The following is a 72,089-nucleotide window of genomic DNA, read 5'->3' on the forward strand; positions in this document are numbered from 1 at the left end:
GCAGGCCGCGTTGCTCATGGCACGTGAGCTCCTGCGTTACCGCCCGGTCGACGACCTCTACGAAGATTGGCTGGACCGCACCGCCAAGCTCGTTAGCGCCGCTGGAGACTCTCCTGCACCGTCCCTCTCGCTACCTCGCCCACCTCCAGCTGCGGGTGATGTATCCCATGGAGCGCCTCCACCACCTCCGCATCAAGACGCCGCCCTCGCACCAAGGCGCGCAGCCTTGCGGCGCGACCCACCACGCAGGACGCCCATGCACAAAGAAGGAAGTTGCCAAGAAGTCCCTCGGCCGCAAGAAAACGCTCCTGCGCTCCCAGCACCACCGCGTTAAGACCGCGTACCGCCTGCAGCGGTGGCGCGTGAATACCAGGACCAGGCTCCGCCTCCTCGACAGGCTCCGGTGACCACAGCGGGCTGTCGTGCCTTCACTCCCGAGCTGCGCAGCGTTGTTTGGCCAAGCAAGTTCAAGCCCGACCAGCCTCCGCGCTATGACGACACCCCTGACCCTGCTGAGTTCCTGCAACTATACGAGCTAAGCATCGAGGCAGCCAACGACGACGAGAAGGTCATGGCAAACTGGTTTCCCATGGCCCTCAAGGATGGCGCGCGCTGGTGGCTCCTGAACATGCCCGCGGGATCGATCTCCTCCTGGGGCAAGATGCGTGAGCGTTTCGTCGCCAACTTCCAAGGCACTCGCGACCGCCTGCCTGACGCTGGCGACCCGCGGCGCATCAAGCAGCAACCAGGGGAGACCTTGCAGAAGTACATCCAGCGCTTCAACAGCGTCCACCTCAAGATCCCCAAGGTGACGGACGAGGCCATCATCTCCGCGTTCTCCGATGGCGTCCGCGACGTCAAGATGAAGGTGGAGCTCGCCATCCACGAGGACCTATGCACGGCCCTGGAAATGTTCAACATGGCAACCAAGTGCGCAAGGGCTGAGGAAGGCCGCCTTTCTCTCCTCGAGCTCCCAGCTGCCGACCAGGAGGACAAGAAGGCCAAGATCAAGGACGTGAAGCGCAAGGGGGCTGCCGTGCTCGCGACGGAGCCAGAGATGAAGCGCGGCCGCGACCACCCTGAGTCGTCCAAGGCCAACCGCCCGTTCTGCGCCTTCCTCATAGCGCTCATACATGCACATTCAGTGGGAGGAGACATTCCCGTCGACGACGAGGTGCCTACGGTGACTTTGTAATTTTTTTTCGAGGGGTACGCCAAGACCGTACCTAAGCTTTATAGAAGAAGGAAATAATTACAAGAAGAGTTTTTAGTCTCGCGCCACACGCCGGCGGAACCAAAATGCACACCTACTCCCAAAATACCCTACTACCCACACAACTGTTGGACACTCCGAGCACGTGCCGCCAGCCAAAGTCTCAGCTCATGATAAATCCTTGTCGATAGCTCCCATTCATTGATTGTGTCTCTACATCCAAAGACTCGCCCATTACGTTGTTTCCAGATACTCCAACAGATCAACATGACCAAAGAATCAAACCCCTTTCTAACTCCCTTTGGCATGCACTTCCGGGCTCTCGGCCACCAATCTTGTAACCGCTCTGACGTCAAAGGCAAAAGCTGCATGTCTATGTTGGCCCACCTGAAACATTGGAACCACAATTGCCTCGAATAGACACACTGTAGCATAATATGATCAACCAAATCCTCCTCCTGATCATACAGAAAGCAGGCCGAAGTGGCATCTTGCAACCCATGTCGAAACCTTTTGTCCGATGTCCATAGTCTGCGCTGCAACGCCAGCCACATGAACAATCTACATGCCAGGGGGCCCAGCACTTCCACAATCCCTTCGCGCAGCCAAGTTTGATAGCCCCCTCATTCATGATCCGGTAGGCCGAACCCACCGAGTATTGGCCCGAGGCATTCCACTTCCAGATTGCCTGATCACCCACGTTTGTGTCCAAGTTTAGCTCGCTGAGGATCTCCCAGAGACGTATAAACGGCACCAATCCTTCAGTGGATAGCTCCCCTTTAATATCATTGATCCAATTGCTTAAGAGGAGTCCCTCCCTCGTCGATATTTTGTTCACCGTCTGGGTTCTAACCTTCCCAATCACCAGCGGGGCAATCTTAGCAATCCGCAATCCATTGACCCATCTATCTTTCCAAAACAACACTCGGTTCGCGTCCCCAATTTTCCAGTGAACCAAACTTGCACGCAGTTTGCATATCCTTGTCAGCGGACATGGCCAGACCCTGCCACGGTTTTGAAAGATCTGTACGCCTGAGCCATTCCCATCTAAGGCGGAGAGCGATACCCTGTGTTCGAAGATCGATGACGCTCAATCCCCCCAGCTCCTTCAGTCGACAGACACGCTTCCAAGCCACCAGACATTTGCCCCCATGTATCTCTTCCGAACCAGCCCAGAAGAATGCTTTACATCCTCTGTCAATGCTATCGAGCACCCACTTCGGCGCATCTGCCGCAATCAGATGGTGAATGGGCCGCACCCTCACGACGTTGTTGACAAGAATCAGTCTGCCTGGTCTAGTAATCATACCTCTCATCCATCCCGACAGGAAGTTTAGCACCCCATCCACCAGCGGCTGCCATTGGTTACGAGTAAGTTGCTTGATAGAGAGCTGTAGCCCAAGATATTTGCATGGAAAGCACTGGATCTTCCAAGGTAGAGCCGCCGCAACTCTCTCAGTGTCGCCCTCTCCCGGTCTAATTAGAATCGCCGAAGATTTTTGATAGTTGATTTTCAGACCCGACGCTTCCCCAAAGATATGCATCACCTCCTTGACTTTGTAAACTTCAAGATGATATGCTGGCTCAGTCTTTCGGGGTGCTCATAAGGATAGGGTGTGCGTGTGTGTTCATAGGGTGAGTGTATGCGTGTGTATATGAGCGCTTGCGTCTGTACCGTGTTAAAAAAAATAGGGCGTGCGTGCATGCGTTTACGAGAGGAGTGTATGTGCGTGTGTATGAGGGTCTTGTGTCAATTTTTTGGTTAAGATGAAGAAGACGTGCGTAACCGCCGTGCGGTGGTTCTTCCCGTTCTCTCTCCTCTGCTTGTTCCGGAAATGGCGCACCACCTCCTCTCCACTCCTCCTCTCCACCACTACTTTACTTTGCGATCCCTCCACTCCGCCTTCTCCTTCCCCCCGTCGATCGGATCCAATCCACCGCGACATACGCACGGCCAACCCCACCCCACCCCACCCCATGGAGAATTCCCAGTTTGATGCGGCCACGGGACGGTGGTGAATGCAGCAGCGGCGGCGATGATGCTCGGCCTCGTGCAGCTGCTGGTGGGGTTCGTCGTCTCCTGGGAGGCCCTCGAGTTCGTCCTCCGCTACGGCCTCCTCCTCTCCACCCTCAAGCTCCTACTCCTTGCCGCCTTGGCCGCCACGGCCTCGTGTGTCGCCGTCCTGTATGCCCTTTTGGCTCTTCTCTCTTGCACTTGCTCTTCACTTTTCTTGGGATTTTTCTCTTGTAATATAATGTCTAACAAACAAACAAACAAATGCAGCTTGTTTGCCAAGGCTCTGGCATGGGTGCTCCGTCGCACGGCCAAGCTCTCCATCGGCTGCCGCTCCTATGGTTTCAATTATCTCAGGGGCATCACCATTAACTCTCCTAAAGTATGCATCTCCCTGCCCTGCTTAATCATTACTGTAGTAAGTACAGTAGTAGTAGTATTTTATTTCTTGCTCATCACAACCAGTGCCAATCCTTCTTTTTTCAGGGACCGCTCCAGTCCATCTCTGTCGGTGAAATTAGACTCGGCCTGCGCAAGCCACTCACCCAGCTGGGGCTCACCATTCTAACTCAAGGCCCAGTCCTGCAACTGCGAATTTCTGAATTGCACATTGTGCTCAGGCAACCCGCCAAATCTGCAGACAAAAAGAAACCTGCCCCGCGCAAGCCAACCTCAGCCTCATCGCCCAAACCAAAAGGAAATTCCAAAGGCCAAGCAAAATGGAGGCTTATAACAAATGTTGCCAGCCTTTATCACTATCTCTAGTGGACCTCAGGCTCAATGTGATGTCCCTAGCCAGAGCTAGAAAGATCACAGGAGGAACAAGGGGAAAAGTAGCAGTTGACCGAGAACGAAGGAGCTTGGGCAGCTCAATTTCATTCATTAATTCGATAGTGCCTGCTGGGAGGTTACAGGAGTACTTAAGCATTACCCTTACAGCCGGGCTCCACCGGGACTCACACACGCACGCTTACAGACACGTAATCGGCCGATGGGCCTGCCCTGTCATACACCGCCTTGTCAGTAGGTGGGGGTGTGACAATTGCCCCTCCTTGAATGGTAGGTTGGTCCCAGATTGGTGCTGCTGGAAAACGATTCTTGAGGACATAGTAATCCTCCCAAGTTGCATACTCCACCGGTAGAGAAGACCACTGGACTAGAATTTGAGTGCTTGCTGCATTTCCTTTCTTAACCATACGCCTGTCCAGTATAGCTTCAGGTTGTGGTGCATTGACTTGCCAAACATCAGGGGTTGGCATGGTAGTGAAAACTGGAGTGTACTTGGAAAGAAAAGGCTTCAACTGTGAGACATGAAACACTGGATGTATAGCACTGGATTCAGGTAACTCGAGCTTGTACGCCACCTCTCCTATCTTCCCCACGACCTTAAATGGTCCAAAGAATTTGAACGCCAGCTTGGGATAAGGACGATTAGCAACTGATGACTGAGAATATGGTTGCAGTTTCAGGAGAACATCACCCACAACAAAGGAGCGTTCAATGCGGTGCTGATCTGCATAAGTTTTCATCCTGTTTTGCGCCTTGACCAGATTGTCCTTAAGCAGTTCAGTGAACTTCTGGCGTTCAGCCGCAACATCAAAAGCCGATGAAGAAGGATCCACATTCAAATTTGGTAATGCACCAAAATTTGGTTCCAACCCATATAATGCCTTGAAGGGGGAGCATTTGATGGAAGAATGATAGGAAGAATTATACCAGAATTCCGCCATGGGAAGCCATTGCCGCCATTTGCCCGGGGCGTCATGCACAGCACAACGGAGGTACTGCTCGAGGCATTGGTTCACCCTCTCTGTTTGGCCATCAGTGGCAGGATGATTTGCAGTGCTATAACTGAGCTTAGGGCCCACTGCAGTAAGCAAATTTCTCCAGAAGTTGCTTGTGAATATAGGATCCCGATCAGAAACAATTGTTTCCGGAACTCCATGCAATTTGACAACTTGGTCGAGGAACAGTTTGGCCACGGAAGCTGCGGTGTAAGGGTGACGTAGGGGTATAAAATGAGCATACTTGGTCAAACGATCAACCACCACCAGTATCACATTCATACCATCAGACAATGGTAAGCCTTCCACAAAGTCCATGGTAATATCATTCCAAGGTTTGGTAGGAATAGGGAGTGGCTGTAGTTTACCTGCTGGGTGTATATGCTCGTTCTTGGACTTCTGACAAGTTGGACATTGTTTGACGAAATCCTCCACTGCCATCTTAAGCCCATGCCAAAAGAAAACCTTACGCAATCGCTGGTACGTAGCATGAATACCAGAATGTCCTCCCACCGGGCTGTCGTGTAAAGCACTTATCAATTTGGTCTGTAAGGCCAACTGATTGCCAATATAGAGGCGTCCATTGTAACGAATAAGCCCCTTATCCAAGGAATAAACTCTGGAATCCGGACTCTTCACTGCTAATTGAGCGAGTAAGTCCATTGCTTCTGGATCCGCCTCATAAGAATTGAGAATTTCTTGTGCCCAATCTGGTCTGCAAATGGATAAGGCATCGAGCTGGAGGAGATGAGCTACCCTTGACAAGGAATCTGCAGCATTATTCTCACTGCCCTTGCGATACTTAATTGTGAATTGTAACCCCAGGAGCTTAGACATTGCCTTCTTTTGGAGTTCGGTGGTGAGATGTTGATCGGTTAAGGAACAAAGGCTCTGGTGATCAGTCAAAATGGTGAAAGGCCCTCTCTGTAGATAACATCGCCACTTATCAATTGCCATGATCACTGCCATGAATTCCTTTTCATAGATTGACAACTTGCTGTTCTTGATACCTAGTGCTTTGCTCATATAGGCCACCGGATGCCCCTGTTGAACCAAGACCGCGCCAATGCCCGTGTCACAGGCGACGGTCTCAACAACAAAAGGTAATTGGAAATTTGGAAGGGCCAATACAGGTGTACTTTCCATAGCCCGCTTCAGCATGTTAAAGGCCACCGTAGCTTGCTCAGACCAAACAAAGCCCTTTTTGGTGAGCAATTCAGTGAGTGGCTTGGCTATGATTCCGTAATTCTTCACAAACTTCCTGTAGTAACCCGTTAAGCCCAAAAAACCTCTTAACTCTGTTACATTTGCAGGAAGAGGCCATTGTTGCATGACCGCAGTCTTGTCAGGTTCTGTGGCGACACCATGACTAGAGATTACATGACCCAAGTAGTCAATGATGTCCTTGGCAAAAGAACATTTTGTCAAGTTAGCATACAATTTGTTTTCACGCAGAATACCAAGCACAAGCCTCAAATGCTTCAAGTGTGTCTCCAAGTCTGGGCTGTATATGAGTATATCATCAAGAAAGACAATAACAAACTTCCTGGTATACAAGGCAAAGATGGAGTTCATTAAACACTGAAAGGTGGCGGGTGCATTGGTCAGACCGAACGGCATCACTCGAAACTGAAAATGACCGTGATGTGTTTTAAATGCTGTTTTTTCTTCATCCTCCTCATGCATGCGGATTTGATGATAGCATGCACGTAAATCCAGTTTAGAGAACACCTTAGTGCCAGCCAACTCGTCCATCAATTCATCAGCAATAGGCAGTGGGAATTTATTTTTAATGGTGATATGATTTAGTGGCCTGTAGTCAACACAAAACCGCCAGGTGCCGTCCTTCTTTTTCACAAGTAATACCGGAGAGGCAAAAGGACTTAAACTTGGAGTGATCAGACCTGCATGCATCATTTCCTTGACTTGCCTTTCAATCTCGTCCTTTTGTAAGGGAGAATATCGGTAAGGCCTAGAATTGACAGGTTGAGCATTGTTTTGCAGTGTAATGGCATGATCAAAAGATCGGTGTGGTGGTAATGCCTTGGGCTCCTCGAAGACATCTTCAAATTCAGTTAGCAATTTCTGCACATCAGGAGCATTAGACCCTGTCACTTGGTCCGGCGGAGCAGGCTCAATCAGTGCCAACGCCCACACGTCGTTACCCGCTAAAGATTTCCGAAGTTGGTCAATGTCCATGACTTGTAATTGTTGCTGTTGTTCAGTGAGAATACCCTGCAAATGCACTTCCTTGTCGCCATAAGGGAAGGAAATGTGTTTGTTACGCCAGTGACAAGTCATGGGGCTAAAACTGTCCAGCCAGTCCATCCCTAACACGGCATCATAAGCGCCCAAGTCAAGAATTCTCATGTCGTGAGTGAAAGTTGCTCCTTGGCACCACCAAGTGAGATTTGGAACAGCTGTAGTGGAGTAGATGCGTGACCCATCAGCAAGACCAACGGCAATTTTTTTGGCATCTTGGACCGGCAACTGTGCATATTGGACAAATGCTGAATTCACAAAACTTCCCGTACTGCCGGAATCAATAAGAATCAGCATAACCTTGTTGCGCACCAAAGCTCTCAACCTCATGGTATTCACCTCTTCAGTACCCGCCAAGGCTTGAACTGAGAGAACGCAGCAAGATTGTTCTTCATCTGGTTCTTGCAACAGTTCCAAGGCATGACAAACATTGTCAGATAGACATTCTCCAAAATCTCCGACTTGTATAGTTAACAGCTGAGTTGGTTGCTTGCACTTATGCTCTTTACTATATTTATCCCCACAGCGGAAACAAAGGCCATTGGCTTTGCGGAAATCGCGCAACTGACGCTCACGAGAAAAATCATCTGCTGGCCGGCGAGTTTCTGCTGCTCGGACCACCGCACCAGCAGCATTAGGGGCTGCAGCAGGATGATGTCTGATGGTAGTTGCAGGTCGCATCCGAGGGCGTTGATGCTCTCCCCCAATCTCCTGCTCTTCTTCCTGGATGCGTGCTAAGGATGCAGCCCTGGTCACGCTTGCTGGGTGTTGCAGACGGACGGCAGCTCGCAGCTCATCACGTAATCCATGAACAAAATGAGAGACAAACCACTTGGAGTTCAGGGAAGCATCAGTGGAGAGCAAATGATACATACAAGCATCAAAGGATCGCTTGTACTCCGTCACAGTTCCTGTTTGCCGAAGCTGCAATAAAATTGACATCTGCCCATCGTAATCGTCAGTGCCAAACTCTGCAACTAGCGCAGCAATGAAGGCATCCCAAATAATCTGACGATGTGTGCGCTTGTAGGCTTGCAACCAAAGAGCAGCATGATCCTCAAAGTACAGTGTGGCAGTGCTAATCCAATGATGAGCAGGGACGTTGTACATATCAAAGTATGTGTAGCAATTGTCGATCCAGAGTAATGGAAACTGCCCTTTGAAGACCGGAAATGCATGTTTGGGAGGCTTGAGGTGAAATCCGTCGCGGCGGTCGTCGCGGTGCTCGTGGCAGTCGTGGTCGTCGCCACGGACGCGGCGGCGCTCGTAGTAGTCGCCGGCGTCGCGGCGGCGCTCGTAGTAGTCGCTGGCGTCATGGCGGCCCTCGCGTCGCCCGCGTGGAAGCTCCTCACCGCGAGGTTCGTGCGGTAGTTTGCTCTCCTTGTCGACGTGCCCCTGGTGGTGATCCTCGGGGTCATCCTCGTCGGGTAGCGACACGCGCAGGGGGGCGCCGTTGCCTCCGAGCTGGGGGCCGCCGTTGCCTCCGCCGCCGATCTGATTTTGGGCGGGGTCATGGGAAGGAGCAGCCGGCGAGCGCGCTCGCTAGACCTCGTCCAGATCCACGTGCAACTCACGGAGCTCGGCCGTCACCGGAGCGAGCTTATCCTCGAGTGCTTTGGTGAAGAATTCCTGCAGGGATTGCTGCATCGCCTCCATCCCTAGCAATACGAATCGGGTCTGGGCGTTTGGGGTTGGTGGAGGACGCGGCGCCGTTGTGTGGAGTGGAACGAACTGAGTCTGATACCAATTGTGATGTCCCTAGCTAGAGCTAGAAAGATCACAGGAGGAACAAGGGGAAAAGTAGCAGTTGACCGAGAACGAAGGAGCTTGGGCAGCTCAATTTCATTCATTAATTCGATAGTGCCTGCTGGGAGGTTACAGGAGTACTTGAGCATTACCCTTACAGCCGGGCTCCACCGGGACTCACACACGCACGCTTACAGACACGTCATCGGCCGATGGGCCTGCCCTGTCATACACCGCCTTGTCAGTAGGTGGGGGTGTGACACTCAAGGTACCTCCCTCCTCTGTCAATTTTTTTAGTGATGTTACTTTTGACGGATAACATGTCATTTTCTTACTGTAGACTCCAAAAGCTGCTCTTGGCATCAAGGACTTTAAGATTGATTTATCTAAATCTGGAGCACTGCATCCAGTCCTTAATGTTCAAATACACCTGATACCTTTATTTGTACAAGCGTTAGAGATAGATGGCACAGAAAATGATTCTTCATCACCATTTAACAAATTGGATTGGTGGGTGAGTGGACAATACCCTTCAGCTATGGACACTACTGACTGCAGCTCTTTCTTGCTTGAGGATATAGCACTCTCGTGTGAGCTTCATCAGAGGTAACCCCTCAATGGGATGCTTTGCAAACACTCTCGACACTGTATGGTCATTTTAGTAGAAAACTAATCATTGGTGGCTAGGATCTCCGGTGTTTTGATTGAGAAGTAGTAGCTGTTGGCGATTAACTGATTACTATTTTCATCACATGTCTCCGCACACAACTAATTGCTATTTGCTGTACCTTTTTAATGCTTCTTACTGCAACATAACCATAATGTACTCATGTGAACCATAGCAGTCACAAATATAATTTCGGAAACCACCTTCTGCAATTCAACTTTTGCCTCTAATACTTTGCGGTGGATAAGGCGGTTTTATCTATCCATAAGTTACTTCCTGCACCCCCAGAACTTATCGATAAGCCTCAAAGAAAATGTGCATTTTCAGTCTACTTTTGTTCAATGAAGTTCAGGATAATCAATTATCCCAAGGCTAACAATCAGGGTCATATAACAATTGTTCCATGCCTATGTGAAGATTAAATTGCCACCCTAGCTGTTTTGATCGTATTCGGGGAACCCATTCGATTACAGAAACTGCATGTGTTGCATCATTAGTGTTAGAGTTATACTATAAGTCATGTAGTACTCCTTTGTATTTATCCCGTTGTATAAGGGGTTTCCTGCATATGTTCCACACCTATACATGTATATATATATCGGCCTATGGCCTCATGGGAATACAAGTTGCTTATTCCTAACATGGTATTAGAGCTAGGTCAATTTTTTGCACGCTGCAACTCGTGCTATTGATCCGTCTCGATCGAGTCCGGCTCGTCTTCCTCTCGCTCGAAGCTCGAAGCCGCCGTCGCTCCCTCCCGCTCGAAGCCCGCTTCGCCCGCTCCTCGCTCCCTCCCGCTCAAAGCCGCCGTCGCCGCGGCTGCTCCCGCTCGAAGCCCGCAGCTGCTGACGCTGCTCCCTCCCGCTCGAAGTCAGCCGCCGCCGAAGCTCCCTCCCGCTCGAAGCCCGCAGCTGCTCCCGCCGAAGCTCCCTCCCGCTCGCAGTCAGCCACCGCCGAAGCTCCCTCCCGCTCGAAGCCCGCAGCTGCTGACGCTGCTCCCTCCCGCTCGAAGTCAGCCGCCGCCGACGCTGCCTCGATCGATTTCTCTGCCCAGATCGAGCATCCCGTTCCCGATTGGAAGTTCTGATCTCTGCTAAAAAAATATATATATGTCTGCTGCATCGGGCTATGTAGTTGTCCCTCGCTGTCCGGTGATCTTCGATGGTACTAACTACACCGAGTTCGCTGGCTTCATGCGCATTCACATGCGTGGCATTCGTCTCTGGGGTGTTCTTTCTGGCGAGGTCTGCTGTCCGCCACGTCCGGTTCCTCCAGTGGCCCCTACTCCGCCGACTCCACTGGTTCTTCCTACGGACGCTAATCAGGCCGCCAAGGATGCGGCTAAGCTTGCTGATGAGGCTGCTGATCGTGCCTATGATGAGAGGGTTTTGGCCTATGAGGAGGCTCTTCAGACGTATCATGGTGCTTTGTCTGTTTACACCCAGTGGCTTGATGATGATGCTCGTGCTGCAGCTGTTCTCACTGCTAGTGTTCTGCCTCAGTTTGCTTCTGAGTTTCTGGGTCTTCCTACTGTCTTTCAGATGTGGACCTGTCTTCGTCAGCGCTATGAGCCCTCTGGTGATGCCTTATACCTTTCTGTGGTTCGTCAGGAGCATGCTCTTCAGCAGGGTGACTCTACTGTTGATGACTTTTATGCACAGAGTTCTGCTATCTGGCGCCAGCTTGATTCTCTCCGCAGTGCTGGTTGTCGTACTTGCTCCTGCTGCCAGGCTGTCCAGGCCAATTTGGAGTTTCATCGCGTCTACGAGTTCCTGTCTCGGCTCCGTAAGGAGTTTGAGCCCCAGCGTGCTCAGTTGTTTGCTCGTGGCCGTATTTCTCTCATGGAGGCGCTTTCGGAGATTCGTGCTGAGGAGACTCGCTTACGTGCTGCTGGTTTGCTGGAGGTTCCCTCTGTGCTCGCTACTCGGGCTTCTTCCACTCCACCTGCTGCATCAACTCATTCTCGCTCCAGTGCTCCGCCGCTCTTACCCACTCCTTCTGGAGGCTCAGGTCGCCCCCGTCCACATTGTGACTACTGCAACAATGATGGTCATATTGAGTCCCAGTGCTACACAAAGCGGAAACACCTGCGCAAGGCGCGATCACCATCCTCAGGGACTTCGTCATCTCCCTCGACAGCTTCAGCCATTGCTTTGACTGAGCAGGATATTCTGAGACTTAAGCGTCTGCTTGCGGCTTCAGGTTCTTCCTCGACGGGTACTGCTGGTTCTGTGACTGATGCTTCCCGCACTGCGCAACCGCCCTCTACACAGTCAGGTACATCCCCATGGGTTCTGGACTCTGGAGCTTCTTTTCATATGTCTTCTCATTCTTCCGCTTTGTCCTCTCTTCAATCGCTGGATTCTCCTGTTCATGTCTTCACTGCTGATGGTACTCCACTTTCTGTTGCTAGTAGAGGCAATCTTTCCACTCCTCCTTATTATGTTCCTGATGTTGCTCATGTTCCTCGACTTACTATGAATCTATTTTCTGCTGGTCAACTTACTGATTCTGGTTGTCGTGTCATCCTTGATGTTGACTCTTGTTCTGTTCAGGACCGTCGCACGCACACTCTGGTTGGGGCTGGCCCTCGCCGCCGTGATTCTCAGGGTCTTTGGGAGTTGGACTGGCTTCATGTTCCTTCCGCTGCCACCACCATCGCCAGTTCATCCGCCGCCAGTTCCTCCGCTTCTGTCGCTTCTGTTACGGGTTCCTTCAAGCAGTGGCACCATCGACTTGGTCATCTGTGTGGTTCTCGGTTGTCGTCTTTAGTTCGTCGAGGTCTTCTGGGGTCTGTCTCAGGAGATGTCTCTTTAGAGTGTCAGGGTTATTGTCTTGGCAAGCAGATTCAGTTACCATATTCACATAGTGAGTCAGTGTCTAAGCGTCCTTTCGACTTAGTCCATTCTGATGTATGGGGTCCGGCTCCTTTTGCTTCGAAAGGTGGTCATAAATACTATATTATTTTCATAGATGATTTCTCTCGTTACACATGGCTTTATTTCATGACTTCTCGTAGTGAGGTGTTGTCTATCTATAAGCGTTTTGCTGCCATGGTTCATATTCAGTTTTCTTCACCCATTCGTGTTTTTCGTGCTGACTCCGCTGGTGAGTATATCTCTAAGATGTTGCGTGGTGTCCTTGCTGAGCAGGGTACTCTTGCCCAGTTCTCTTGTCCTGGTGCTCATGCTCAGAATGGCGTGTCTGAGTGCAAGCATCGTCACCTTCTTGAGACGGCTCGTGCGATGATGATTGCCGCCTCTCTTCCGCCTCATTTTTGGGCCGAGGCTATCTCCACTTCTGCCTATCTCATCAACCTTCAGCCGTCCGCTGCTTTGCAGGGTGGCGTTCCTTTTGAGCATCTTTTTGACCGTTCTCCCGATTATTCGATGCTTCGCTTGTTTGGTTGTGTTTGCTATGTTCTTCTTGCCCCTCGCGAACGCACCAAACTGACCGCTCAGTCTGTTGAGTGTGTCTTCTTGGGCTACAGTGATGAGCATAAGGGCTATCGTTGTTGGGATCCTATCGGTCGTCGGATGCGTATCTCTCGAGACGTGACTTTTGATGAGTCTCGTCCCTTTTACCCACGCCCATCTTCCTCGATTTTTTCAGTGGAGGATATCTCTTTCCTCACTTTTCCTGACTCACCTATCACCCCCGTCGCGCCTGTGCCTATTCGTTCCACTCCCTCTGCTTCTCCACCTCTAGTCGATTTGCAGCCACCATCCTCTCCGGTCTCCTCGCCTAGCATGTCACAGGATTCTACGCCTTCCTCTCCGGTGACTTCTTCGTCACCACCCCCCGATCCTATCTTGGTGATTCCTCCTTCTATTGTTCCATCTTATCCTCAGCATTACACTCGTCGTTCACGACCTGTGGATGCCTCATTGGATGAGTCGTCCTCTTCCTCTTAGCCTACTTATAGCTTGCGTTCTCGTCCTCGTCCGCCTGTTGATCGCTTTGGCTTTCCCACCGCTGGTGCTGCTGTTCTTGAGCCAATTTCTTATCGTCAGGCTGTTGTTCATCCTGAATGGCAGTTTGCGATGGCAGAGGAGATTGCTGCTCTTGAACGCACTGGTACCTGGGATCTTGTTTCTCTTCCTCCCGGAGTCCGTCCCATCACTTGTAAGTGGGTCTACAAGGTTAAGACTCGCTCCGATGGTTCTCTTGAGCGTCACAAAGCTCGTCTTGTGGCTCGTGGTTTTCAGCAGGAGCATGGTCGTGATTATGACGAGACTTTTGCGCCTGTGGCCCATATGACCACTATTCGTACACTTCTTGCCGTTGCCTCTGCACGCCACTGGTCTATATCTCAGCTTGATGTTAAGAATGCCTTTCTTAATGGTGAGCTGCGTGAGGAGGTGTACATGCAGCCACCACCTGGGTATTCTGTTCCTGATGGCATGGTATGTCGTCTTCGTCGCTCTCTCTATGGCCTTAAGCAAGCCCCTCGCGCCTGGTTTGAGCGTTTTGCCTCTGTGGTCACTACTGCTGGTTTTTCAGCAAGTGCTCATGATCTAGCATTGTTTCTTCACATTTCTCCTCGTGGTCGGACTCTTCTTCTTCTCTATGTTGATGACATGATCATCACTGGGGATGACCCCGAGTATATTGCCTTTGTAAAGGCCCGTCTCAGTGAGCAGTTTCTTATGTCTGATCTTGGACCTCTTCGCTACTTTCTTGGGATTGAAGTCTCTTCTACCTCTGATGGCTTTTTTATATCCCAGGAAAAGTATATCCAGGATCTTCTTGCTCGTGCTGCTCTTACTGATGAGCGCATTGTTGAGACTCCTATGGAGCTCAATGTTCACCTCCGTGCTACTGATGGTGATCCTCTCCCTGACCCGACGCGTTATCGTCATCTCGTTGGCAGTCTTGTCTATCTAGCTGTCACTCGTCCGGACATCTCTTATCCGGTTCATATTCTGAGTCAGTTCGTCTTTGCTCCCACATCGGTTCACTATAGTCATCTCCTTCGTGTTCTCCGATATCTTCGGGGCACGATCTCTCACCGTCTATTCTTTCCTAGCTCCAGTTCTTTACAGCTTCAGGCCTATTCGGATGCTACGTGGGCTAGTGATCCTTCTGATCGCCGTTCACTTTCTGCTTACTGTGTTTTTTCTTGGCGGTTCTCTCATTGCCTGGAAGACGAAGAAACAGATTGCAGTTTCCCGTTCGAGTGCTGAGGCTGAGTTGCGAGCCATGGCTCTTTTGACGGCAGAGGTGACTTGGTTACGGTGGTTACTTCAGGATTTTGGTGTTTCTGTCACTACACCGACTCTGCTCTTATCTGACAGTACAGGTGCTATTAGCATTGCGCGTGATCCTGTGAAGCATGAGCTCACCAAGCATATTGGTGTTGATGCTTTCTATGTGCGCGCTGGTGTGCAGGATCAGGTTATTGCTCTTCAGTATGTGCCTTCCGAGTTACAGTTGGCGGATTTCCTGACGAAGGCCCATACTAGAGCACAACATGGCTTTTATCTCTCCAAACTGAGTTTGAGGGGGGGTGTTAGAGTTATACTATAAGTCATGTAGTACTCCTTTGTATTTATCTCGTTGTATAAGGGGTTTCCTGCATATGTTCCACACCTGTACATGTATATATATCGGCCTATGGCCTCATGGGAATACAAGTTGCTTATTCCTAACAATTAGATTGAGTTGGCTTGCTTTAGCTCATCTCCTGCACTCCTATATATTGGCCCATTCAGCCTGAATACACGTGATCCACTTGAGTATTTTGCAGTTGTAACATTATTTATAACACTCTTTAGGGATAAAAGAATTAGAGTCAAGAATTTGGATCTGATGCCTGGTCCAATTGCTGTGAACCTGGAAGAAAAACTATTCACCAAGAAGCCCTCTGCTTCTACTGTTGCTGATCAGAAGGATGAATCTACTGAGGATAATAAATCAGCTGCCAAACCCGAGGGGAGCAAGCTTTTGTCATTGAATAAGAAGATCGATTTGATTCCTGAAAAGGTTGTATTTATTTCCTGCAGTACCACTGATGTTTACCATTTTTTGTTATATATGGGCATTGTCTTTCTCCATATATAGTTCTATGCTTTCTAGCTTCTTGTGAAATTATTAAACAAGACACATAGGCCACTTTTGTCCACCAAATGGATGAGACCATAATATTCTTAGTTATATTCACTTAGCTCTGCAACACACCAATATTTTTGTAGGCTAGATAATTCGAATTCCCGATGAATGCACAACCAGGCTAAGATGTGTTATTCTTTATGTTTTTCAGTTACCTAACTACTGTTCTCCACTTGTAATATTTTAGCATGGAAAAACAATCCTCTGCCTCTTAATACATTTAACTATGACTTTTTGATTGAAAACATGCTAGTACTCTAAGAAGTGTCCAACACAAATATCATGAGCTGATATGATATAACATGTACTCCCTCTGTAAAGAAATATAAGAGCGTTTAGATCACTACTTTAGTGATCTAAACGCTCTTATATCTCTTTACGGAGGGAGTAACACATGTACTGTAGTTCATAACAATTGTATACTCCAGGTGCAATTTCAAATATTTATTGTTGGCATCACCTCAGCATCTTCTACAGCTCTTTGTTTTGCCATTTGAAATTGTTACATGTTACATTTTTTTTAATGTAAGTTGGCTGCCGGGTTACCATTCACTAAAATGCAGTTGTTCTTTGGAAGGTTAGCTTCAATATGTCCAAGCTAGATCTGAAGTTTTTGCCAAAGGACCATGGCCTCTCGATCAACAACGAAATTGGTAGCATTTCTGTGAGACTTATGAAGTCACAGCCTCAGAATGACTTAGGGGTGGCTCCAACACACCTTTGGTTGGAAACTGACGTGACAGATATTCATGTATGTTTCTGTGTTCTCCTATGAGTGATCTAGTTTTTTCAACTTAGATTACGTTATGATGATTATTTGTTTCTTCAGCTTCTGATGGATGGTTCTACATCTGTATTAGAGGTTGTGAAAATTGCAACTGTTGTTTCAGCTAATATTCCCACTCAGGTCAGTTTAGTTTGCTTGCGGTGTAAATTTGTACTGCTGTTGATCTAATGATTTCTCTTAAGAAATTTCTGCCGGCTGCAACTCGATATTTACTGTAAATTGCTGCATTTGTTGGAAAACACTTCACTTATGAACCAATAGATTTACAGTTCTTTCATAATTTTGGCTGGACTAGGTCTCTGTGCAAACAAAAGTAACATCTGTATTAACTATGGAATAAAACTACCATTACACTAGTTGTATCTTCCAGTGATGTGGTACAGCCATATCCACTTCTTTTGAAATCTCTGTCCGAGGTATTGCTTTGAGATCGTTAATTAGAATGCATAGGTGGACTTGGCTATGTGGACTCATAATTGCCAATATATGACTAGAGAAAATCTTGGTAATTTGCATACTTGACTTCGCCAAAGCTGTTTTCATGGCCAATAGAGTGAGTCCAAAAGCTTGGTGTGTCTACCGTATGTAGGTGATGTTTGGTACATTGTCATGTCTTGCATTCATGCATACATGTGCATACAAAGGAGGTGATCATATGGTCAGTTCTTATAGGATTGAGCAAATCGTAGGCTGTCATGTCCTTGTTTTCAGGAAGACAACTTTTTTCACATCCCTGTTTTTTTTGTTATACTTTTTGTTGTGTAATATCTTCTTCATAGCATATGTGTTGATGCATTGCCTTCTCTCAGTCAACAGAGCCAATTCGAGCGGAAGTAAATATCAAGATCAGTGGGGGCCAATGTAATCTTATTATAAGCAGAATTAAGCCACTGATCTTGATGAAGTCAGCTAAAAAGAAGCCCCTTGTTCTTCATGAAAGTTCACAACAAGACAAGGTGCCCAAAGAAAAATTAGCACTGGCTTTGGTACTTACATTCTCAGTACCCGAGTTGTCTGTTGTGCTTTATAGTCTTGATGACATACCTCTGTTCCATGTAAGTTCCTTATCATGCGCTCTGTTCTACTCTGAATGTCCATGAGTCTTTGAACAATTCTTGTAACATGACTACTCTATTAAGCTATACTGATGCTTGATATACACAGTACAAATCACGAATTATTTCAATGTGTTGTTTGTTTCTTTTTACATTTTTAAGAAGAATATTCTCAAAATGCTCCACATTTGTAATGACTGAGCAATGGTAATATAATTGTATGATCAATGCATTTGAATGTCATGACTGAACCCTGGTAATGTAGCAGTTGCAAATGATTTCAAGGTGTTCTGGTTTACATTTGTTCTTTCAATAATAACGTCATTTTAAGGTATTATTTGAGTTTTGAAAAGTTTAAAAATCAATTGGCATTTCAGCATTTCCTGAGAGAAATTAATTTAGAACATTCCTTGTCTATGCTAATTTTAAATGGGACCAATCTTTTGCCTATTCATACACTCATGGAGGCCAAATGCTAGATCCATTTCTGCGATATTCCTTGTCGTAGCCATAGCAATACTATATCATAAAATGTAATTTGACACAGTCAATTCCTTTTGCTGTTCTGTTCACTCACCTGCATGCCAAACTGCCTAAACATTGGATATGACCAGATGGGATCAACTTAATTTTACAGTAGCATGTTGTTCCACTTCGAAGGCACTTATCCTTGAAACTCTTGGAGATTATATGCTTGTGAAGTAAATGTAGTTATTACTTTCTTAATAATAGAAATTGTTGTCTGCCCACATTCCCATTTATCAAGACCATGCCAACATGATTTAATGAATTATGAGATTCATGTCTGCTTGGTACTGCAGAAATATTAAGGTTTCAAGCTTTCATGTGTCCAAATTATGAATCACATCAAATTGGTATGTTGCCATTTATAACTACTAACCTTAGCTGTAAATACTGGATCATGCATTGTTGCTTGCTGTCTACTCATTTTTCTGCAAGTAAGTTGGTAAATCAAGGACCTGAACTGCATGCAAAGCTTGGAGAATTAAAATTCCTTGTTGCTGTGAAACATCAACAGTTGATAAATGAAAGCATTTCGGGCACCTTACTGCACATTAGTCGCTCAACTCTTGATCTGGAGCAAAAGGAGGCAGGCAAAGATAGTGGTGTTGACCATGCTAAATCTGCTCTCTCTGTTAATATATCTGGAATAGGAATGCATTTCTGTTTTTATTACCTTGAGTTGCTTTGTACAACTGCAATGTCCTACAAGGGTTTTTTGAAAAGCATTCGCCCCCCTAAGAAACGACCTGTACATGAGACTTCTCAAAAATCTACCAAGAATGCTAAAGGAGCACAGCTAGTGAAGATTAGTGTTGAACAGTGCTCTATTTTGTATGTTGGTGACATGAGGCTTGAAGATATGTCCGTAGCAGATCCAAAGCGTGTAAATTTTGGTTCACAAGGTGGCCGTGTTATGATAACCGATGATGCTAATGGTGGCCCAAGGATGGCCTATGTAAACTCGACCAGGTTTCCAGATAATAAGAATGTTAACTTCTCCACTTCTCTTGAGATTAATCGATTTGGTGTATGTCTGAACAAGGAAAAGCACTCCATGCAGGTTGAACTTGGAAGATCCAGATTAACACATAAAGAATACCAGTTTGATGATAATCCTGCAGAGGAGGTTACACTTTTTGATGTGCAAAAGGCAAAGTTCGTCAAGCGTTCTGGTGGGCAGAATGACAATGCAGTCTGCTCCCTCATCAATGTGACAGATATAGCAGTCAGGTATGAGCCAGATCCCTGCCTGGAATTACTTGAAGTAGGCACGCGGCTTAAATCAGTTCTGCACAGGCTGAAACTCCAGAATTCTGCTACTGAGGTAAAAGATGAAACAGCGCACATGGATACTTTGACAAAAAAAGATCCTACAGACAATAGCCAGCAAGAGAAGGCACAAAAGAAACGGGAATCAGTTATTGCCATTGATGTGGAATCATTGAAAATTTCAGGTGAACTTGCTGATGGGGTTGAAGCAATGGTTCATGTTGGCTCCATTTTTTCTGAGAATGCCAAGATTGGTGTTTTGATTGAAGGGGTTGCGATTATTTTTTGTGATGCACAGCTTTTCAAAAGCAGCCGTATGCAGATTTCACGCATCCCGATTTCTGTTTCGGACAGCCTTCCTGATAAGAAGTTTCAGTCTGCAACTACATGTGATTGGGTTATTCAATTGCGAGATGCTTATATATGTCTGCCTTTTAGGTTGCAGCTGCGGGCTATTGATGATGCAGTTGAAGATACGTTGCGGGCATTTAAACTTATTTCTGCAGCAAAAACATCCGTATTATTTCCTGAGAAGAAACCTAGCAGCAGCAGCAGCAGTAAAAAGAGCAAATCAAAATCCACGGTATTTCGGTATATCAGGTTAATTGTACGTGACCTCACAGCAGAAATTGAGGAAGAACCTCTCCAAGGTTGGCTTGATGAGCATATGACTTTAATGAAGAATGTATTTAATGAGTCCATAGTTAGGTTGGATCTGCTCGATCAGCTTGAGTCAGCCAAAAACAAAGACTCCCCCAAGGCAAAATTGGATGGCTCTGCTTCTGAAAATAGCAATGACAGCCCTGATGTTTATGTTGATGCGCCTGGCATGCAATCTCTTGAAAAGCTTAGAGAAGAAATCCATATACAGGCATTTAAATCATATTACCAGGCATGTCAGAAGTTGTCAGTATCAGAAGGGTCAGGTTCATGTTCAAGTGGCTTCCAGTCAGGATTTAAGATGAGTAAACAGAGAGCATCAGTTATGTCAATCTGTGCAAAAGATGTTGACGTGAGCCTATCAAAGATTGATGGGGGTGAAGGAATGATTAGTTTTGTTAAAAGTGTGGATCCTGTTTGTGCAAAAAATGATATTCCATTTTCCCGGTTGTATGGCAGCAATTTTACTTTGAAAGCTAAATCATTATCTGCGTATATAAGAGATTATACATTTCCACTCTTTTCTGGAACCTCTGCTAAATGTGATGGATGGCTTGTGCTTGCCCAGCAGGTTAGCCTTTGATGCCGTGCACTCCTTTCATCTATGGAATACTATTAGAACTATAAATTCACCCTTTGGCAATAGTACTCAAACATCATATAGCTGCAATTTCTCTCTTTGTTCAAATACATAATTGTGTTAAAGCTAGGGAATTAAAAATAATTTCTGCAATATGTACTTCATACGTTTGAATTTTTTTTGTCCTGGTCAAATATCACTTCAAATTATATAATTATTTGTTTCTGGTGGCAAGCGACTTGTTTTCAGCCCCAAGTTCGACAAGATGTTTATGTTGGGAAATGGTGGCGAGTAAATCTGCTACGGTCCGCTACTGGCTATACCCCACCAATGAAAACATATGCTGACATACCATTGTCTTTTACCGAAAAAGGCTTTCGCCCCGCTTTATATATAAAGCACCGACCATACAAACACACCGATACAAACACACGCGACCACCGCACATGACACACACCCAAGGCAAATACAAAGGTGCCAAGCACCGCCACGCCACCCCAACGACTACCAAACAACATGAATCGCTTGGAGCCAACGGAGACCTCCGCAATCTTCCGAGGAGAGGCGAGGCGGATAACGACGGAGCAGGGACTCCAGGACGGTGCCTCCAGAAGGGCACGACTATGGGTAGCCGCCACCGTCCGATCACGAAGATCAAGTTTTCACCTGGAGCATCACGAAGGAGTGGGAACACCGCGACGGAGCCTTGATGAAGGATACGGCGTCCACGGACGTCGCCACCGTCGGCCCATGAGCAAGTGGTGTACCCGGCGCTCACACCCCTCCAACGCACCCTACCTCCGCCAACCACCCGCAACCAAACCACCCGCGTGGATATGGCTGCACACCAGCACCTGAGACGCGAGCTCCGCCCACAAACGTCGCGTCTCCCACCGCCAAGGCCGCCGCCCTGCATCCAGACACCCCCAAGACCAGCCAAAGTCACCGGCTTTGCCCCAAAGGACGCACCCGACCGCCAAACCGCAGCATACGTCCCGCCTCGAACAACGCCGGAGCTACATCGGCCCGCACTCGGCCGGGGAAAGGGGGAGGAGGGGGAGCGGACGCATCCGGACCGGCACACCCCCGTGCCGGTGACGGGTGGCCCGAACTCTCGTCGGCGCCTCCCATCCCTCCAGCCTACCTCCCCACCGGACACCCCCTGTGTCGCCCCACCTCGGCAGCCGGCGCAGCTCCACGCGAGGCCACCAACACACACCCGTCCGCCGGCAAGGAAAACCCCAAGGTCCGCTGCCGACCACCAAGAAAGCTCACCGGGGAGCCCATCCGTGCTGCCCGCCGCCGCCCAACCACCGGAGCACCTGGAGCCGGCGAGCCCGCCCACCGACCTGCCGCTGCTGCGACGCTGCAGCCCGTGCCGCCCTCGGCCCGCGTCGCCCGGCCCCAGATCCAGCCGCGCCCGTCAGATCTGGCCGCGCCGTCGCCGATCTCGGAGAGCCGAGCACGCACCAACACCTGGCCGCCCGTCGAGGGGGAGCAGAGGCACCGGAGCTCCGCCTCTGCCCGCTGCACCGCCGTGTCGCCCGGCACAGCTCCACGCTCCGACCCGAGGCGCCGGCCCGCGCCAGCACCGCCCGAGCAGGAGGACGATGAGGCCCCGCCGCCGCCGGCGACGGCTGGGCTTTGCCCAGCCGCGCCCACGGGCGGCGGCGAGGGAGGGGGAGGGGAGAGGGGGCGGAGACCGGCGGGATTTAGGGTTGCCCCCCGGTCGCCTCGCGGGAGCGACGTGGGGGGAGGAGATTATGAGACAAATCTTGAACTAAGCTATTCCCCATTGTCTTTTCAAAGAGGGGAGGTCTCCTTTGGAGTCGACTATGAGCCAGTTTTTGCCGATATAAGCTATGCTTTTACATGTGCATTGCGCAGGGCAAATCTAGCTAAAAGATGGTACTTTGAGCGCCCCGAACCCCCGAGAAGAGAGCGCAGTTTACCCTGGTGGGATGATATGCGGAACTACATCCATGGTAAATTCAGCTTATGTCTTGCTGAAACAATGTGGCATCTCCCTGCTGCAACAAGTCCTTATGAGAAGCTAGATCAATTGCTAATCACAACTGGCTATATAGAAATACGATATGTGGATGGTTACGTCAGTCTGTCTTCAAAGTGTCTAAAGGTGTACATCACTAGCCTAGAGAGTCTTGCGAAGAAGTGCACTCTAGAACCTCCACCTCATACAACTATACCTTTCCTTGAAACACCCTCCTTTTTCATGGACATTGCAATAGAGTGGGGATGTGATTCAGGCAACCCTATGGATCATTATATATTTACTCTACCTGTAGAGGGAAAACCGCGAGACAAAGTACTTGATCCATTTCGGTCAACTTCACTCTCACTAAAGTGGAGCTTTTCACTTAAACCTAGTACTGCTGAACCTATGGAGAGTAAACAAAAAACCCAAGCATCTTCAAATGATTCTCCGACTCTGAATGTTGGAGCTCATGGTTTGGTCTGGCTATCAAAGTGGTGGAACTTATTTTTTCTTCCTCCCCATAAATTAAGACTTTTCTCCAGGTTTCCACGGTTTGGAGTTCCTAGATTTATCCGGTCCGGAAATCTGCCACTTGATAGAGTTATGACCGAACAGTGTATTCGTTTTGATGCTACATTATTGCAGATCAACAATATACCACTACAGGCTGATGATCCTGCTAAAGGTCTGACACTGCACTTCACAAAGCTCAGGTTGGAAATTTCTTCCAGTCGTGGTAAGCAGATATTTACTTTTGACTGCAAGCGCGAACCTCTTGATCTTGTCTACATGGGCATAGACATGCACTTATTGAAGGTATTTATTAATAATACTCCTGAACAAACAAGTTCGAAGGATGCCCAGGTAGAAAGCAAGAGTCTGCATACCAAAGTTGCAGATAATCCTGCTTGTGAAAAGAGCAAAACAAAAACTAGATCGACTGAGAAAAGCCGAGATGATGGATTTTTTCTGTACTCTGATTATTTCACAATACGAAAACAAGCTCCCAAGGCCGATGCTGCTAGATTATCAGCATGGCAGGAGGATGGCAGGAAAAAATCTGAGGTGACATCATTCAAGTCTGAGTTTGATGGGGGTGATGAAAGTGACGATGCGCAATCAGGTAGTGATGAGGAGGGGTTTAATGTCGTTGTTGCTGACAATTGTCAGCGAGTATTCGTTCATGGATTAAAAATTCTGTGGAGTCTAGAAAATAGAGCCGCTATCTTATCTTGGGTTGGTGGTTTAACCCAAGCATTTCAGCCTCCAAAACCATCTCCTTCTCGCCAATACACCCAAAGAAAGATTCTTGAGAAAAAGCAGGCAATTAAAGAAGCTGAGATGTCTAACGATGGTGCTCCCAACTCTTCACCCTTGGCATCACAGTCTTCAGATCCTCTCCAACAAACCAAGAGTTCAGACCCAGCTTCTTCCATCGGATCCAGCAAGCTAGAGCCAACATCAACTAGTGAAACTGGTATGCTTATCACACAATCCCTTTTCGTGCTAGCTGTTTGTACTGACCCCAGAACTAAGTTGGTATCTTTTTGTTTTATTATCTTCAAAAATGTCTTAGTAGCATTGCACTAAACACTTGGAAAATTTAGCAGCTGCATTAATAGTTTTCTTACTTTGACTAGTAACTTGTGATGTAGCAACGAAGCCTTCAAACAGTAGTGATTCTGGAGATGAAGGCACAAGACTTTTCATGGTTAATATTGTCCAGCCTCAGTTCAATCTGCATTCAGAAGAAGCAAATGTGAGTATACTGCCGCCCTGCTTTTTTGGTAGTTCATATTAGCATTTTAAGAAATATCATATTGTTTTTCCTTCAGTCACAGGCTTGTCAAAACTCAAAACTATGCACAAACCTTTATCTTCAGCACATTACTGGCAGATAATGACTATAACCAATGTTACCCATACAAGAAATAGTGGACCTAAGCTGATAGTAGTTGTCAGTCTGCTAAATAAGAGAATTCGAATAACAAATGACTCTGACGTGATTTTCACATTTTAATGGGCCAGAGGTTCGTATTTGATTTTAAAACATAAATGCAACTACATTTGATATTTACATCTCACACACAAGTTACTGCCATATAATTGGATAATATATAAATTTCGATGAACCTCAAGGTCCCGTTTGGAACATACGATTCCCATATGGATAAATTTGTAAGAAATTCTACTCTCAGTGAGAATGGATGTTTTGATTAATGTCCTATGAAATTCCCACGTTCCAAATGGTGCCAAAACTTCACGATTTCAGTACGATGGATTGCAGGTACATAGATTGCGTGTGAACACTCCTTGACAGCTAGCGAATTTACTTTCAAGCTCATTGTTTGTTATTTCCTTACTAACTCAGTGCCGTGTTTATGGAAGAATGATTTCAGTTTTGATAATACAATATATTTAGGAACACTGTTGCAATGATTGAGATATCTGTTACAACTACATCAGGGTAGGTTTCTGCTAGCTGCTGGTAGTGGACGGGTGATGGTTCGTTCATTTCAGTCAGTTGTACAAGTTGGTCAAGAAATGTTTGAGAAAGCACTTGGCGCCAGCAACGTATCCATCGGAGAGTCCAAGCCAGAAATGACCTGGTCACGTTTTGAGGTTTCTGTAATGTTGGAGCATGTTCAGGCTCATGTTGCTCCAACTGATGTTGATCCCGGTGCTGGTATTCAGTGGCTGCCAAAAATACATCGCAGATCGTCAGAAGTCAAAAGAACTGGTGCTTTACTTGAGAGGGTATTTATGCCATGCCAAATGTACTTCCGCATCACAAGACACAAGGGAGGAAATCCTGAACTAAAGGTCTATTCTCTGCCATAATTTGAAGTTGCTTTGCACCATTTCCGGAGCATCTTTTGGCATAGTCAGCGCCTCAGTGGAGGTAGCAAGTGTATGTGTTTACTCTTTTTTGGTGATGCAGGTCAAGCCACTGAAAGAGCTGGCATTTAACTCTCCAGATATAACTGCTGGTATGACATCACGCCAATTTCAGGTTATGATGGATGTTTTGACTAATCTGCTCTTTGCGAGAGCTCCCAGGTATTCTGTCTATCTTGTATTACTTCCATTTTAGTATTTGAATACTATTATGCTATCAGTACCTTCACAACAGATTGGGAAGATCTAACGTGGTAGATTCCTTAAAAGAACACTAGGAAATACTCCAATAATGATAATTGGGTGTTTGTTCATATGGGTAACAAACGATGACATTTTTTAGTTTTATATGAGCTTTTGTCATATAATCCCTCCGGTTGTAAAGAGATGAAGTTTTAGGCATTGACACGGTCTCCAATATGTATCTTTGACCGTTACTGTGTGTAGCATAGTATATTATGAAAATGCCTTTATGAAAAGCCGAAATAAGTTTATTTAGTTCGTAATAGCATTTTGGTTTCTGCTAGCTGTATTCATCTGTAAACTTGACTGGGCAATATGTATCTTGGGTGATATTTGCTTCGTACTAATGAAACTACTCCATTTTTCAGAACTCGGAAGAGTAATCTGTGTTATCCCCTTGATGATGATGATAGCGACATTGCTGAAGAATCTGATGCAGTTGTACCAGATGGAGTTGAAGAGGTCGAATTAGCGAAGATCCATGTTGAAGTAAAAGAAAGAGAACGGAAGATACTGTTTGATGATATCAGAATCTTGTCTACCAGTAGTGAATTATCTGGTGATCTGAGTCAGTCGCCAAAATCCGATGATTCCACATCAATTGTTACCGGTTCAAAGTCAATGCTGGTATGTATGAGAGTTACAGTTGTTGTCTGTCCACACAGGCATAAATAATATTTTGCTTCCTGTAAATTGTATTTGTTTGTAAACTTCATTGGTTAGTTCATATCTTTTTTCGTACTTACTTAACACTAATGAAGCAGATATTTAAGCTCTCATTAGCATGAATCTTATGAATAAACTACTTCAATCTGAGTTTACCATCATGGCTTTGCCAGGTAAAACGTCTGAAGAAAGAACTTGTGAATGTCCGAAATGGTAGGAAAGAAGCATATTCTATGCTGAGAAGTGCTATGCAGAAAGCTGCACAGTTGAGGTTGATGGAAAAGGAAAAGAACAAAAGCCCTTCATGTGCCATGAGAGTTTCGGTGAGGATAAACAAGGTCGGGTGGAGCATGTTAGCAGATGGAAAAGCCTTTTCTGAAGCTGAGATAAATGATATTGTAAGTTTATTTTTTCTCCAGCCAAGTATAATATTAAGTTTGTGATTTCTCATAGCTCAAAGACTGGGAGTGCCTTTTCAAAAAATGCCGGCGAACAATTATCTGGAGAGAGGGATGGAGGGAGGAAAATTAATCGTTTATTCTCAGATGTTTTGTCATTCCCTTTTTTTAATTCTAGTTATTGCTATGGGAGGGATAGATTTCCGAGAAAACGCATGAGAGCGTGCGTTTCATTGCATTGTAAAGAGGGAGAGTTTGGTTACATTCCTCCTAGGAGGCTGATTACAGAGACCGGACTAGTGGACATCCCAAGTCTGGGGGGTAATGGCTTTGAGCCCTAGCGCGCCCGCATTTGCCCAAAGGGCAGCTTCTTCCTTGATCTTCGCTACGATGGTGTTCATAGATGGGCGCGCTCCGTTGAAGATGCAGTCGTTGCGGTGTTTCCATATCATCCATGGGACGAGGAGGGTCACGGTACCGAGGCCTTTGCGCATGGGCTTAGGGGTGGAGTGTCGCGCCGATTGCCACCAGTCTAGAAGCGAAGGCTCGTCGTCAGGTGGGGTGCACGGGATCCGCAGCCAGCTTAGCGTCTCGTGCCAGGTTTGCCGGGCCAAGGGGCATGCGAGGATGAGATGGTGCATGGTTTCAGGCGCCTGGTTGCATAGGGGGCACCGTGCGGGGTGTTGCAGCCCACGGCGAGCAAGCCTGTCGGCGGTCCAACATCTGTCGAGGTGGGCGAGCCAGTGGATAGATTTCTTCGTGATATGACAAAATTTTATCCTTTTCAATCTTTTTTTAGTATAGGAAGGAAAAAGAAATAAAAGATGGATTGGGTTGAACCTCACAGTCATGAAAATTTGGTAAACCCCATTTTTGAAAATAGAAATTCAATTTAAAGAGTTACCCAAGCTAAATAAGGCGATCTGTTACCTTGAGCTCACATACTCTATCTTGCTAATCCCTGTATCCAGTTTTTCCTTGATAAAGAATCTGTCAATCTCCACATATTTGGTTCTATCATGTTGAACTGAGTTGTTTGCTATGTTAATTGCTGACTTGTTGTCGCACCATACATTCATACAACTGATCTTCAATATCTTCAGCTCTTCTAATAGATTCCTTGTCCATAATAACTCACTCAACCCTTGAGACATGGCTCTGTATTCAGCCTCTGCAGTTGATTTGAAACAACTGGTTGTCTCTTGCTTCTTCAAGACGCTAGATTTCCTCCTATGAAAACACAATGGCATGAAGTTGATCTCCTGTCATCCAGGCAGCTAGCCCAATCAGCATCACAATAACCATCCACGACAAGGTGTCCATGACTCTTGTATATCAGTCCTTTCCAGGACAAGTCTTCAAGTATCTCAAGATTCTATGTACTGCCTAGGCTCATGCATCATGCATATATCTGCTCACAACACTTACTGCAAATGCAATGTCTAGTCATGCATGACACAAGTACAATAATCTTCCACAAATCGATGATATTTCTTTATCCACTAGATCACTTGATTAGGCAGACATTATGGTTTTGATCAATTGGGGTTGAAGCAGCTCGACAACCTAGCATGCCAACATCACGGAGGAGCTCATGGGTACCTTCCTTTGAGAAAGAGTTATTCCTTCTTCAGACCTGGCCACTTCTATACCAAGGAAGTACTTGAGTGGACCAAGATGTTCAACTTGGGGCAGGACCGAACTCGTCTCGCGCCTGGCGGCAGGACGGGTCGATGGTGGCCAGTTTTGGCCGGCCTATTGGGTCTCGATGCCGGGGACTGCTCAGGGGTGCGAAAGGCGATTCCTTTCCATTCGTCTCTCTAGTTGGGGTAGCGGTGGGTGGCGGGTGAGGTGGCGTCAAGGTCCTGGATGCTGGGGCAGCGGCCCTGGTGGTGGTGTCGCGGTGCTCCTAGGCAAAGCCCGTGGCTTGGTGCTGCCTGGTGGCCATGGCCGTGTGGGCGGCGTGGTAGCCGGGGTGTGGCGTTCGGTGGCGGTGAATATTGACTGGGGTGAAAACCTGTTCTATCTTCGGACGGACCAGCGGCGGCGAACCTCATTCCCTTCTTGAAGGCGTCGTCGCTGCTCTCACTGCCCATCGTGTTGCTCCGGGCGAAACTCTGATCCTTGGGTCGGGCGGTGGCGGCGCTTCGGTGTCATAACCTTCCTGTAGGCACCGCCTTGGAGCCCACGGTGCGTCGTATGAAGCTTCTTCTCTTCGTGGTGGCGTGTTCACGGTTGAGGCCCTCGGTGGCTCATGTGGTGCTAGGGGTGGTGTTGTTGCGCTCAGCGCCTATGTATCCTGCCTTGGGTGTGTGCATGTGTTCTGGTGGCGTGCATTGTACCGGGTTGTTGATGATCTTTGCTTTATATATAAAGCGGGGCGAAAGCCTTTTTCGGTAAAGGCCTTACTCAGACACCCCTTTAACCTTGCTATCTCTACGTCATCATCACGAGTGATAATAATATCAACATAAACTGCAAGGATGGTTAGTTTCCCTTTAGAGTGTCTATAAAACAATGTATGATCACCGGTGCATTGTCCATACTCTATGTCACACACCGCCCGTCTAAACTTGTCAAACCAAGCTCTTGGAGACTGCTTCAGTCCGTAAAGGGCTTTCGTCTAAACCTAGGCATTCTCGGGGCCAGGCTTTACAAAGCCCGACCTTAAATTCTCAAGCCCGAGCCCGGCTCGGCCAGAAATAAATGATCAGTGCATTTTTTGATTAAAATAATATTTTTCAGGATATTTAAAATATATATTACACCTATATATCTAATACAATAATGATTTATGCCCTGTTCGGGCTTATCTTTGGGCTTCCAGGCCGGGCTTTGGGCGGAAAAGCTGAGCCCAAGCCAGGCCGGGATGTCGGGCTGTCTGGGCCGGGCTGTCCGTGCTCGGGTCTACTTTCTTCAGCCTTCTTACCTTGCCAACGGTCTCAGAAGTCCAGAACCCAGGTGGAATCACCATGTATACCTCCTCCAGCAAGTACCTATGCAAGAACGCACCCTTCATATCAAGTTGGTGTAGTGGCCACCCGGAATTTGCTGCACAGGAGATCAGAATCCTCACGGTGTTCATCTTTGCTACTGGAGCAAAGGTCTCATCGTAGTCAATGTCGTATGTCTGGCTATACCCTCTCACCACAAGAGCCTTTCTCTGTACCTTTCAACCTTTCCTTCTGCATTCTGCTTCACAGTGTATACCCACTTGCAACTGGCTACCTTCTTTCCTGTTGGAAGAGGTGTTAGTACCCATGTCTTGTTCTCTCACAGAGCCTCCAGCTCTTCCACCATGGCCACCCGCCACCTTGAGTTCTCCTTTGCCTTCTTCCAGTCAGTCTGAATTAACACAGGCCACAGACCGAGGAGAAGCAACAAATGCTTTGTGGGCTGGAGATAATGCTTTATAAGAAACATAATTTCCAATACCATTGTCATCGAGCCCATACTGTTTCTTTGGTATCCCTATTGTTGCTCGAGTAGTTCTCCTCAAAGCAATTTCCCTTTAATTGACCCTTCATAGTGTCGCGTTTGGACCATCCTGCAGTAGTGGTACTTCTGCAGGGTTTCCCATGGTTGTTGCTTGATGCGGCGCAAGTCACCCGCGGCAGGCGGGCGGTCGCGCGTGCCCTGGAAGTTGGCGATGAAACGCTCGCGCAACTCGCCCCAGGAGGAGATCGATCCCGCGGGCAGGTTCAGGAGCCACGAATGCACACCATCCTTGAGGGCCATGGGAAACCAGTCCGCCATGACCTTCTCGTCACTGCTGGCCGCCTCGATGCTCAGCTCGTAGAGCTGCAGGAACTCCGCAGGGTCGGGGGTGCCGTCGTAGCGTGGAGGCAGGTCAGGCTTTAACTTGCCTGGCCAGACGACGCTGCGTAGCTCAGGGGTGAAGGTGCGGCAGCCTGCGGTGGTCACTGGAGCTCGTCGTGGAGGTGGAGCCTGGCCTTGGTACTCACGCGCCATCACTGCAGGCAGCGCGCGGTCTTGACGCGGTGGCGGAGGGAGCGCCAGAGCACCTTCTTGCGGCCGCTGGACCTCCTGGCAGCTTTCTTCTTCGCGTGCGGGCGCCCTGCGCGGTGGATCGCGCCGCGGGGCCGCGCGCCTTGGTTCGAGGACGACGTCTTGACAGGGAGGCGGTGGAGGCGCTCCATGGGCTACGTCGCCCGCAGCGGGCGACGGGCGAGGCAACGAGAGGGGGGATGCAGGAAAGCCCCCAGCGGCGCTGACAAGCTCAGCGATGCGGTCCAGCCAGTCTTCATAGAGGTCATCGACCGGGCGGTAGCGCAGGAGCTCACGCGCCATGAGAAGTGCAGCATGCGCATCCGCGGGCCCGCGACGAGCGTTGGACGACGAGCCGGCCGGAGTCAACGACGGTGTGGCGGTGCGTCCGTCCCTCCGCACGGAGGGGTGCAGCGACGAAGCTTGTTACTCGTTCCCCGCTGGGCCGATGGCGGCGTTGGCGGCGGGTGATGGAGAACGACATGGAGGCCCGTCGACGGGCGCCGTCTGGGCCACGCGAGCGGCGAGAGCGGCTCGACGCTCAGCACGGGCTCGGCGAGCATCAGCCATGGAAACAGTGGAGCGGCGGTGCGTCGATCGACGGAAAAGAGGCTTCGGTGCACCCCTACCTGGCGCGCCAAATGTCGGATTCGGGGTGCCACAGACCCTTGAGAGGTTCGAACTCTGGGGTGCATACGAAGAACTCTCTCTTCCCAGTCTTCCCGCTCAACGATCCCACGGCCTAGCTCGACGAACCAAAAAAACAAGAGACATAGGGGTTTATCTTGGTTCGGGCCACCTTGCGGTGTAATACCCTACTGCAGCTTTGTGGTGGATTGCCTCGAGGGGCTGAGGATGAACTAGTATAGTGGATGAACGGCCTCAGGAGATGAGGTGTTCTTGAGCTCGATGAGCTAGTGATGTGGTTCAGGTGGGAATTGATCTGTCCCCCACTATGGTGGTGGCTAAGTCCTATATATAGTGGCCTTGGTCCTCTTCCCAAATGTAGGCGGGAAGGGATCCCACAACGGCCAAATTCAAAGGGAGACAACTAGTACAAGCTATCCTGACAAAAGCAGTCTTCGCCTGCAAAGGCTCTGGTGGTGACGCCGCGGTGGGCTCCGCGATGACCTCCGTCCTGGCGGTCTTGGTCTCGTTGCACTGATATGGAAACCTTTAGCTAATTCCTCGGGACTCCGCACCTGCGCTTGCCTCCTTGGCACCAAAGAGGAAACTGGTACACTGCGCCCAATGGTGCCCGCCTGGCCTTGGTCGTCACGGCTCACGTCATATGAACCTCGCGAGGTGCACCCCGCATTGATATCTCCGCTCCACGGGAGCCAGCCTAGTGAGGCCGCCCCCAGGGAGGTCTTGGTGTCGTCCGCCTCGCGAGGCTTGGCCCCTCGCGTGGGTCTTGAGTTGTTGCTGCTGAAGCTAGGCCGTACCGGGCCGTTGACGGAGCTACGTCATGGGTCGCGGGCAGGCAAGTCTGGGTACCCCTGTTCCCAGGACGCCGACATATATAAATGTTTCCTTACCAAATTCCACTTACCAAAGGCTCTTCACTTCCCGGCAATGGCGCCAGAAAAGAGTCCTGATGACCCACAAGTATAGGGGATCTATCATAGTCCTTTCAATAAGTAAGAGTGTCGAACCCAATGAGGAGCAGAAGGAAATGACAAGCGGTTTTCAGCAAGGTATTAAATTATCGGTAACAGATAGTTGTGTGATAAGATAATTCGTAACTGGTAACAAGTAATGAAAGTAAACAAGGTGCAGCAAGGTGGCCCAATCCTTTTTATAGAAAAGGACAGGCCTGGACGAACTCTTATATGAAGCAAAGCGCTCCCGAGGACACATGGGAATTGTTGTCAAGTTAGTTTTCATCATGCTCATATGATTCGCGTCCGTTACTTTGATAGTTTGATATGTGGGTGGACCGGTGCTTGGGTGCTGCCCTTCCTTGGACAAGCCTCCCATTTATGATTAGCCCCTCTCGCAAGCATCTGCAACTATGAAAGAAGAATTAAGATAAATCTAACCATAGCACTAGAGCAAGTCCATGGCTCATAAAAGATTTAAGTGAAGCATAGAGAGCAATTCTAACAAGTCATGACATAAATTTGGCTCTCTTAAATAGGTGTGTCCACTAAGGATTCAAGACTTAAAACACAAAATCAAACAAGCAAAGACTCATATCATACAATACGCTCCAAGAAAAACACATACTATGTGACGAATAAAAATATAGCTTCGAGTAAAATACCGATGGTCGTTAGAAGAAAGAGGGGGTTCCACTCGGGGCATCCCCAAGCTTAGTTGCTTGCTCTCTTTTAGATAATAGCTTGGGATGCCGGGGCATCCCCAAGCTTAGGCTCTTCTTACTCCTTATTCCTTCATCCATTGTAAGATAACCCAAAACTTGAAAACATCAATCACACAAAACTCAACAAAAACTTCGTGAGATCCGTTAGTATAAGAAAATAAATCACTACTATAAGTACTGTTGCAACCTATTCATATTTTGTTCTTGCATTATATCTACTGTATTCCAACTTTTCTATGGTAAAAACTCATCAAAGAAAATCATAGAGCCATCAAAACAAGCACACAACGCAAAGAAAACAGAATCTGTCAAAAACAGAACAGTCTGTAGCAATCTGAATTGTTCGAATACTTTCGAAACTCCAAAAATTCTGAAAAATTAGTACGACCTAAGCAATTTGTATATTAATCTTCTGCAAAAAGAATTGGTATTCTATCACGCTTTGGCTAAAAATAAGAATTGTTTTCGTGAGCGCAAAAGTTTCTGTTTTTCAGCAAGATCAAACAACTATCGCCCAAGAAGATCCTAAAGGCTTTATATGGCACAAACACTAATTAAACACAAAAAACACAATCATATCAGTAGCATAATTGTGCAAACACTCAAGAACAGAAAGAAAAAAGCAAAAATAAAATTTTATTCGGCATAAGATTTCATTGATGCTCATATGAAAGATAATAATTGAAACACAAAGAGAGCATCATAAAACATGTGACGAACACATTTAAGTCTAACATACTTCCTATGCTAGGAATTTTATAATCAAACAAATTATCAAGACAAGAAATATATAGCATACGCAAAGGAGAGGAATAAAACATTGACAATCTCAACATAACAAGAGGAAATTTAATAACATGAAAATTTCTAAAACCATATTTTCCTCTCTCGTAATAATTATATGTAGGATCATAATCAAATTCAACAATGTAACTATCACATAAAATATTCTCTTCATGATCCACATGCATGCAAAGTTGACACTCTTCCAAAATAGTGGGATTATCATAAAATAAAGTCATGACCTCTCCAAGCCCACCTTTATAAAAAAATTCATAAGATTGAACACTCTCCAAATATGTGGGATTATTTTTAGCTAAAGTTGACACTCTTCCAAACCCATTTTTAATATTATCGCAAATACTATTATCGATATTATATTCATCATGAGGCTTAAATAAATTTTCAAGATCATAAGAAACATTATCACTCCAATCATGATCATTGCAATGAGTAGTAGACATATCAAAATTAGCATCCCCAAGCTTGGGGTTTTGCATATTGTTAGCACAATTGACATTAATAGAATTTATAGTAAAATCATTGCAATCATGCTTTTCATTCAAGGAGCTATCATGAATTACTTCATAAATTTCTTCATCACAATTTTCAGATTCACGAATCTCAAGCAAAACTTCATAAAGATAATCTAGTGCACTCAATTCACTAGCAATTGGTTCATCATGATTGGATCTTTCAAAAAGATTAGCAAGTGGATGGGGATCCATATCAAGAGATTTTTAGCAAGCGAAGATGCAAGCAAACAGAAGACACATGGCACACAAGCAAAGAAGAGATCTGACGAGAAAACGGCGAACGAAAAAGAGGGCAAATAAAACGGCAAATTTTTGTGAAGTGGGGGAGAGGAAAACGAGAGGCAAATGGCAAATAATGTAAATTACGAGGAGATGGATTTGTGATTAGGAACCTTGTATATGTTGAAGATCCTCCCCGGCAACGGCGCCAGAAATTCCTTTTGATGGCGGCTTGAAGCTACGTCGGTATTTCCCCAAAGAGGAAGGGATGAAGCAGCACAACAGCGGTAGGTATTTCCCTCAGTGATGAAACCAAGGTTATCCAACCAGTAGGAGAACCAAGCAACACAACGTAAACAGCACCTGCACACAAATAACAACTACTCGCAACCCGACGTGTAAAAGGGGTTGTCAATCCCTTTTGGGTAACGGCGCCTCAAGATAGGCAAACTGACGTGAATAAATTGTAGTAGATTGACAGATCGAACGCCAAATAAAATAAATAATAATATAATGCAGCAAGGTATTTTTTGTATTTTTGGTTTAATAGATCTGAAAATAAATGCAAAGGAAAAGTAGATCGCGAAGGCAAATAATATGAGAAATAGACCTGGGGGGCGTAGGTTTCACTAGTGGCTTCTCTCGAGAAAAATAGCAAACGGTGGGTAAACAAATTACTGTTGGCAATTGATAGAACTTCAAATAATCATGACGATATCCAGGCAATGATCATTATAGAGGCATCACGTCCAAGATTAGTAGACCGACTCCTGCCTGCATCTACTACTATTACTCCACACATCGACCGCTATCCAGTATGCATCTAGTGTATTAAGTTCATGGAGAAACGGAGCAATGCAATAAGAACGATGACATGATGTAGACAAGATCTATCTATGTAGAGATAGACCCCATCGTTTTATCCTTAGTAGCAACGATACATACGTGTCGGTTCCCCTTCTATCACTAGGATCAAGCACCGTAAGATCGAACCCACTACAAAGCACCTCTTCCCATTGCAAGATAAATAGATCAAGTTGGCCAAACAAAACCCAAATATCGGGGAAGAAATACGAGGCTTTAAGCAATCATGCATATAAGAGATCAAAGAAACTCAAATAACTTTCATGGATATAAAAAGATAGATCTATCATAAACTCAAAGTTCATCGGATCCCAACAAACACACCGCAAAAAGAGTTACATCATATGGATCTCCAAGAGACCATTGTATTCAGCGAGAGAGGAAGCCATCTAGCTACTAACTACGGACCCAAAGGTCTACAAAGAACTACTCACACATCATTGGAGAGGCACCAATGGAAGTGGTGAACCCCTCCGTGATGGTGTCTAGATTGGATCTGGTGGTTCTGGACTCTGCGGTGGCTGGAATTGATTTTCGTCGACTCCCCTAGGGTTTCTGGAATATTGGGGTATTTATAGAGCAAAGAGGCGGTCCGGGGGCACCCGAGGTGGGCACAACCCACCAGGGCGCGCCTGGGCCTCCTGGCGCGCCCTGGTGGGTTGTGCTCCCCTCGGAGCACCCCCCAGGCGCAGCCTTGTCCCATTAGGTGTCTTCTGGTCCAAAAAAATTCTCCGTGAAGTTTTGTTGCATTTGGACTCCGTTTGGTATTGATTTCCTGCGATGTAAAAAACATGCAGAAAACAGCAACTGGCACTTGGCACTATGTCAGTAGGTTAGTACCAAAAAATGATATAAAATGATTATAAAACATCCAAGATTGATAATATAACAGCATGGAACAATCAAAAATTATAGATACGTTGGAGACGTATCAGTGCTTGGTAAGTCAGCGTATCCGGTGGGTAAGATAGCTTTGGAAGTGGCTTTTGGTGATGAGCATGCTTATAGAGCTGAAACATTGACTTTTGAGGTGGTCAAGATCAAGAGCCCTTATCACGCCTTCTTTGGACGGCCAGCTTATGCTAAATTTGTGGCACGGCCTTGTTATGTTTATCTACAGCTTAAAATGCCGGGTCGAAAGGGTACCATCACGGTGCATGGCAACAGGAAGATAGCTTTGGAGTGTGAAGAGGGCGATGCTGCCTATGTTGAATCTGTTTGTGCAATAGAGAAGTTGAAGTTCTACAAAGATAATGTTGACCCGGCGGATATGACCCCCTTGAAGAAGCCAACCACAGAACATGACCCTTTGTTGAAGTTTAAGTCGGCAGACGACACCAAGCAAGTTGATTTTGTTCCCGGCGATTCATCCAAACAGTTCAGTATCGGTGCCAATATGGATTCAAAATAGGAAAGTGCGCTCATCGAGTTCATCCGTGAGAACTGGGACATCTTTGCATGGAAGCCTTCAGACATGCCAGGTGTACCGAGGGAACTCGCTGAGCACACTCTCAATGTTGATCCAAAGTTTAAACCGGTCAAGCAATTCCTTCATCATTTTAATGAAGAGAGGCGCAAGGCCATTGGTGAAGAAGTGGCCCGGCTCTTGGTGGTCGGGTTTATCATTGAAGTTTTTCATCCTGAATGGTTGGCTAACCTGGTGCTGGTCCTTAAGAAAAACGACACTTGGTGCATGTGTGTGGATTACACGGACCTTAACAAGGCATGTCTGGCTGATCCCTTTGCTCTCACCCGTATTGATCAGATCATTGATGCTACAGCGGGATGTGAGCATTTGAGTTTTTTGGATGCTTATTCGGGTTATCATCAGATCAAGATGGTAGTTAAGGATCAGGATAAAACATCTTTCATCACTCTCTTTCGAGCCTTCTGTTATTTGTCTATGCCTTTTGGGCTCAAGAATGCCCAGGCGACTTATCAGCGTTGTGTTCAGAATTGCCTCCACAACCAAATTGGACGCAATGTTCATGCTTATGTGGATGATATAGTTGTGAAATCTAGAAAGAAAGAGACCTTGTTAGATGATTTGAAGGAGACCTTTGACAACCTCCAGGTCTACAAGATGATGCTTAACCCGGCCAAATGTGTCTTTGGTGTGCCAGCATGCAAGCTCTTGGGTTTTTTGGTCTCTGAGAGAGGTATTGAAGCTAACCCGGAGAAAATCAAGGCTATCACTTCTTTGGCTAAACTGACGTGTATCAACGACGTTCAGCGTTTGGCAGGTCGTATTGCGGCTTTGAGTCGGTTTATAAGCCACCTGGGAGAAAAGGCTATCCCTTTGTACCAGATGATGAAGAAAAAAGATCACTTTGTCTGGAGTGATGCTGCTAATCAGGCGTTCAAGGCGCTTAAAAAGCAGTTGGCTGAGCCGCCGGTTCTTGCAGCTCCTATTGATAAGGAGCCCTTACTTTTATATGTGGCTGCTAACAGCAGAGCTGTCAGTGTAGAGGTTGTGGTGGAAAGGAAGGAGTCAGGCAAGGAATATCCGGTTCAGAGGCCGGTTTACTATGTCATTGAGGTAGTAATTGAATCTAAGCAAAGGTGCCCATATTGGCAGAAGCTAGTTTATGGAGTGTTTATGGCTAGTCGTAAGTTCTGCTCCCCTAGGGGATATTATTCAAAACAGAGAAGCTACAGGCCGGGTGGCCAAGTGGGCCATTGAACTTGGACCCCATGGTTTGAAATATATGCCTCGGACAGCCATCAAGTCTCAAGCACTTGTGGATTTCATCAATGACTGGATAGAGTTACAGATGCCTGAGGAGAAGCCTGATAATACGTATTGGACTATTCATTTTGATGGATCTAGGCAGTTGGAAGGCTCGGGGGCTGGAGTTATCTTGGCTTCCCCACGAGGTGATAAGTTTTTTTTATGTCTTAAGGTTGATGTTTCCTTGTATTAACAATGCAGCTGAGTATGAGGCCTTGCTCCATGGTCTTCGAATGGCTAAAGATATGAATCTAAGCCGGGTCAGGTGTTTTGGCGACTCAGATCTGGTGACTCAGCAAGTCTCAGGAACTTGGGATTCTAAAGACCCGCTCATGGCGGCTTACCGCCGGGCGGTTGATGCTATTGCTGGACATTTCAAAGGTTTATCAAGTGGAACATGTTGATCGCAGGAAAAATGAGTCGGCTGATGCTTTAAGCCGGCTAGGGTCTCAACGTAAGCTAGTACCAGCTAATGTTTTTCTTGATATTCTGAACAATCCTTCATTTAAGCTGCCTACATAAGAGGATCTTGCTATCCCTGACCCGGAGGCACAGCTGGTGGTGGCTCTTCATGCTATTCCTGATTGGACAGTTCCATATTTGGCTTATATGACCCGGGGTGAGTTACCTGAGGATGAAACTTTGGCCAAGCAAATAACCCTGAGGTTTAAGTCAATGACTATTGTCAATGGCGAGTTACATCGATGCAGTGTCACAGGGGTGTTTCAGGGATGTATCTCTCCTGAAGAGGGCCGTGAAATTTTAAGGGAGATTCATGAAGGAGATTGTGGCCATCATGCCGGCTCTAAGTCTCTTGTAGCCAAGGCTTTTCGTCATGGATTTTATAGGCTGACGACTCATGCTGATGTAGAGGATCTGGTTAGCAAGTGCGATGGTTGTCAGAAATTTTCCAAACGAGCTCATGTGCCGGCTCAAGAATTGAGGATGATTCCAATCAATTGGCCGTTTGCGGTCTGGGTGCTGGATATGGTTGGGCCTTTTAAGAGATCCAAGGACAAAAAGACCCACCTGTTGGTGGCGGTTAACAAATTTACAAAGTGGGTTGAGGCAGAGCCGGTAAGCAAGTGTGATGCGGCAACGGCGGTTCAATTTCTTAAAAAGGTGATTTTCCGTTTTGGCTACCCTCATAGCATCATAACTGATAATGGTACTAATCTGTCCAAGGGTGCTATGAAAGAATTATGTCAATGAGAACATATTCATCTTGACGTATCATCAGTGGTTCACCCCCAGTCCAATGGTCAAGCCGAAAGGGCCAATGAAGAAATCTTGAGAGGCATAAAGCCCGGCTTATGGTCCCTTTGCAGAGGACGTCGGGTTGTTGGGTTGAGGAGTTACCCTCGGTGCTTTGGAGTATCAATACCACCCCAACAGGTCCATGGGTTATACGCCTTTCTTCATGGTTTACGGAGCAGAGGCGGTTCTTCCCAGTGACATCCGTCACGACTCGCCCCCTGTGGCGGCTTATGTTGGAGCTGATAATGAAAAAGCACGTCGGGATGATCTTGACCTCCTAGATGAGGAACGTGACCTTGCGGCGGCTCGTTCAGCGATTTGCCAGCAAGATCTGCGTTGTTATCATAATCATCGGGTTAAAACCCGGACCTTTCAAGAAGGTGACTTGGTGCTCCGGCTCATCCAGGATCAGACAGATATCCACAAATTATCCCCACCTTGGGAAGGGCCTTTTGTGGTCAGCAAGAATTGGAACAACGGGTCATACTACCTCATTGATATTCGAGACCGCAAGGACTCACGCACATCGGAGGAGGAGACACGTCGGCCTTGGAACATTGCTCATTTATGGCCTTATTACACTTGAGCCACTGGCTCTTGTGTTGTACATATTTTGATCTGTGTATATATTATGATCAAGTATAATAAAGCCGACATCCCTGATAATTCAGGGCCTCTGTCGTTTCATTTCTGAGTATTTGAGTCTTTATTGTCAATTCATAAGATCACTTGGGGGCTTCCTGCTCATTGAGCATAGCTGTGACTACCCTCTTGACCCGGCTTGCACGCCTTGTTACAAATTACTTGGGGGCTTCCTGCTCATTGAGCATAGCAATGACTACCCTATTGATCTGGCTTATACGCCTTGTTATAAATCACTTGGAGGCTTCTTGCCCGAGTTAAAGGTTACCAAAGAGAACTTGCTGTAGTGCGCAGTTCAAACATAGGTATCCTGCCTTGAGGGCTCATTATACGTCACTTGGGGGCTCCCTGTTCAATGAACATAGCTTTATTTACCCTTTTGATCAGCTTGTACGCCAGGTGTAAACACCAAATTCCGGTTTATCCTGCCTTGTATGTCTGCCACTCCGCCCAGGTAATCCTGGAATAACCCGCCGTAGTCTTGACAGTTAATCTTATAAAGACCCTGAACTTGTCACAGTTAAAACGGCGGTTGGTCATGTGAGGCCCGGCTTACAGGTTTGAATGAAGGATTAACTCAGTGGTTGTGTGGCCCATGAATAACACTTGAGATTGAGCCTTGGCAGCCTATGAAAGCCTTGTTTTTTCTGATTTGTTATTTTCTATGAACATTGTGTTGGTTTATATCCTTGTACCATATCGACATATGGTTTAAAATGATTCATGCCATGTAGCCTTAATCCTTATGACTCATATTTGAGCATATCTAGGGTTTTGATAACCCGGTCTGGCTTTGAACGATAAGTCGCCAGTATGCTTTGATTGTGCATTTCGAGTTATGCGCTCTAAGTTTTTGGGCTATTACCCTTACTGCATATGGCGCTGTAAGCCAGCGGTATGAACCAATCTCACAGGTATGTTTTTACTTGTTATATGAATATGCGAGTTTTGATAACCCGCCCTGGTGATGGACTATACAGTCACCAGAATTTTTTATATGGGACATCATGACCCACCCTGGGGTAAACCGCCAGGGCACATGTTATCTGCTTATGTGCAGGGAATATGATAATATGACCTACATGATTGATAATATTATGAGCATAAAACAGCAGATCTTCCAACATCAAGATTGGCGGTTTAAAGTGTTATGAAGATAAACATGCACGATGGCACGGCGGATCATTGTTTTCAGCTAGACTATTATAAGGCATCGTACGGCCCAAAAGAATAAGTGTTTTTCTGCACACAAATTCTAGGTGGCAGTCTGAGAGCCGCCTCATGGTTCAGTTGCCCTGGTCTTGATGAATTGAAGCTTTCGGGTTATCCAGCGCCGGTTCTTCTTCTTCCTCCACTGGCAGGAAATTAGGTGATGTCTAGTTGACGCCAGTTACGGCTTTGAATACAGCCTCATCATCTATGAGTGTGGATGGATCAATTTCAGGGGCAAAAGTGTGCTTACGTGTTGGTGGAATAAGATCCATGACTGCATAAACCCGCGCTTTCACTTTTGCATTTTTCAACAGTATAAGCCGCCTGATATTTGGAGAGATCGGTCTCCTCTGTCAGCTTGCTTGCCAAAGGACGCATTTCCCTTACAATTTTGGTGAAGTCATCTGCACTAAAGGGAGACCCATCTTCTTTTAGGCTGGGACAGCCAGTGGCCGGTTCCTCTGGGTCAAGTTCTGCCTGCCATGCCTTGGCCCGGCTCAGGGCGGTGATGGTGCCAGCTCTGGCGGCTGGCCGCTTGATCTCCCCCACCCTTTGGGGTACGACTGACAGCTTGTCCAGTGTTTCTCTGATAAGGGAAGGTGGCTGTTTGGTATGAGAAACGGTAGTTATAGCTCATTGAGTGCCAGTGTATAACTGCTCCACATGGGTGTATGCAGCTTTAAGCTTCATGCGCATGTCTGAGCCAAGGTTGGAAATTCTGGAGCCTGCATTAGCAAAGATATTGATAAACCGGCTAATGATTGATATACATTGGTGGTGAAAGATTGAAATACAATATTACTTACCAAAGATGGCGGCCGTCATGCTATTGATTTGATGCTTCAAGCCGGATAACTCATCAGTTACCGGCTTAAGAGCAGCCTCAGCATCTTCCACTCCTTTTAACAGAGCCGCCTTTTCAATGCCCCAGCCGGTTCTTTTAGCACTAAAATCCTTTTTCAGCTTCTCAATGTCTTCCAAAGCGGTTTTCAGTTCTGATTTGGTTTTGGAAGTTTCAGATTGCTGTGTTGGGATGTTCTGCCGCAGATCCACTACTTGGGATTCTTTCATATTTAATTCAGCCTGCAAGATAAGGAGATTAAGCAGCAGTATGTGGTTATGATAATCATCTTATTTAAAGTCCCAAGCATAATACAAGTATTTTACTTGGCACTTGGGGGCTAATGTACATTGCTCTTTTTGAAGACAAATCTTTAATGACCCGGCCAAGTTTCTTCAACTATAGCCGGCTCATGGGGGCTACATATTTGGATTTGTTCATAAATATGGTGGTAAGTCCCGGCCTAGCTATGCAGCTTAAGCCGACCCTTGGGGGCTACGTATGCGGATTTTAGCACTACAAATTGAAGTCTCGGCTTAACCTTCCAGTTTAAGCCGGCCCTTGGGGACTACTCGTTTTGATTCAGCAGTTACAAATGCTATGGTATAGCTACAAGACCAAAGAGGCTATCTAAGTCTACAGCATATTCAAGTCTTTCATATTCAGTAGACTTGGCGGCTGATAGATATATACTTATATGAGAAGATTTTGTTAGTGCTTACCTCAAAGCGCTCCTTCATGAGGTTAACCAGGCCGGCTTCAAAATCACGGCTGGTGTGAAGGTGGTTTAGATAACCCACATGAATCTCATGAGCATTGAACTGGGCATAGCTCTTCAAATCCAGTTTCCACTTGCCCTTGTCAGCAGCTGAGAATTCTTCTTTGGCGTTGTGTTTAGATAGGATGGTGGGGTTGCCTGGTGTTGTATAAGCCGTCCCAGTAACTATTACGTCTTCATCTTCTTGAGCCGGCTGAGCGGGACTGGGCGGCTTAGTATGAGCCGGGTTAACATCCATGGAGTCCATAGTGACATGGTGCTCTTCTGGTGGCAGATCATCAATGGCTGCTTCAGAGGTTTGATGCAAAGATTCAGATATTGCTGCTTCTCCGGGTCAGCTGCTTTGGGATCTTCAGCCGGTTTATTCACTTTCAGCTTCTTGCTGGGCTTGGCTATAGCACTGAAAATAAAACACATGACGGGATTAGTCTATCAATTGAGTAAGTATTAAAGCAAATAAGCTTAATGTTCTCACCCGGCTACGGTTTTGAAACGAGGAATCTGAGTCCCAGTGGAGTCGCCAGATGAGGAGTGAGAAGTTCCCTGATAGTTTGAATCAGAAGGGTTAAGAGGTTCTCGAATAAGACCCGCCTTCGGAAAAGCTAAGTCGGAAATCTGTGAAACCTCTGCTCGGCGCTTGCGAGGAACCGGCGTGTTGAGTAAGCCGGAGGAGTCATTCCCACCGCCGCTATTCCGGGTTGTGCGGCGAACTTCATGCTGCTGCTTCTTCAAAATAAAGTTGGGGTCCAAATAAGCTAAAGGGTGAGAAAACCTTACTTTCCGGCTCGCTTGAAGAATTTTCTACCTTGGGAGAGGTTCTGAGTCGGAGAAAAGTATAGTTACCTCTTCAGAAAAGGATTGGGTTACCTTGCTGCACTTTTGTTACTACTACCGTTACTTGTTCGTTACAAATTACCTTGCTATCAAACTACTCTGCTACTTACAATTTCAGCACTTGCAGACACTACCTTACTGAAAACTACTTGTCATTTCCTTTTGCTCCTCGTTGGGTTCGACACTCTTACTTATCGAAAAGAGCTAAAATTGATCCCCTATACTTGTGGGTCATGAAGGCTATTTTCTGGCGCCGTTGCCGGGGAGTGAAGCGCCTTTGGTAAGTGGAATTTGGTAAGGAAACATATATATAGTGCGCTAAAATTTATTGTCACTTGTTACTATGGAAGACAATCCTTTGAGGGGTTTGTTCGGGGTATCTTCACCTCGTCCGGAACCACAATTAGCTACCCCTCAACCTACTGCACCTAATAAAAATATTGAATATGAAATTCCTTCAGATATGATAGAACAACTGCTAGCTAATCCTTATGCAGGAGATGGAACCGAACATCCTGATATGCACTTGATATATGTAGAACAAATTTGTGGATTGTTCAAGCTTGCAGGTTTACCCGGAGATGAAGTGATGAAAAAGGTTTTCCCTTTATCTTTGAAGGGAAAAGCATTGGCATGGTATAGGCTATGCGATGATATTGGATCATGGAATTGGAATCGTTTGAAATTGGAGTTCCACCAAAAAATTTATCCTATGCATCTAGTTCACCGTGATCAAAATTATATATATAATTTTTGGTCTCGTGAAGGAGAAAGTATCGCTCTACCTTGAGGGAGGCTTAAGTCAATGTTATATTCATGCCCCAATCATGAGCTCTCAAGAGAAATTATTATCCAGAATTTTTATGCTTGACTTTCTCGTAATGATCAAACTATGCTTGATACTTCTTGTGCTGGTTCCTTTATGAAGAAGACTATTGAATTCCAGTGGGATCTTTTGGAAAGAATAAAACGCAACTCTGAAGATTGGGAACTCGACGAAGGTAAAGAGTCAGGTATTAAAATCAAATATGACTGTGTTAAATATTTTATGGATACCGATGCTTTTCAAAAGTTTAGCACTAAATATGGACTTGACTCTAGTAGTCTCCTTTTGTGAATCTTATGCTACTCATGTTGAACTCCCTAAGGAGAAGTGGTTTAAATATCACCCACCTATTAAAGAAGAAAATAAAGAACCGGTACCAGTTAAAGAAGAAACTATACTTTATAATGTTGATCCAGTTGGCCCTTCTGCTTATATTGAAAAACCACCTTTCCCTGTTAGGATAAAGGAACATGCTAAAGTTTCAGCTATGGTTAACAAAAGCTATATTAGAACACCTATACCTGATGAACATATTAAAGTAGAACCTAGCATTGCTATGGTTAAAGATCTCTTAGAAGAAGATATAGATGGGCATGTTATTTAGTTCTGTGAAGAAGCTGCTAGAATTGCCAAACCTGATAAAAAGGATAATCATAGACCTGTTGTTGGCATGCCCGTTGTCTCAGTTAAAATAGGAGATCAATGTTATCATGGTTTATGTGACATAGGTGCTAGTGTGAGTGCTATTCCTTACACCTTATATCAAGAAATTATGAATGACATAGCACCCACAGAAATAGAAGACATATATGTTACTATTAAACTTGCTAATAGAGACACGATATCACCAATTGGGATTGTTAGAGGTGTTGAAGTCTTGTGTGGGAAAATAAAATCCCCTACTGATTTTCTTGTTCTTGGTTCCCCACAAGATGACTTTTTCCCCATTATCTTTGGTACACCTTTCTTGAATACAGTTAATGCTAAGATAGACTGTAAGAAACAAACTGTTGGTGTTAGCTTTGGTGATGAGTCTCATGAGTTTAATTTTTCCAAGTTTAGTAGAAATCTTCATGAAAAAGAATTGCCTAGTAAGGATGAATTAATTGGTCTTGCTTCTATTGTTGTTCCACCTACTGATCCTTTAGAACAATATTTGCTAGACCATGAAAATGATTTACATATGCATGAAAGAAATGAAATAGATAAAAATTTCTTTGAACAACGTCATCTGCTTAAACACAATTTGCCTATTGAAACTCTAGGAGGTCCTCCTCCACCTAAAGGTGATCCTGTGTTTGAATTAAAACAACTGCCAGACGCTTTGAAATATGCTTATCTTGATGAAAAGAAGATATATCATGTTATTATCAGTGCTAACCTTCCAGAACATGAAGAAGAAAGATTACTGAAAGTTCTAAGGAAGCACCGAGCTGCTATTGGATATGCTCTTGATGATTTAAAGGGCATTAGTCTCACTCTATGTCAGCGCAAAATTAATATGGAACCTGATGCTAAACCAGTTTTTGACCACCAACGTCGGTTAAATCTGAAGATGAAAGAAGTGGTAAGAACGGAAATAATAAAACTTCTTGAAGCAGGTATAATTTATCCTATAGCTGATAGTAGATGGGTAAGTCCTGTTCATTGTGTCCCTAAGAAAGGAGGTATTACTATTGTTCCTAATGATAAGAATAAACTTATTCCACAAAGAATTGTTACAAGCTATAGAATGGTAATTGATTTTAGAAAATTAAATAAAGCAACTAGAAAAGGTCATTACCCTTTGCCTTTTATTGATCAAATGCTTAAAAGATTATCTAAGCACACGCACTTTTGCTTCCTTGATGGATATTCTGGTTTTTCACAAATACCTATTTCTCAACCTGATCAAGAAAAGACCACTTTTACTTGTCCTTTTGGAACCTATGCTTATAAACGTATGCCTTTTGGTTTATGTAATGCACCTACTACCTTTCAAAGATGTATGACTGCTATATTCTCTGACTTCTGTGAAAAGATTGTTGAGGTTTTCATGGATGACTTTTCTGTTTATGGGAAGTCTTTTGATGATTGTTTAAGCAATCTTGAGCGAGTTTTGCAGAGATGTAAACAAACAAATCTTGTCTTGAATTGGGAGAAGTGTCGCTTTATGGTTAATGAAGGCATTGTCTTGGGTCATAAAATTTCCGAAAGAGGTATTGAAGTGGACCAATCTAAGGTTAATGCAATTGAGAAAATGCCATGTCCTAAAGATATAAAAGGTATTCGTAGTTTCCTAGGTCATGTTGGTTTCTATAGGAGATTTATCAAAGTCTTCTATAAAATTTCTAAGCTAAGCCTCTCACTAGTCTCTTGCAAAAGGATGTTCCCTTTGTTTTTGATGATGATTGTTTAGAAGCCTTTGATACACTCAAGAAATCCTTAATATTTGCACCTATTGTTCAACCACCTCATTGGAACTTGCCTTTTGAAATTATGTGTGATGCTAGTGATTATGTTGTTGGTGTTGTTCTAGGACAAAGAGTTGATAAGAAATTGAATGTTATTCATTATACTAGTAAAACTATGGACAGTGCTCAAAGAAACTATGCTACTACTGGAAAAGAATTCTTAGCAGTGGTGTTTGCTTGTGATAAATTTAGGCCTTATATTGTTGATTCCAAAGTAACTGTTCACACAGACCATGTTGCTATTAAATATCTTATGGGAAAGAAAGATGCTAAACCTAGACTTATTCGATGGGTTCTCTTGTTACAAGAGTTTGATTTACATATCATTGATAGAAAAGGAGCTGAGAACCCAGTAGTTGATAATTTATCTAGGCTTGAAAATGTGCCTGATGACCCACTACCTATTGATGATAGTTTTCCTAATGAGAAGTTAGCTGCAATAAATGTTTCTCATATTACTCCTTGGTATGTTGATTATGCTAATTATATTGTTGCTAAATATTTACCACCTAGCTATACATACCAACAAAAGAAAAAATTCTTCTATGATTTAAGACATTACTTTTGGGATGACCCACATCTTTATAAAGGAGTAGATGGTATTATTAGACGTTGTGTACCTGAGTATGAACAGGGACAAATCCTACGGAAATGTCACTCCAAGGCCTATGGAGGACATCATGTTGGAGATAGAACTGCCCACAAGGTATTGCAATCTGGATTTTATTGGCCTACTCTCTTCAAGGATGCCCGTAAGTTTGTCTTATCTTGTGATGAATGTCAAAGAATAGGTAATATTGGTAAGCGTCAAGAAATGCCTATGAATTATTCACTTGCTGTTGAACCATATGATGTTTGGGGATTTGATTACATGGGACCTTTTCCTTCCTCTAATGGGTATACACATATTTTGGTTGCTGTTGTTTATGTTACTAAATGGGTAGAAGCTATTCCAACTAGTACTGCTGATCACAACACCTCTATTAAAATGCTTAAGGAAGTTATTTTCCCAAGGTTTGGAGTTCCTAGATATTTAATGACTGATGGTGGTTCACACTTTATTCATGGTGCTTTCCGTAAGATGCTTGCCAAGTATGATGTTAACCATAGAATAGCATCACCTTATCATCCTCGGTCTAGTGGTCAAGTTGAACTTAGCAATAGAGAAATAAAATTAATTTTGCAAAAGACTGTCAATAGGTCCAGGAAGAATTGGTCTAAGAAATTAGATGATGCACTTTGGGCTTATAGAATACTGCAGATCCCCCTGCTATTATTACTGAACAAGACCCTAATCTTATTGATTTTCAGCCTCAGTCTGTCTTGCCTGGTGATAAACATACTGAACACAGGAATGGAACAAATGATACCTCTCCTCTTGCTACTCATGGTAATGAGAAGTCAATTGAGGCTGGAGCAATGGGTGAGTCATCTTGTTCTTCTGAACTCTCTGCTCCCCCTGGTTTTCCATTCCCTGCATTTCTTCCAAGCAATGATCTAATTACAGAGGCAGAAAATCCACTCATGATGACCCCTGCTTTGAGCACAGATGATAGAAAGGACATAGCTCTTAAGACTGAACTTTTGGGAAAGGAAGGTGCTGAAGTCTGGTACAGGCATTTTGCCTCCTCAAACAATGATCAAACTGCCATTCAGGTACCTGTTGATTGGGTTAATTTTCTGTCAGTCACATTCCTTACACCTGACAAATTTGACTGGGCAAAGAAGTTTGTTACTTCAACAGTCTGGGATATCATTACTCAAGGAGCCAGTAATATTACCTTGCCATTTGTTATTCCTCAGTCTTGTCCTCCTGTGGACTCATCCTTGTCCTTTTCACAATATTTGGCACAGGAGACACAAGAGCAAGAAGTTAATTCCCTAGCTCCATCTGCACCTCTTTTGGCCCAGGCTGCTGCATCTACTTCAACCATGCACAACATCAAGAAGAGAAAGGAAAAGGTTCCACTAGTGGAGACTGAGATAAGGAGAAGTTGTCGATTACAACAGCTAGCCAAGGGTTATAAGAAAAAAATCTGCATGGATAAGAATTGTCTTGCCTGTCATGCTCTACCTCCCCCAATTCCTGCAAAAGTGATTAAAAGTCTTAATACTTCTTTCTGCAAGGTTGCTGCTCAAGATACTTCAGAGGAGATGCTGAAAACCAAACGCAAGAAAAGCAAGAGCAACCCAGCTGCTAAGGAGGCCCCAAGAGTTAGCTCTATTAATTAATAGTTTCAGTTGTCCTCAGTAGACTCTTAGCACTTTTCCATGAGTTTGGATGGCTCTATCATTTGGAAAGTTACTTGTAAAGATGTCCAGGGTGTAATCCTTCTGCTAAACAGAGCTCTCTGTCAATTTGTTAAACTTTCTGTTACTGGCTGTGGTGCTGGCAGTTCTCTCCACCTGTTTGAGGTGTCTTGCTTTATGCTATGTAACTGGCTGCTATGGGATGGAATGTGGATGAATGTCACTATGATTGCTTTTTCTTATGACTGGAACAGTCCTAAGAATAATGATTTTGTCAATCCTCTTTTATTTCATAAAAGGTGTGCAGTTTTAAGATTAATCTTATGCCAGTTTTGTTATCTCTGTGAACATGAATAAGGAATGGTCAATTCTTAACTGGAATATTAGAGGTTTGAATGATCCCAAGAAATGGACAGCTATCAGAAATAAGATTGAGGAATCTAATTGTGCCATTCTATGCATTCAAGAAACCAAGAGAGAAGTGATTGATAGTAGATTCTTGCAAATCTTTTGTCCAAGGAGACTCAACAAATTTGAATATCTTCCATCTGTAGGAGCTTCAGGAGGTCTGTTAATTGTTTGAAATGATCAAGTCTTTCAGGGTCAACTTTTTCATTCCAACAACTACTCTATATCAGTTTCTTTCATTTCCTCCCACAATGGGGATAGTTGGATTTTGACAAATATTTATGGACCTAGCCAGCAGGATGAGAGACCACACTTTATTGACTGGTTTAGACACTTCCAAACTCCCGAGGACAGCAACTGGATGGTACTTGGAGATTTTAATCATATCAGATACCCACATAACAGAAACTTGGAAGGGGGCAATATTCACAATATGTTAGCTTTCAATGAAGCTATCAGCAACTTATCTCTGATTGAAATCCCTATCAAAGGTAGAAACTTTACCTCGAGCAATATGCAGGATTGGCCTCTTTTGGAAAAGATTGATTGGTGTTTTACTTCTGAGAAATGGACTTTAAGCTACCCAGCTACTCTGGCACACCCTCTTGCCAAAACCACATCAGACCATGTACCATTTATGGTCAAAATTGGTACCTCGATTCCTAAATCTCACATTTTCAGATTTGAGAATTTTTGGTTGGAACATAATGACTTTCTGTCAGTTGTCCACAGCATTTGGACCCAGGATGTGAGTGAGGAAGATAGTGCCAAGATCATTGCAACCAAGTTTAAGCGACTAAGGAAAGGATTAAAGAACCGGGCCAGAAACCTTTCAGATCTCAAGAAAATTATTGATAACACAAACTTCTTGATCCTGTGTTTTGATTATTTGGAAGAAGCTAGGGATCTCACATATGTGGAAACTAATGGTAGAAATATCCTGAAAGCACATTTGGAAAAAGTTCTTAATCACCAAAGACTCTACTGGAAGCAAAGAGCCACTATCAGGAAAATTAAAGTGGGAGAGGCTAATACTAAATATGTTTAGGCCAAGGCTACTATCAAACATAGGCATAATTGTATTGCCATGCTCAAAGATGAGGATAACTTGGAACATCACACTCACAGTGCTAAAGCTGCAATCCTTTACAGAGCTTTCAAAGAAAGACTGGGTACAACTTTTGCCACACAAAATCCTCTTCTTCTGAACCATCTTATAACCTCAAATGACAATTTGGCACAACTTGAGGTCCCATTCACCACAACAGAGATTGATCATGTGGTACTTCATATGCCTGCTGACAAAGCTCCTGGACCTGATGGCTTTAATGCTATTTTCTTGAAAGCATGTTGGCCTATTATTGCTCCTGACTTTTACAAGCTTATTAATGATTTCTATCATGGGAAAGTCAATCTTCAGAGCATCAACTACTCCTTCATCACCTTGATTCCTAAGACAGAGGCAGCATCCACTCCTGCTGAATTCAGGCCCATCTCACTGCTGAACTGTACTCTTAAAATCATCACCAAACTGCTTGCCAACAGACTTCAGAAGGTGATCCTCACTCTGGTGCACAAGAATCAATATGGCTTCCTCAATAATAGATGCATTCAGGATTGCCTTGCTTGGTCTTATGAGTACATTCACCAATGGCACTTATCTAAGAAAGAAATTATTCTCCTCAAGTTGGATTTTGAGAAAGCATTTGATATGATTAATCATGATACAATTGTGGATATCCTACAAGCTAAGGGTTTTGGTAGCAGATGGATTAATTGGATCAAGATGATATATGGCACTGGCTTCTCCTCTATCCTTCTTAATGGTATTCCTGGCAAGCAATTTCTATGTAAGAAAGGTGTCAGACAAGGGGATCCATTATCCCCACTTATATTTGTCCTAGTTGCTGACCTGCTCCAAACCATGTTCAATGAGGCCATGCAACACTCCTTGATCCGCTCCCCTCTTACTCATGCTTCTTGCCCAGACTACCCTATCATTCAATATGCAGATGATACTATCTTGGTGGCTAATGCTGATACTGGACAACTTTTTCAAATTAAAAATCTGCTTCTCCACTACGCAGCTTACACTGGTCTCAGAGTTAACTATGCTAAATCCATAATGATTCCCATCAACACTCCTCCTGGCAAAATGATGGAACTATCAGAGATTCTTGGTTGCAAAATTGGTACTCTTCCCCATGCCTATCTTGGTTTGCCACTCAGTATCAATAGACCAAGAATTGTGGATTTCATGCCCATGTTGAAAAGGATTGAAAATAGACGCTTAAGTTGTTCTACCTTATTATCCACTGGTGACAAACTTACCCTGATCAAATCAGTTTTTGCCAGCATGCCCATCTTCTTCATGTGCTCCTTGATGTTACCCAAAGTAGTGATCAAACAAATTGAAGGTTACTTAAGGAATTGCCTGTGGAGAAAATTTGGGTCTATGGACTCTGGACCTGCATTGATTTCATGGGATACTGTCTGTAAACCTAAGGCACAAGGAGGATTAGGCATTCTTGATATCTCTGTCCACAACAAAGCCCTGCTGATGAAATTTCTTCATAAATTTCTTAATAAAGTGGACACTCTTTGGGTGCACATCATTTGGGAAGCATACTACCACAATGGCCCTCCTAGTGACAAGTTAATTGGCTCCTTTTGGTGGAAGACCCTGCTAAAGATCATACCCCTATTCAAATCGTATGCCATTTGTCAAGCTAGTCAAGGAGATACCATTTTATTTTGGACAGATAGTTGGGATGGACAACCATTACAAGCAAAATTCGCAAAGTTATTCTCCTTTGCTATTCACAAGGACTATACCCTTCATTTTGTGGATAATCAAGAAGATCTCAGCACCCTCTTCCATAGGCCACTCTCCATGCAAGCTTACCATCAATTGACCAGGGTTGAAGGCTTATTAGCCTCCAGAGCACGTTCTGATAGTAGGGACATATGGAAATATCATTGGGCATCAGGGCAGTACTCCTCCATGAAAATGTACAAGCGTATAATGGGTACTTCCAAAGCTCATAGCATCTTTCAAAACTTATGGGGTACTTCTTGCAGACTGAGGCACAAGATTTTTGGCTAGCTTCTCTTACACGACAGAATTTACACAAGGAATATGCTCCTTCGACGCAATATGCACCTCCCAGACTCTAACTGTGCCCTATGTTCTGACAAAGTGGAAGAAACTTTAATCCACTTATTCTGGAATTGCCCATTTGCTTTATCCTGCTGGGATGTCATAGCACCTGAGAGAACCAGAGGTATCTCCACTTTTGATGAGGTTGTTCTAATTTCTAATCGGCTTCCTAAAGATTTGGCACATGATATTATAGTTATGAGTTGCTGGAGTAGTTGGTCGGTGAGAAATGACAAGATCTTTCGGTCTGCACCACCAGCTATTGATTCATGGAAGTTTCACCTGTCGGAAGGGCTTTGGGCTGTGCAACTCCGAGCCATAGAGGATAAAGCAAACAAGATCAAGGAATGGACTGATTTAAATCTTTAATGGGTAAGCCTATGATTCCTAGAGCTGGGATTGGCTGAGGACACTTTGTTCCTTGTAACATAACTTGTACTATAACTTGTAACATATTTGTACCTTGCTTTTATTAATGAAAATACCGTAGAACGATTGTTCTATGGTCAGGGCTCAAAAAAATCCGATGGGTATGTCTCCATATAAAATGGTTTATGGAAAAGCTTGTCATTTTCCTCTTGAGTTAGAACATAAAGCATATTGGGCTCAATAGGTCCATGAAGAATTGGTCTAAGAAATTAGATGATGCACTTTGGGCTTATAGAACAGCATATAAAAATCCGATGGGTATGCCTCCATATAAAATGGTTTATGGAAAAGCTTGTCATTTGCCTCTTGAGTTAGAACATAAATCATATTGGGCCATCAAAGAGCTCAATTATGATTTCAAACTTGCTGGTGAAAAGAGGATATTTGATATTAGCTCTCTAGATGAGTGGAGAACCCAAGCTTATGAAAATGCAAAATTATTCAAAGAAAGAGTTAAAAGATGGCATGACAAAAGAATCCAAAAGAGTGAGTTTAAAGTTGGAGAATATGTTCTTTTGTACAACTCTCGTTTTAGATTCCTTGCAGGAAACTCCTCTCAAAATGGGAAGGCCCATATGTCATCGAGGAGGTTTACCGGTCTGAGCCATCAAAATAAATAATCCCGAAGGTTGTCAATGGGCAATGAATAAAGCATTACATCTCAGGTACGCCCATTAATGTTGAAAGTAACATTATCCAAACTTTGACACCGGAAGAACACATAAAAGAGTCCTTCCGGAACACTCCAGAATCATGAAAATAAGGAGGTACGTGATACGGTAAGTAAACGGACTCCGAAAAATCCGCAAAAATATTTTTTATCAGTTTTGGAATATTTAAGAATTTTGGAAATTAAGAAACTTCCCCTGGTGGGCACAAGACACCAGGGCGTGCCAGGCTTGCCTTCCTATATATGGGCCTTCCGTACTCCGTTTCTCTCCCGTATGCTTGTCCTCCAAGATAAAAATTCTATATATACTTCCCGAACCTGTTGATCACCGTATCGCGAAGAAATCCGGTGTTCTCCTTTCTTGCTGCTTTCCTATTAGATCTGAAAACATGTCTTCCCAAGACTCTGAGGGTGAGAGCTATGTTGCTGATTACATCGCAAACCCCAAGTCCTATGGGGATGAGGGGCACTATAGCTGGACCTCCGAAGAAGATGATGAATCGGTTCCTCCCCGGTTAACAAACGAGATCATGGAGGCGTTATGCAAGAAGATAATAAAACTTGAGATGGATAACGACGAGTTGAGGATAGATAACTTTATTCTCCATCAGAAACTGGAGGAAGCGAAGGGGAACCCTCCACTTTCTCACCACCACCACTGCCTTGGAAATCCGAGGACAAGATCTCTCCTTCATCACCACCATCATCTTCTTCACCACTAAAGGAGAACTGAGTATCGGGTATGGGCACTCCCCTTGGCTTCCGCCCAGCTTGGGGGAGGCGCCCCGGTATCGTATCATCCCACTATCTTTTTGCCTTTACTTATTTTAGTTCGATCTTTCGCATTAGATGATTAAACGTTAGTTCGATCCTTTCTTCCTTGAGAGTTTTCTTAGTGATCTATCCTTGTAATCGTGTGCAAGTTATATAATAAAGTTTAGTTTGAGTTTTTGTTTTCTTTACTTTCATGTTGCAAATAAAGAAAGGAAAAAGAGAAAGGAAATAATAAAAGGAAAGAAATAAATCAATAAGATCGTATACTAATCCTATGGTAGGTGATGGCACCACATAAGGAAAAGTATAAGTAGAAAATTTTATTAGAGATTGACAAACATAACATTAGTCAATGATGCAACTCATGAAAGAATTAATAAGGGAAGAGAAGATTCACATATACATATACTATCCTAGAAATCTTTTGTGACTCTGAGCCCTCATCAAAATATTATATGCCAAAATTGTTGACGTTGGACAAGGAAGACAACTTAATGGTTTATGTTTGTTTATATTCACATAGAAGTCATATTATCATAGATCCTTTAACATGTGATGCTTGCCCCCTATCTTTGCTAGCCAAAAATTCCGCACTAAGTAGAGATACTACTTGTGCATCCAAAACCCTTAAACCCAAATCTTATTTTCAAGTGTCCACCATACCTACCTAGGGATTGAGCAAGATCCCTCAAGTAAGTTGTCATCGGTGCAGAAGGCAATAAAAATTGCTTCTAAAAGTGTGAGATCATTTAGTGTAAGAGAAAATTGAGCATTGCACGAACTTGTGATGGTGAAGAATAAAACCGACAGACTGCATAATAAAGGTCGCCATCGCAAGGGGCAATGTAATGTGACATTCTTTTGCACTAAGGGGTTGAGCATACAAACAAATAAGCACATGGCAACCTCTGCTTCCCTCTGCGAAGGGCCTATCTTTTACTTTTATGTATTTACCTTTATGCAAAGAGTCAAAGTTTTCCTTCTATTCCTTTTTATTTTTCTCCTTTGGCAAGCATCATGTGGTGAGGAAATATCTAGGCACATATGTCCAGTTGAATATAGATAGCATGAGTTATTATTGTTGACATAACCCTTGAGGTGAATATGTTGGGAGGCGAAATTTTAAGCCCCTATCTTTCTATGTGTCCTATTGAAATGTTTTGCTCATGGGTACGCGGTGAGTGTTAGGAATCATAGAAGACTATATGGTGGTTGAGTATGTGGACTTGCCTAAAGGCACCGATATGTGACCCTTCCTGAAAAGATGACGAATTATAGTTGCAAAGTTGACCGAGAACATAGTTTGTTGGTTTCTAATAGAGTTTTTGCTTTATACATCGATTGTGTGATGAACTGTTACTTATTCATGAGAAGTATATGATAAAAGTTCTGCGATAACAGTCCTATGTTTAACTTTGTTGCTATTATAATAATCAACATGATGCTTCTATGTCCGTATTTTGTTTTTATCGACTGATAATCCCCAAGTGTAGGGAATCATCGTAGCAATTTCCAAAGGTGGAAGTGATAAGTATGGAGTGTCGAACCCACAAGGAGCTAAAGGTAAGATCAATGTTCTCTCAAGCCCTATCTGCCACTGATACGACTCTACGTACACCGAACGTTTGCTTCCAACTAGAAACGAGAAATAAAACTATGTTGTGGGTATGAAGAGGATAACTTTTCATGATATCGGAGAGCTAAAATATAAAAGTAGTTGTTGTTATCATAAAGTTAGAATATACTACTAAATATTATAAATAGCGAGTGTGGAATAATGATGGATCGGTGTGCGGAATTGTCCTAGGCAATTGTTAATAAGACCGATAGTCGTCATTGCAATTTCATATGAGGGAGAGGCATAAGCTAACATACTTTCTCTTCTTGGATCATATGCACTTATGATTGGAACTCTAGCAAGCATCCGCAACTACTAAAGATCATTAAGGTAAGACCCAACCATAGCATTAAAGCATCAAGTCCTCTTTATTCCCATACGCAACAACCCCTTACTCGGGTTTGTGTTTCAGTCACTCACCAACCCACTATAAGCGAATCATGAACGTATTGCAACACCCTACAGCGGGAGTCCCTCACGCTTGCGCGACACGGAGAGCACCATAGGACAGCACCAATAATAAAACATACAACTCATACCAATCTAGATCATCAATCAACCCAAAGACAAAGGATATCTACTCAAAACATCATAGGATGGCAACACATCATTGGATCATAATATGTGGCATAAAGCACCATGTTCAAGTAGGGATTACAGCGGGGTGCGGGAGAGTGGACCGCGTAAAATAGATGAGGATGGTGATGTTGATGAAGACGATCACCGCGGCGATGATTCCCCTCCCGATGGCACTCTGGTGCCACCGAGAGAGAGGAGGAGAGGTTCTCCCCCTTGTGCTTCCTCCTCCATGGCCTCCCCCCTAGATGGGGAGAGGTTCTCCCTCTGGTCCTTGGCCTTCATGGCGATGATGGCCCCTCCGGGATCCTCCTCCATGGCCTCCGGTGATGATGGCCCCCTCTGGCAGGGTGCCAGAGAGGGCCTAGATTGATTTCTCGTGGCTACAGAGGCTTGCGGCGGCGGAACTTCTGATCTAGGTTATTTTCTGGGGGTTTCTGTATTTATAGGAATTTTTGGCGTTGGTTTCACGTCAGGGGGGTCTCCGAGTCGTCCACGAGGCAGGGGCCCACGCCCAGGGGGGTGGGCGCGCCCCCCACCCTCGTGGACAGCCCGGGACTCTTCTGGCCCAACTCTTTTGCTCCAGGGGCTTCTTTTGGTCCATAAAAAATCAACAAAAATTGGCACGTCAATTGGACTCCGTTTGGTATTCCTTTTCTGTAAAACTCAAAAACAAGGAAAAAACAGAAACTGGCACTGGGCTCTAGGTTAATAGGTTAGTCCCAAAAATCATATAAAATAGCATATAAATGCATATAAAACATCTAAGATGGATAATATAATAGCATGAATACTTCATAAATTATAGATACGTTGGAGACGTATCAGCATCCCCAAGCTTAATTCCTGCTCGTCCTCGAGTAGGTAAATGATAAAAGAAATAATTTATGAAGTGTGAATGCTAGCAGGTGCACAAGTTTGATCAATGATAATTTCAATCACCTTTTCTAGCATCATTATATGTCATAACAGTAGCTCATCTCATAAAACTTTTCATGATCAAGTAACAAGCTATTCACATGTTAAAGTATAGATCATAAACTTTCTTGAAAACTAACAAACAATATTCTCAGTCATCAAACAATTGCAATTCATCTTATTTTCAGGAAGGGTCTATGTCAGAGCTTTGATTCAGCAAACTCCACATACTCAACTATCATTTAATCTTTCACAATTGCTAACACTCACGTGATATTTATGGGTTCAAAGTTTTAATCGGACACAGAGAAAGATAGGGGCTTATAGTTTTGCCTCCCAACCTTTTACCTCAAGGGTAATGTCAACAATAATAACTCATGAAAACCTACATCCAAGTGGATATATATATCCGGATCACTCCAACACAAAGTGCTTGCCAAAGGAAAAAGTGTAAAAAGGAAAGGTGATGATCACCATGACTCTTGTATAAGGGTAGAAGGTAAAAGTAAAAGATAGGCCCTTCGCAGAGGGAAGCAGAGGTTGTCATGCGCTTTTATGGTTGGATGCACAAAATCTTAATGCAAAAGAACGTCACTTTATATTGCCCCTTGTGATAAAGACCTTTCTTATGCAGTCCGTCGCTTTTATTTCTTCCCTATCACAAGTTCGTATAAAGCTTATTTTCTTCGCACTAATAGATCATACATATTTAAGGAGCAATTTTTATTGCATGCACCGATGACAACTTACTTGAAGGATCTTACTCAATCCTTAGGTAGGTATGGTGGACTCTCATGGCAAAACTGGTTTAAGGGATGTTTGGAAGCACAAGTAGTATTTCTACTGGGTGCAAAGAAGTTTGCTAGCATGAGAGGGAAAGGCAAGCCCAACATGTTGGATGATCCAAGACAATATAACGTTTTCGGATATAGGAAAACATAACCCATTAAGTTGTCTTCCTTGTCCAACATCAACCTTTTAGCATGTCATATTTTAATGAGTGCTCACAATTACAAAAGATGTCCAAGATAGTATATTTATATGTGAAATCTCTCTTCCTTCAATATTCTTTCATGAATTGTTCAAGTGACCAATTCTGCGTTTGCTAACTTTCAATAAGTTTACTACCTATACTTATTCTGTGTGAAGTCATTACTCCCCATGGTATAAGCATATGAAACATATATAAATTCAGATTTATGATATTCAATTCATTCAACCATTTACTCACAGGATATATGTGAAGCACGTGAGTAAATGACAAACTACTCCAAAAGATATAAGTGAAGAACACTGAGTAGTCAAATAATTAACTAGCCATGGGAGGATTCTTTTTCATTCAAGATTTCAGATCCAATGATTTTATTCAAACAGCAAGTAAAATTGAAAATACGCTCCAAGCAAAACTCATATCATGTGATGAATAAAAATATAGCTCCGAGTAAGGTATACCGATAGTTTTGAAGACGAAAGAGGGGATGCCTTCCGGGGCATCCCCAAGCTTAGGCGCTTGAGTCTTCCTTGAATATTACCTTGGGGTGCCTTGGGAATCCCCAAGCTTAGGGTCTTTCCACTCCTTATTCTCCTCATATCGATATCTCACCCAAAGCTTGAAAACTTCAATCACACAAAACTTAACGAAACTTCGTGAGATAGGTTAGTATGATAAAGAGTAAACCATTCACATTGGTACTGTCAAAGACAAGGTTCATAATTGTTCCCACACAATGTCTACTGTACCATATCATTTCTACAATTTATATTGAGAAATATAAGCCATAGAAACTAGAAAACAAGCAAACTATGCAATGAAAACAGAATCTGTCAGAAACAGAACAATCTGTAATGATCTGAACAGCAACCATACTTCTGCTACTCCAAAAATATGAAATAAATTGGTGGACGTGAGGAATTTGTCTATTAATCTTCTGCAAAAAGAATCAACTCAAAATCACTCTTCTGTAAAAAATGGTAGCTAATCTCGTGAGCGCAAAGTTTCTGTTTTTTACAGCAAGATCACATTAACTTTCACCCAAGTCTTCCCAAAGGTCTTACTTGGCACTTTATTGAAACAAAAGCTATAAAACATGATTACTACAGTAGCTTAATCATGTAAACACACAAAAACAGTAAGGGTAAATATTGGGTTGTCTCCCAACAAGCGCTTTTCTTTAATGCCTTTTAGCTAGGCATGATGATTTCAATGATGCTCACATAAAAGATAAGAATTGAAACATAAAGAGAGCATCATGAAGAATATGACTAGCACATTTGAATCTAACCCACTTCCTATGCCTAGGGATTTTGTGAACACATAATTTATAGGAACAAGAATCAACTAGCATAGGAAGGCAAAACAAGTATAACTTCAAAACTTTAAGCACATAGAGAGGAAACTTGGTATTATTGCAACTCCTACAAGCATATATTCCTCCCTCATAATAATTTTCAGTAGCATCATGAATGAATTCAACAATATAACCATCACATAAAGCATTCTTTTCATGATCTACAAGCATAGAAATTTTTCTACTCTCCACATAAGCAAAATTCTTCTCATTCGGAATAGTGGGATCACTAATTCCTAAAGTTGACACTCTTCCAAACCCACTTTAGATGATAGTATTATTCATACTCCAAAATATATAAGTGAAGTTCATGGAGCATTCTACAATTAATATAGACTAACCAATATCCAAGCTCAAAATATGTAAGTGAAGCACACGAAGCATTCTATAAAACCATACTCAAAAGATTTAAGTGAAGCACAAAGAGCAATTCTATAAGATCATACTTAAAAGATATAAGTGAAGCACATGAAGTATTCTATAAATCAATGAAGGGCTATCTCATACTAGCTTGGTTCTTAAAGGAAAAAAAAAACACAAAGGACACAAATCATGTGAACAAAACAAAAACCGAGGTATACCGATATTTGTTGAAGAAGAAAGATGGGATGCCAACCGGGGCATCCCCAAGCTTAGATGCTTGAGTATCCTTTGAAATATTTACTTGGGGTTCCTTGGGCATCCCTAAGCTTGAACTCTTGCCTCTCTTTATTCTTCTCATATTGATAGTCCCTCGATCTTCGAACACTTCATCCACACAAAACTTTAACAAAAACTTTGTGAGATCCGTTAGTGTAATAAAGCAAACTACCACTTTAAGGTACTGTAATGAACTCATTATTTATTTATATTGGTGTTAAACCTACTGTATTCCAACTTCTCTATGGTTCATACCCCCCGATACTAGCCATAGATTCATCAAAATAAGCAAACAACACGCGAAAAACAGAATCTGTCAAAAACAGGACAGTCTGTAGTAATCTGGAAGTTTAGTAAACTTATGTAACTCCCAAAATTATGAAATAATTGAAATTTGAAAATTTGTACAGAAGTAATGTGCAAAAAGTTTCAGACCCATTTGACCTTCCAGTAAAAAATGTAAAATCACGCACTACAGCCAAAGTTTCTGTTTTTGTTCTGCACATAGTAACAAGCAATCTAATCATCCTAAAACCAAAGCTTGGCACATTATTTTTATAATACAATGGATATATACAAGGGGATAATTATTTACAGAGAAACTTCCATGAAAAATTCTACATTGTTTCCGTGAGCATGAACACAAGTGCTCAAGGTCGACCCTCACTTCTTCAATGCATAACTTTCCAATCACTTCTCTTTTTGAAAAACTTTTTAGGCATGAGAGGCAAGTAATTTTTTTGTATTTTCATTCTTTAAATTTTTTGTATGTTTCACCCACAACTAAACAGAAACAAAAAGGAAAACAAAATCTACTTAGTGAAGAAAGCAAACAAGCACACACGAGAATATCAACCCCACGCTATTGCTCCCCGGCAACGGCGCCAGAAAAGAGCTTGATAATCCCCAAGTGTAGGGAATCATCGTAGCAATTTCCAAAGGTGGAAGTGATAAGTATGGAGTGTCGAACCCACAAGGAGCTAAAGGTAAGATCAATATTCTCTCAAGCCCTATCTGCCACCGATACGACTCTACGTACACCGAACGTTTGCTTCCAACTAGAAACGAGAAATAAAACTATGTTGTGGGTATGAAGAGGATAGCTTTGCATGATATCGGAGAGCTAAAATATAAAAGTAGTTGCTGTTATCATAAAGTTAGAATATACTACTAAATATTATAAATAGCGAGTGGGGAATAATGATGGATCGGTGTGCGGAATTGTCCTAGGCAATTGTTAACAAGACCGATAGTCGTCATTGCAATTTCATATGAGGGAGAGGCATAAGCTAAAATACTTTCTCTTCTTGGATCATATGCACTTATGATTGGAACTCTATCAAGCATCCGCAACTACTAAAGATCATTAAGGTAAAACCCAACCATAGCACTAAAGCATCAAGTCCTCTTTATTCCCATACGCAACAACCCCCTTACTCGGGTTTGTGTTTCAGTCACGCACCAACCCACTATAAGCGAATCATGAACGTATTGCAACACCCTACAGCAGGAGTCCCTCACACTTGCGCGACACGGAGAGCACCATAGGACAGCACCAATAATAAAACATACAACTCATACCAATCTAGATCATCAATCAACCCAAAGACAAAGGATATCTACTCAAAACATCATAGGATGGCAACACATCATTGGATCATAATATGTGGCATAAAGCACCATGTTCAAGTAGGGATTACAGCGGGGTGCGGGAGAGTGGACCGCGTAAAATAGATGAGGATGGTGATGATGATGGTGATGTTGATGAAGACGATCACCGCGGCGATGATTCCCCTCCTGATGGCACTCCGTGCCACCGAGAGAGAGGAGGAGAGGTTCTCCCCCTTGTGCTTCCTCCTCCATGGCCTCCCCCTAGATGGGGAGAGGTTCTCCCTCTGGTCCTTGGCCTTCATGGCGATGATGGCCCCTCCGGGATCCTCCTCCATGGCCTCCGGTGATGATGGCCCCCTCCGGCAGGGTGCCAGAGAGGGCCTAGATTGATTTCTCGTGGCTACAGAGGCTTGCGGCGGCGGAACTTCCGATCTAGGTTATTTTCTGGGGGTTTCTGTATTTATAGGAATTTTGGCGTTGGTTTCACGTCAGGGGGTCTCCGAGTCATCCATGAGGCAGGGGCCCACGCCCAGGGGGGGTGGGCGCGCCCCCACCCTCGTGGACAGCCCGAGACTCTTCTGGGCCCAACTCTTTTGCTCCAGGGGCTTCTTTTGGTCCATAAAAAATCAACAAAAATTGGCACGTCAATTGGACTCCGTTTGGTATTCCTTTTCTGTAAAACTCAAAAACAAGGAAAAAACAGAAACTGGCACTGGGTCTAGGTTAATAGGTTAGTCCCAAAAATCATATAAAATAGCATATAAATGCATATAAAACATCTAAGATGGATAATATAATAGCATGAATACTTCATAAATTATAGATACGTTGGAGACGTATCATCAACACCTCTCTGTCAAAGCATGTGGACATGGTTTTCGATTTCGGTTTTCGCTTGAGGACAAGCGAGGTCTAAGCTTGGGGGAGTTGATACATCCATTTTGCATCATGTTTTCTTACTATTATTTATGATGTTTTTATCCATAATAATGCTTTTTGGAGTAATTCTAATGCCTTTTCTCTCATAATTTGCAAGGAACACACCAAGAGGGAGAATTCCGGCAGCTGGAAATCTGGACCTGGAAAAGCTACGTCAGGCTACCTATTCTGCATAACTCCAAATGAGCTGAAACTTCACGGAGATTTTTTATGGAATATTTAAGAATTATTGGAGCAAATAACTACCAGAGGGGGCCCACCAGGTGGGCACAACCCACCTGGGCGCGCCAGGGAGCCCAAGCGTGCCCTGGTGGGTTGTGCTCACCCAGGCCCACCTCCGGTGCCCATCTTCTGGTATATAGGTCATTTTGACCTAGAAAAAAAAATAAGAGGATGACTTTTGGGACGAAGCGCCGCCGCCTCGAGGCGGAACTTGGGCAGGAGCACTTTTGCCCTCCGGCGGAGCGATTCCACCGGGGGAACTTCCCTCCCGGAGGGGGAAATCATTGTCCTCATCATCACCAACAACTGTCCCATCTTGGTGAGGGCAATCTCCATCAACATCTTCAACAACACCATCTCATCTCAAACCCTAGTTCATCTCTTGTGTTCAATCTTGTTACCGAAACTATAGATTGGTGCTTGTGGGTGACTAGTAGTGTTGATTACATCTTGTAGTTGATTACTATATGGTTTATTTGGTGGAAGATTATATGTTCAGATCCAATATGCTATTTAATACTCCTCTGATCATGAGCATGTTTATCATTTGTGAGTAGTTACTTTTGTTCTTGAGGTCACGGGAGAAATCATGTTGCAAGTAATCATGTGAACTTGATATGTGTTCGATATTTTGATAGTATGTATGTTGTGATTCCCTTAGTGGTGTCATGTGAACGTCGACTACATGACACTTCACCATATTTGGGCCTAAGGTAATGCATTGTGGAGTAGTAATTAGATGATGGGTTGCGAGAGTGACGGAAACTTAAACCCCAATTTATGCGCTATTCCGTAAGGGACCGATTGGATCCAAAAGTTTAATGCTATGGTTAGAATTTATTCTTAATACTTTTCTCGTAGTTTTGGATGCTTGCGGGAGGGTTAATCATAAGTAGGAGGTTTGTTCAAGTAAGAACATCACCTAAGCACCGGTCCACCCACATATCAAATTATCAAAGTAGCGAACACAAATTGAACCAACATGATGAAAGTGACTAGATGAAATTCCCGTGTACCCTCAAGAACACTTTACTTATCACAAGAGACCGTTTGGCCTGTCCTTTGCCTCAAAAGGATTGGGCTACCTTGCTGCACTTTTGTTACTATTACCGTTACTTGTTCGTTACAAATTACCTTGCTATCAAACTACTTTGCTACTTACAATTTCAACACTTGCAGACACTACCTTACTAAAAACTACTTGTTATTTCCCTCTGCTCCTCGTTGGGTTCGAAACTCTTACTTATCGAAAAGAGCTACAATTGATCCCCTATACTTGTGGGTCATCAACCGACGTGCTGGCCTCTCTGTTGAGCCTAGGTAGGACTAAGGTGTGTCGACCAGCCGAGTCCGAGCATGACCCAGGAAAGTGTGTTCGGTCAGAGTTAATAGAGTGTGTTGGGTAAGTTTGTGCGCCCCTACAGGGAAGTTAATCTATTCGAATAGCCGTGTCCACGGTAACGAATGCTCGGAGTTGTATCCTGATCTATACAACTAGAACTGGATGTTGGAGATGATAAAAGGATATGTTGGCTCCAGGATTGCTTTATCGCAGGAAGTAGAGGAAGGATCTTCGGGCGTTACTACAACATACTTGCTACTTATAATATGCTAATTTGCACTCCTCTAATGCTGCAAGATGCTTCAGGATGCTAGACTTTTATAGGCTAGGTCTTCCCTTCTATTCTGGCATTTCTGCAGTTCAGTCCAAAGATGTAGCCCCGTTCTTTTGATACTGATGCATAGTTAGTATGGGTCTGATGTAAGTCTTGCGAGTACTTTGGATGAGTACTCACGGTTGCTTTGCTACCCCTTTTCCCCTATACCCGATTGCTGCGATCAGATGACGGATCCCAGGAGCGGGATGCCACTATCGATGACTACTACTACCTCGAGGGTTCCTACTACTACGTGGAGACCATTCGATGACTAGGAGTAGTTAGGAGGCTCCCAGGCAGGACGCCTCGCTTTTTTGATTGTTGTTGTTCTTTGTGCCAGCCTTCTTAAGGCAGACTTGTTTACCTTATGTCTGTACTCAGATATTGTTTCTTCCACTGACTCTTGTTTGTATTCGAGCTTATGTATTCAAGCCCTTGAGGCCCCTAGCTTGTAATATAAAGCTTGTATGACTTTAATTTGTGTCTAGAGTTGTGTTGTGATGTCTTCCCATGAGTCTCTGATCTTGATCTTACACATTTGCGTGTATGATTAGTGTAGGGTTAAGTCTGGGCATCACAAGTTGGTATCAGGGTTGACTGGCTGTAGGAAGCCCCTTTCCAACTCCTTTGTTGAAGTTGAGTCTAGTCTTTGAAAAAAACTATTTTACTAACATTGTTGTGTGGCTTACGGGCCCACATCACAAATGGGTGGTATTAGGATCTTTTATTCCTCTTCTTAACTCTGGGATTCTGATCTCTCTTTTGTTCGGGTTAAAGATTTTGCTAACTCTGACTCTAGGTTCTCGTAACTACTTACTCCCAGAGAGCCCTTCATTCCATATGATCGCCCGCTTCATCAGAAGATTCCGAAGATACTATTCGATGTTTTCCCGAGAAACTTGTGCCACCGCTTTTGCAATTCCCTACCACTGATATATCCATATGGATAATGTCATACATATAATCATTCCTGTTGCTATTGTTATTACAAGATACAACGAAATATTCTCCGACTTTTGAAGAACCCTTTGTGTCAGTGCCTTGTAGTTCTTTTCCACATGAATACCCCTACGGATAATTCGCACTTATCGAGTACCTTTCATCCCCAATTGTTCATATGTTTCATAAGAAACTTTGAACTACTATCGGATCTTCCGAGAATCCTCTGCAACCTATTGCTCTGGAAAGTCTTGCCTGCCTGCATTATGGGTACTTCCATATGTGTAGCAATATTCATTAGCATCCTTTGTCATCGTCATTTTGAGCATTTGATTCGATATGTTTGTGAATGCTCGCAATCATCAGTCGCAATTAGAATTCTTCCCTTTGGCTCAGACGTCACTCCGGACATGAGCTAGGGTTCGGCAAATCAACCCCTAATTGATTGTCGTTATGATTCTATTCAACTTACATATCTTTTGATCAGAGCATCCTCTTCTGACCCCCCTCCCCCGATTCGAAAATCTTAATTCCTTAGTATTTAAGCCTCAAATTATTTAGATAATTCCATAATTTGATGCCTTTGCCTTCTTTATTCTTCTGGTTGAGTACCGTTACTCACATCAGGTCCTTAGTGGTCCGCTAGATCCTTTGGTGGATTATTATCCGACAGTTGCGCATATTCAAAATCCTTGTGAGTTCTTCCCCTGTTACAAATGCCTTCGGCAATGTGGTATCATTTAATTCTTGTCGTCTGTATTCTACATTGAGATGTTACTATTGCTTCTATAACCATGGTATATGATCCTAAGATGCCCCTATATGTTGAACATATGCCTTCCCTAATCCATGTGAAGCCGAGAGTTTTTCATGAGTAATACTCTTCTGGTGTTTTGCCAGATAAAATTTCAACACTACAACTTCATCGAAAATAAGAGGTGAATGAAAGGTTATGCATTGAAGAAGTGGGAGTCAACCTTGAACTTTGTGTTCATGCCCATGGACACGATGTAGATCTTACCATGGAAGCTTCTCTTAAAATTAATTATCCCCTTGGTATAAAGTTCATCTTATATCTGGGATTTGGTCTTTTGCAATCGTCGTTCCGACCATGTTGTTCTTCTTCGATTTCATTCTCAAATAAGTTAAAGTACTTGTCTTCTACAGATCAATACACCTGTCCAACCTCCATTTTTCTCTACCTTCGAGTATTACCCTCTGGTATCTCCATAATATCACATAACCATGTTGCTTATTATGAGTCTTCATCAAGTATTATTTCTCATCGATTTCAATTTTTCTTGGGTTCTGAGTGGTTAGACACTCAAGGACACTGATAACTAAATCAAGTCTGCACTTTGATTCAACAACTCTTAGTAATCTTCATTGCTTATGAGTCTGAACTCAATCATGTCATTCCCAGTCGATTGTCTATATCATCATCGTCATGCTAAAGCTTGACCATACTATCTATGTTCTTCATCCCCGAAACACAATCCCAACAGTACATTAAGCTTACATTGAGCTTTCAACAACATCTTGGTTGTCTTGAAAGACAATTTTGATTTTGAGCTTGCAATCTTATCTGTGGTTCCGACAACCTTTCGCTTCACCATTCCTTTTGCTTGATGTCGTCGCTGATCGATTACATCTTCATGAAACTTCTCGACAAATGTGTCGTGATCATCATCAACATTCTGAGCTCTTCCAGGATATCAATCGAACTCGTGATGACAAATACCATCCTTGCCCCTCGATGATTTGTGCTATTATCGACAACATTGTTGCCTTCCCTCCAACACAAACTTGTTCATGTTTTGTGTTGTACCTTGAGTTCCTTGTTATCCAGCTTATGTTAGGTTCTACCCTGGAGTATTACCATCCTTTATGTCAAGAATGTTGTGAGAATTTCACCACCTCTTAAGGATTCTTGATACAAGTGATACTTCTTGCCATCTCCCTTTCATTTCTTGGTCCCCGTGTTATTTCTAACTAGAATAACGACAACTGAACTATGATGTGTGAATTCAAAACTTCTAGCAACCCTATTGCTTTGAAGTGAATGGTCGATAGTTTCATTCTAGGTCTTTTGGTTATTGAATCACCATTCTAACACTGATCGTGCTACTTGGTCCATATTTCCAGGTGCATTTTTGTTCAATGTTTAATTGTGGATGTTCTCCTCGAACATACTTCAGTATATACTTTGGTCTGTCCAATGCTATCAACTTGTTCACTTAATTGTTAAAATCCATGTTTATGGAAATCTCGATGAATTGTTGTTGAGCCCGTCGGCCACATCCTCTTATTTTCCTCCGAAAATTGTATGAATTATTTTATAAGTTGTTTCTGATGGATCCTTTGCATATCCAACGTCTGAGCTTTACCTGATGACCATGTCAATGCTATCCCGAAGCATGACTGTGGTACTCAAACATCAACAAGGACTTTGGAAGCATAATGCTAAATGTTTCTTGATCAATTGTCCAAACACCAGAATGACGCTCATCCTGTTTTTTTTTCGAAAACGACCAAGTCCCTGAAAAATTGCATTATGTTGCACTGTTCATCATGCCATAAGTTCATGCATATAGCTCCGTTTTGCATGTTTGATATGTCAAAATGTTCATAATGAGATGCTCTTCATTTTGTTCCATTGTGCCATGCTTGTTTGAGTCCATATAGATACCCAAATCATCGTTGCAAGAGTGCTATATGATGTTATCTGCTGTCTGTTAACAGAACTTGGTGATTTGTCTTTTTCATTGCATTTTGTGTGTGCATCCTGTGAGCATGAGCTCTACATGTGTTTTGTACTACATCATGTCATCTTTACAGGGGTTCTTGTCTTGTATTTTTGTGATCTATGGGATGACTATCACAAGCATGCAAAGTAGCCTCCATAATGTTGCTGATTTCTGTGACTTAATCATTTCTGTTAAGTCTGTAGCTGTAATATTGTGATGCCATGTAAACCTGCTGTCACCATGTGTTATATGCATAATCTGGAGATGTTCACTAAGGGTGTTTTGTTATACATATTATGATGTATCCATCCATGCCCTTGGTTGCATTTATATTCTGCTGTAGCTTGTTGCAAACTTGCTCTCAAATTGCTAAATAATGTTGCTGTCAGCCTGTTAACATGAAGTTCAGTTTTGACATGTGTTTTGCTAGTGATCCATGCATCCTATGAACTTGCTCTTGCCATGCTTAGCTTCATAATTATAACACTTACTGTTGGATGCCTTTAAATGCCATGAAATGCTTTGTGATGAGTGATTTGAGCTCGCAAAGATGCCTTCATAATTCTGTTTATGCCATGCTCTGTTTTTCTGCTAAGTCTGAATCTGTTTATGAAACTTGCTATGTTTACATGGGTGCCATCATATTTTCTGTGCCTTTTTGGCTCGTTATCAGTAAGTGACTTTTGTTCTATGCAATTAGTAGATTCATGCCATGCCTTTATTTGCTATGATCTGTTCCTGTAGCATGTTGTTTGATAGCCCTAAACTTAGCAACCTGATGTTATTTCTGCCATGTCCAGTGATTTCTGCCAAGTCTGTGAAACTGTTATTATTTGCAATCCTTCCATGTCCTTTTGAGCATGTTCTAGTGATTTCTGGAGATAGCTCAGTGTTCATGTTTTGTCATGCTTTACCTGTACATCATGTTCATGCCTTTTTTTTTCATGTTAGGGTACTGTAGCATATTGTTTTGATGCTTGCAAAATGCCTAGTTGCTGTTTTGGACAGATTGTTGCTATATCTTGTTTGGAGTGTATGTGTTGCACCGTTGCTCCGTTTTGAGCATGCTCTATATGAAACTTGCTTAGTTTTGCATGTAGTTTCATATTACCTTGTTGCATCCTTGTTTTGAGAGTGTTTGCTTGATGTTTGAATGCATTTTGCATCAATGCCATGTTTAACTTGTTTTGCTCATATCTTCTAGGCCGTAGCTCCGAATTAAACGAACTTTATATGTAAATTGACTAGAATTTCATGTAGATCATCTTGGTGCATATTAACTTGCTGTTTAATAACTTGAACATAAGGTTTATTCAGATCTGGACCATTTTCGAAACTTGAATATGAGGACTTACCGGATTTGTTATATGTTGTTTCCGGCCTCATTTAAATTTGCTTTGATGTGTTGTTCTTATATGCATCATCTCTTGCCATGAGTAGCTTCATGTAGCCTTGTCATGCATCATACTTGGTTGAGCATCATGTCTTGTTTATGTGTTGAGTGTTTACCGTGTTGTTTGCTTCTTTCCGGTTGTGCTCCTTCTCGTTAGTTCCTGTTTCGCTGCGATCGAGAGGATTCGTTCGTCTTCGTGGCTTCATCTTCTTCACGGACTCGTTCTTCTTCCTAGCGGGATTTCAGGCAAGATGACCGTCACCTTGGATCTCACTACTATCATTGATATGCTAGTTGCTTCATTCTATCGCTATGCTGCGCTACCTATCACTTGCTCTTCAAGCCTCCCAAATTGCCATGTCAGCCCTAACCTTTTCACCCTTCCTAGCAATCCGTTGTTTGGCTATGTTACCGCTTTTGCTCAGCCCCTCTTATAGCGTTGCTAGTTGCAGGTGAAGATGAAGTTGTTCCATGTTGGAACATGGATATCATGAACTTTGTTGGGATATCACAATATTCTCTTATTTAATTAATGCATCTATATACTTGGCAAAGGGTGGAAGGCTCGGCCTTATGCCTGGTGTTTTGTTCCACTCTCACCGCCCTAGTTTCCGTCATACCGTGTTATGTTCCTTGATTTTGCGTTCCTTACGCGGTTGGGTGTTATGGGAACCCCTTGACAGTTCGCTTTGAATAAAACTCCTCCAGCAAGGCCCAACCTTGGTTTTACCATTTGCCTATCACCTATTTCTTTTCCCTAGGGAGTCGCTCTCCCGAGGGTCATCTTTATTTAACCCCCCCGGGCCAGTGCTTCTCTAAGTGTTGGTCCGAACCGAGCAGCCTGCGGGGCCACCTCAGGGAAACTCGAGGCCTGGTTTTACTCGTAGCTTGACTTATCTGGTGTGCCCTGAGAACGAGATATGTGCAGCTCCTATCGGGATTTGTCGGCACAATCGGGCGGCTTTGCTAGTCTTGTTTTACCATTGTCGAAATGTCTTGTAAACCGGGATCCCGAGACTGATCGGGTCTTCCCGGGAGAAGGAATATCCTTCGTTGACCGTGAGAGCTTATAATGGGCCAAGTTGGGACACCCCTGCAGGGTTTAAACTTTCGAGAGCTGTGCCCGCGGTTATCTGGCAGATGAGAATTTGTTAATGTCCGGTTGTATCGAACTTGACACTCGACTTAACTAAAATGCATCAACCGCGTGTGTAACCGTGATGGTCTCTTTTCGGCGGAGTCCGGGAAGTGAACACGGTTTTGGGGTTATGTTTGGCGTAAGTAGGAGTTCAGGATCACTTCTTGATCATTGATAGTTTCACGACCGTTCCGTTGCTTCTCTTCTCGCTCTTATTTGCGTATGTTAGCCACCATACATGCTTAGTCGCTGCTGCAACCTCACCACCTATCCTTTCCTTACCCATTAAGCTTTGCTAGTCTTGATACCCATGGTAATGGGATTGCTGAGTCCTCGTGGCTCACAGATTATGACGCGAGAGCGATGTTGCTTGTTTTGGAGTTCTTCTTCTGCTTCTTCTTCGATCAGGGGATAGGTTCCAGGTCGGCAGCCTGGGCTAGCAGGGTGGATATTGTTTGAGTTTCTGTTTAT

The 72,089-nt window shown here is 44.1% G+C and overlaps 1 pseudogene; it reads left to right on the plus strand.

The window, feature by feature from the left end:
* The first annotated feature begins 3,015 nt into the window (after positions 1–3,015).
* LOC123097477 (protein ABERRANT POLLEN TRANSMISSION 1-like) lies at positions 3,016–34,701 on the plus strand (annotated as a pseudogene).
* The last annotated feature ends 37,388 nt before the right edge of the window (positions 34,702–72,089 follow it).

This window comes from Triticum aestivum, chromosome 4D (assembly GCF_018294505.1).
Source record: "Triticum aestivum cultivar Chinese Spring chromosome 4D, IWGSC CS RefSeq v2.1, whole genome shotgun sequence".
Classification (NCBI taxonomy): Eukaryota; Viridiplantae; Streptophyta; class Magnoliopsida; order Poales; family Poaceae; genus Triticum; species Triticum aestivum.